General features: G+C 44.2%; 1 pseudogene; it reads right to left on the bottom strand.

The window, feature by feature from the left end:
- Positions 1 to 4,088: 4,088 nt before the first annotated feature.
- On the bottom strand, positions 4,089 to 33,469 carry LOC147976389 (uncharacterized; annotated as a pseudogene).
- Positions 33,470 to 72,089: the final 38,620 nt, after the last annotated feature.

The following is a 72,089-nucleotide window of genomic DNA, read 5'->3' on the forward strand; positions in this document are numbered from 1 at the left end:
CAATAAGCTTTATAGCTCTTCCCAACGTACCTGCCATGAAGGTACCAACTACAACAGGATCTAGCAAAGTGGTTGCTTCTCTATGTATTCTTGATGCGATTAATTGTGATTAAATAAAGTGGTTGCCATGAAGGTACCAACCATCAAACTTCTCTAACTTGGGGGTATATATATATATATATATATATATATATATATATAGGTAAATTGTTTGGGGCACCTAGGTGCCTGGGCACCTTGATCGTGTACAACCCGTTAGTACATCTTTTGATTAGTATCGTTTTATTTGCATGCAAGACTTTCCATGTATAAAATAGAAAGACATAATTCACATTATCTTATTCAATGCTTTCCTTTTATTGCTTTCTATCTCTCATACCTTTACACACAGAAGTTTTAGATCATGTATTTAAGACTATATACAAAAAAGGTACAGTGCCCACATACTTATGTGGACATATATTTAAAAATCAGTTGGGTATCATACCCAATTATTTGTAACTACGTACTTCAAAAATCAATAGGTATGATGCCTACATATTTTTGTGGTATGTATACATACATTTCACCTCGAGGTATGTAGTTGTAGACAAATATGATGAGTATGCACATACCTACAAATATATTTAGTACTTTCAATTTCGCGTATCCATAAATATCTCGGGTATGTAGTTGTTGTATATTATACCTAACAAAAATATTTGTGTGTGGGTGTAATACCTAATCAAAACATACACATACTCAGGTATTATACATAATAGAAATATACACATGTATACTCAAGATACCAATGTGTATGTGTTAGTAATTTAATCAAAATACAAAATGTGCATACCGTCCTAATTACCATGTGCTTTTTCTTTATTCGTAGTGAGTATCGTGTACCTTGTGTCTATGAAACAAGGTAGGACATACGAGACAATTAATCATGATGCATTAATTTCTGATTTCTCTCTCCTATTATGCATATTCATATGAAACGATGGCATGCATGCTTCTTTTTTATTTCCCAGGAAAGGAGTCTTTCCACGCATGGTGCATGGAGCCATATTTATGGCATTAAATTACTAATTATATCATAGTTACTCTGACCAGCAATTTATAACGGAATAACCCGTTAACAAATATACCCATTACAACAGCATGCATCTAAATGCAAACTATTGGTGGAAAGGCAAGGAGCCTGGACACCTTGGTGCCCCATGTTATTTAGATTAGTTGAAGAATTAATGTCAGTATTTGTTGTGAAAACCATATTCTTTCCGTAACTTAAATCATACACCAACATAAAAAGTAAAGGTTTTATTATTTCTTGAAGGATTGAAAAAATAAGTACTCTTGGTAGTCAACGCTGACAACCATCATATACTTTTTTTCTTGCGGGTAACAACCATCATATTCAAACATCTAGATCCGTGGATATATACATGCATGAGAAAATCTTGACCAAATGGTTATCTCGACTAAGCAATAAATATTTCTATGTTGATTGAGTTACAATCACAATGAAAAAGTAATGATCTAATTTGATCAAAGCCTACTGTATACGGAGCATGTATCATGGGTCAACACCAAACCAAAGAATGTTGGGACTATCAGGCGAATAGAGCTAGCATGCAACCAGCAACTCATGTGAGCTGTGTGTCGTGGCAAGACTAATTTTGCGCAAGGTTGGGCCATTTGGTATGTGCATCTACCGACAAGATATATGATATGGAAGCCCAGGTGATCCCCCGTCCAATCCATATGCATGGAATATGATATTAATATGGAAAGTATATTTTTGTTCGTTCCTTGGCCCGGTGGAGCGCTCTGCACGCGTATTCCTCCGATCAAGCTACATGGAAGGAGCATATGCATGCATGCCCAATGCTTACACATGGTGTATGTTTGCATGAACGGTCGACACGAGTAGTAGCAATGGGAGATCAGATCACTCATGCATGTATCACGCTGCTAGCAGCATGCACAAATGGGCCATGCGTAGCGATTAGCAAGATCCTACATACGCACGCTGCGCAGCGAGGCGCCCGCCGGCCGGTCCATTGATGGAACTAGTCTTCTATCGGGCGCGGCCGGGGGCGGAACATATCTCGCAGCGGCGACTGATCAGCGCGCCTGGCGCGTGCACACGGGGGCGGGCAGTCCATATGATCTCGGCTGACACGGGCCCGCGCTGTTATCAGCAAGGGATGGGAGCAGGAATCTGTTGTGGGATCGCTAGCTTGGTGTCATTTATGCCGTGCACAAGGCTTGAGCGGGGGAGCATTGCGACACCCAGTTGGCGACGACGTCCACCGCGCGGGACTGACTGACTGCTCCCCCCTCCCTCTTCCTGCTCAGTACCCTGGCCCTGCTCGGGCAAGCCGTGAATGCACCATCGTGCCTCCGAGCCAATTACATCCCCCTCCCACGGCCCCACATGTTTGACGCACATTCTCTCTCCATCTCCATCAGACACAACCGAGAGAGAGAGAGAGAGAGAGAGAGAGAGAGAGAGAGGAGTACTGCCGAGAGCGTAGGTATGGAGGTACCGACACATGTTTGGAATCGAGCCGAAGTAAAACTGGGTGTACGTGGGAGTGAGAACTCTCAGATCACAAGGGGGCTATATGGATTACTGTTTATTTTTCTTTAATTTGGCTGTGCCAGTGCGCGCGTGCCAGAGAGAGGGAGAGTCGAGGGTATGCATTTGCATTGCATGCAGTAAGCGGTGAGAGAGAGAGAGAGAGAGAGAGAGAGAGAGAGGCTGGGATGATAAGCTCATAAAGGTCGCTGTCTGGTGGAGGTTGGCGATGACTGCAACCCCGCGTGGTGATGTGACGAATCCTCAGTTTCCTTTCCAGGAAAAAGCACCCACCCCGCTTCGTTTACCTCTCTTGTATAAGTCACACCAGCCACCGCTCCGGTCGATCGATCGAGATCGCCGCTGCCTGCGGTCGTTGGTGCTGCTTTTTTACTACGTACGGGTACTTACTCACTCCTCCCGTATCCATATAACTGTGGCCTCACCTCAACTAAACCAAGCATGCTTGCTTGCAGCAGCTGCTGCTTGGCTGCCATTACCGTGACCTCGCATGCCCTACCGGCCGTACCAGTGAGTGCACTGCTCACTGCTCCATCGCCGGCCGGGCTTTGAAAAAAGTTATGGCATGCATGCCGTCGGGCTGGGACGGGGTTTAGGGCAATAGGACGACGGGAGGAGGAAGATTCTAGGATATCTCTTGTCACTTCACACGCACCTCCTTCGGTTGCTCCTGGCCTCGAGCTTCACTTTGCGCAGCTGAGCGAGCTAGCTAGCTATCTGTTATAGGGCCTGCCATTGCCATCGTGTGTGCGTGCATGCTCGGCCAGGGCATGTTTTTTTTCTGCGCGGTGTGCAGCAGGCATGTCTCTGCTAATCGGCTGAGCTCCCCTGCGTGCCCTAGCTAGCTCTCACCTCCATGATGTTGATCGCAGCATGCAGCAGCAGCTAGTACTATACTCGCGCGCAATAGTGTGGTTCTACTGTTGGGAGGATACAGCTTGTCAGTCAGGCCGTATATATGCATGTATGTAGCCCGTTGATTTGGATGCATGGATGTAACGGGTGGGTGCCTAGCAAACTGCCAATGGAGCACGACAAAGGAGCTCATCCTGATTGATCGATCACACACCCTACCTCGGTCGCCGCTTGCAATCGATCGCTACGCTTCATGGCATGGCATGCATGACATGTATCATGTTACCACGGTTGGGTTGGTGTGTTAACTCTCTCGAGTCTTAGAGCATCTCCATCAGGCGCACAACAGCGCGGCGCGCTAAATAACTTTTTACAGCACCGGAAATAGCAACTTTTCATGCCGCAGAGCGTTGGCTTCAGCGGCCGCTGCAAAAAATTGCGCGTGCGCCGCTTCAGCAGAAGCGCTAAAAAATACAGTGCGCGATACACATACGTACGCAAAACCAAGATATTTCAATATAGATAGTTCATAGCATAGATAGATAAAACGATATATGGATAGTTCAACATAAATAGTTCAACAAGATAGTTCATCTACTCCGACTCTGACTACTACTCGTCGTCATCGTCGTCGTCCTCCTCCCCCCTACGACTCTGACTTGGTGATGTACTCCACCGACGTCGTAATGAAGGCGTTAGTATACCGGTCATTGTTGGAGTCCCAGGTCGACGCTTCTCCAAGATCGATATTGAAGAGCTCGGCCGTCGTCCGCGTACGCCTGTCCTCGCGGTAGGCGGCTCGCTCCGCCCTCTTCTCCGCTCTTCTTTACGCATAGAATTCGCGTTCGTTGACGACGTCCTGCGGAAAGCGTTGGCGCCACACCACCATGGCCTCCTCGTCCATCTCAGCGACACCGAGGCGGCGCTCCCGCCTCCGGTTGTCGCGATGGTCCTCGTCGGTGACAAGCAACGGGGAAGGCACAAGCTCCTACGCCTGCTCCCGCATCGCCACCTCGGAGAAATTCATCTCCCTACGAGGCCGCCGGAGGCACCACGCCGCCACGTCGTACGCGCAGGCGGCCTAGTGGGCGGTGTCGAACGTGCCGAGGCCAAGGCGCATCTCTGAGAGGATCGAGAAGAGGTGTCTAGAGGGGGGGGGGTGATTAGACACTAAGTGCCAAAAGTTGCAGTTTTTAATATTCTTAAGTTTAAGTGGAGTTTAAGAACAAGTTTAACAAACACAATACATATCAAGCAAGCATGCAATGAGTATATGAGCAGCGGAAAGTAAAGCATGCAACTTGCAAGAATGTAAGGAGAAGAGTTTGGAGTATTCAAACGCAATTGGAGACACGGATGTTTTTGCCGTGGTTCTGATAGGTGATGCTATCGTACATCCACGTTGATGGAGACTTCAACCCACGGAGGGTAATGGTTGCGCGAGTCCACGGAGGGCTCCACCCACGAAGGGTTCATGAAGAAGCAACATTGTCTATTCCATCACGGCCGTCGCCCACGAAGGACTTGCCTCACTAGCGGTAGATTTTCACGAAGTAGGCGATCTCCTTGCCCTTACAAACTCCTTGGTTCAACTCCACAATCTTGTTGGAGGCTCCCAAGTGACACCTAGCCAATCTAGGAGACACCACTCTCCAAGAAGTAACAAATGGTGTGTTGATGATGAACTCCTTGCTCTTGTGCTTCAAATGATAGTCTCCCTAACACTCAACTCTTTCTCACATGATTTGAATTTTGTGGAAAGAAGATTTGAGTGGAAAGCAACTTGGGAAGGCTAGAGATCAAGATTCATATGGTTGGAATGGAATATCTTGACCTCAACACAAGTGTAGGTGGTTCTCTCTCAGAAAATGTGTATTGAAAGTGTAGGTATCTTCTGATGGCTCTCTCCACGAATGAAGAGTGGGTGGAGGGGTAATATATAGCCTCCACACAAAATATAACCGTTACACACAATTTGCCAAACTCGGTGGGACCGAATGGTTATACTCGGTCGAACCGATTCAGCAAACCTAGTGACCGTTGGGATTTTCGGTGGGACCGACTGGATCAACTCGGTAGGACCGATGTGCTAGGGTCAGGGTAAATCCAAAACTCGGTTTGACCGATTACTCAAACTCGGTGGGACCGATTTGGGTAATAAGCGAAACAGAGAGTTGGCCAAGCAAACTCGGTGGGGCTGATTACATATCTCGGTGGGACCGAAAATATTGCAACAGGTAACAGAGAGTTTGCAAGCCCATCTCGGTGAGACCGAGATCCCATCGGTGTGACCGAACTGATTAGGGTTTCTGGCAGTGGCTATGTCAACTGAACTCGGTGGCTCCGGATAGAAAGAGTCGGTGGGGCCGAGTTGGATATTTGGTGTGGGGCATATTTGAAAGTGAGAAAGTGGTTGAGGGCTTTGGAGCATATCACTAAGCACTTTGACCAAGCAAGCCATTAAGCAACACCTCATCCCTTCTTAATAGTATTGGCTTTCCTATAGACTCAATGTGATCTTGGATCACTAAAATAGAAAATGCAGAGTCTTGATCTTGAAGCTTGAGCCAATCATTTGCCCTTAGCATCTTGAAGGGGTTCCACATCCTCTAGTCCATGCCACTCCATTGTTGAATTTATCTGAAACATACTAGGTAAAAGTGTTAGTCCAACAAGAGATATGTTGACATTAATTACCAAAACCACCAAGGGAGCACTTGTGCTTTCAATCTCGCCGGACCGGATCTCGGCGAAGAAGGTGCGGGAGGGACGCGCGTGGACGCCATGGTAGCCCGAAGTTCCCCGGTGGCGCGGCGGCGGCGAGGCGAGAAAGAGCGGAGAGACAAGGGGAAGAGAGCAGAGGCCGCGTGGTGAGGCGGGCAGCGGTGGGAGGGCGCTGGATTATAAAGCGCACCGGATGCCGCACGCCAAAACTAGCGCGCGCCCGACCGCTTTTTCCCGCGCGCCTGAATATCCCGCGCCCGCTGGAGTGTACGAAACGGCTCCACACGCGCTAAAACCCATGTTTAGAGCGCACGTGTATTTTACAACCACGGTTGAAGATGCTCTTAGCAATGGTATCGGCGCTTCACTATGTCAATTGCAGCGACACAAATGTATACTGATAACTGATTCATGCATGCATACAATGTAGTAAGCAATTCAAACTATTATAAAAAATAAATAGTGTTGTACTACCTTCATTCCTATTTACTCTGAGCATAATTTTTTGTTTTTGTGTATTTTTTTCCTTCCTATTTTGTTTTTGCCCGTCCACATTATTTTTTCAGAGAAAAGGCATAAAACCGACTTTATAAATAAAACATTAGACAGAGTAACACCCACATAACCACACCAACAAGAACAGTCATAGAAGGGCTAAGTTTAACCAACAATACAGCGCCAACAGTCCAAAAACAAAACGGCACACAGGCCGACAACCTAACAAGCCAAAACATAGTGGTAAGAGGACACCAGAGCCTCAAGAAGCGCCATGTTGTTGCACGAGGGAAGGGGCAGACGCAGGAGCTCTTGAAATCAGCTCTCCAAAGCATCACGGTCAGCTTCCTTAGTCAGTAAATTCCACTGTGATAGAAAGATCAATATTTTAAACAAGCACTCAGCCGGCCAGTTAGAAAAAATATGCTCAATAGTGAATTTATTTCTGATAATCCACATCGCCCAGTAAAACGCTGAGAACCCAAAAGCCGTTTCTTTTACCCCGACAAGCCAGAGACGAGAGGCCTAAGCTCGGCGAATGAGGATTGAGCCCAAGACACTCCCATCCTCTCACGAATACAAGACCAGGCCAGCTTAGCAAGAACACAGCCAAAACATATATGGTCCAAGTTTTCCAATGAACTACAGAGGGCACAACGGTCGGACCTAGGACTATTGCTTTTGCGAATCTGATTAGCCGCCGGCAGGCGGCCTCTAATGGCCTCCCACAAAAGGATTTTAATCTTGGGTGGCACCCAAGTTTCCCAGACAATCACTACTAGAAAAAGGTCTGTTAGTGTCACATCTATTTTGGACATTAATGATGCAGGTGCGCCACTATTATCATGCCACTAGTAACAAATACTAATGGCACACCTCTGGTGCGCCATTAGTATACCCGATAATAGTGTCGCATCTGGCCGTGCGCCATTACTATGCCTCCTAGGGCGCATATTTACCTTCACGTATACCCCCAAGTGCGCCATTACTATGCCCCGTAATGCGCCACTGGTATTTAGTCCTGGTGCTCCACTAATGCTCAACAAGGTGCGCCACTACTATAAATATTAGGATTTTTTTCTGATATTTGCACAGGTTACAAAATACATTACAACACAGAATATAAACAGCACAACATATAAACAACAGATTTATCGAATACAATAGAAGATTAGTCTCCGAATACAATTCATCATATTAGTCTCTGAATTCAAAATATCGAACAAAGTTAGAACATTACAAGTCTCGAGACCACGAGTAGCGAGTTTGTCGTCACATTACAAAGTCGATATCGATTATCTAAACTACCATCACATAGAAGAGAGCTGCGGTCACGATGAGCATCATCGCGATGAAACTGGTCTTCATCCAGTTCCTCCTCCGCTCCCTCCTCTCTCCCGCTAGATAGCGGGCGTATCTAGCTTCCGCCTCTGCCCTAGTGGAGTACCCTTTGTAACTGTTACCGTTGAAATGGCGAACCTGTCTCCGACACTCCTTCCAGTCGTCATAGACTCCGGGAACCTTACCCTTGTACACGACATACGACGGCATCTCTATGCACTAGACAAACAAAACGTTAGGATCGGAAGAGAAAAGCAACACATTAATAGCATGATTCATGGTCCTACTAATAAATAGCATCGATTACATATAAGTTGAACGACTGTCCAAACTAAAGAGACATACAAGTTTATTAAAGTTTAATTACAACATGAGCTAATCGATATTTCAGAACTACATAGCATCATTACTTTCGACTCTGACTCAGGAACCGGAGCGTGGATGAAGCCGCCGTCTTTCGTGATGGTCATGAAATCGCGATCGTTGTCAGCCTGCATTTGTAGCGTTGTTTCTATTTCACTGTTGGACGGTTGATATTTGAGATAGAACTGCCCCGAGGTACGAAGGACATCTTGATGGATGATTTCCGCAAACTCCGACTGGATGCGAAAGAATTCTTGTCTGAGGTCCGAGTCCTGGATTGCCGACAAGCGTGCGGCCCAATCTTTGAGTCTATTTAGTAGCAGAAGGTGATTATGGTCCCGTACGATCGCCCGCATGTGATGGAGGAAGTAGTAGGCATCCTTCTGACTGCCAGGCGGCTGCTTGACGCAGGGGAACGTCGTTACGTGGGTGAACACGTGCTTGCCGTACCTAAAAATTGGCCTCCTGAAGGTGCCTCCAGATTTGGCGTAGCCGGGGAGAACATCATCAAGAACTTTCTTAATATTTGTGTAGTCTTTCTTCAATTGAAGGTCCGAATCGAAATACGTGGCCATGGAATAATTTAGGCTTAAGAGGATGAGTGTGCAACATGTGTCACTGCACAAAACACGGAATGTTAGAAAAAATAGAATGATCGAAATCTAAGAAATCATATATTATGGGGCGGTGAGGGGATGACTTACTCAGGAAAGTAAGGCACGAGGAAGTTATCCTTATCTGGGTTCGCCAGAATGACGCTTTCGAGGTATGAACTCGCGACTTGCTGGTCCCCAGCGCTGCCCAAGATCTTGGCATGCATGTAGGAGGGGTCGACTATCACGATGTCTGGGGTCTTGTCTCTAATGATCCGCATCTCCATACTGAGCGAAAATAGCCAAATGAAGGTGTAGTGCAGCGGATGAAGGTTAAACATAGCGAAGATGTCATCAAACCGCAGGACGATCATACCCCCGATGGTGCTATCGACAAAGCCCTTGCCCTCTGGCACCTTGGCCACGAAAACCGGGTATGCCACATCATTCTCGGAGAGACGCCGCTTCTCCAAAGAAATAACACTGTCATGCAGACTCCGCATAGCACCGGTTGCAGCATTGAGCAGATTAGTCGGTAGCATCGGCCTACCCGCCACATGCACCCTCCTCGAGATATCCTTAGGTGAAGGTGGTCGTCCTAAGCACGGATCATACTCGGTGCCGGCTGGCTCGCACCCTTGTTATTCTTTCTTTTCCGTCCCTTCTGCTTCTTCTGCTATAATGGGATCGAGTTCTGCTTAGAGGCCACCTTCTTGAGTGTGTTGGGGCTGATAATATTTCGCACCTCGGCTATCTGAGGCTCGGTGAAGGTGGCAGCTGGAGGCGTCTCCTGAGAACTGAACGCCAGACGACGCCTATTGAAATTGGGTTTCTCCGCGGTACCAGTTAGATCGCGATCTTCTTTTGCAGGGTTGGGTTCTTGAAAAGGAGGCCCCAAGAATTCGTCACCGTACCCATGTTCGTTGAAGTACTTATCGACCCTGGTAAATGTACCGTCGTCGTCGTCCAGATCATGTGCCATATGCATGTCCGGATCAGCGGACGGCGATAGCGTTGCGGCGGTCTTGCCATGGCTTGGCGACGGCACGACTGGCGGTGTTGTCTGTGGGGTGGTGTCTCCCGCCCCCAAACGAATCTGACTCTTCGGCCAAAGCATGGACCATCTTATGCAGGCGCTGAGGGTCATCACATCATCTTCGTCGGCCCCAGGGGGTCGATACGGAGGTAACAAGTCGTCGCAGCCCCATAACACCCAAACTAGTTGAATGCTATACACGATGGGTGGCATCGGATTACCGTGGAACAGGCGGTTGCCCGGTTGAACTATTCTGGCCTTGGCGACATCAATCAACTCGCCGCCCACGAAGTGCAGGAGAGTGCATGGAACATCGGCGGCGCCCTGCGAAAACATGCAGGGAATCAGGGATGCCCAGTCAAAGGCAAGGAGATGAAGTCATCGGCCGAGAGGCTTAGTTACCGTGATGGCATTGAGCTCGGCTAATGTCGAGGCACCGCCAACGGCGGGCGTCCAAGTGACGGAGGGGCCGCTTGCTGCCGAGGTGCCGGCCGGCGTATTCTTCCCACACCCGGGTGCATTAAGCTCCAATGCCAGCGCCGACGCCGGAGACACCAATGCCGCCTCCGCCGGAGACACCAATGGTGCCGCCGGCGCGTTGTGCGAGTTGCTGCCCGTGAAGCTGGGAATCGGGGGCGGCCCCTGTTGGTCGGATGCAATCCACGCCTGCAGCCCCTCAAGCAAGGTAGGCATAATGGCGGTGATCGTCGCTCCCAGTTGGTCTCGCACTTGCTCTTCGACTATCTCCGGAATCTGCGCCACTTGTGCCTTGAGTTCTTGAACCTCGCGCTCCTGGCTTTCTGAGCTGGTCTTTCTCTCCTTTGGCCCAACGTTATAGTATTTCGACCATTTCGTGGACAAGCCTTTGCCGGCCACACGACCAGCTGACGACGGCTTACTGAACTTATCCTTATGTTTCATTACGTTCAACACCCTATTTAAAGTGGTGTCCCAAGGGGAGCTCTGAGACGACCCCGCGCTACCGCTTTCGGTTTCCTGCGGAAGGAACATGAACCATTTAGAAATTTGGCTTCATTAATTAGAATGCAACCATATGGAGCTAATTATGCGGGGGTGTATTCCTTACCAAAGCAAGCTCAAGCGCCTTGGTCTTCAGATCCGTGGTAAGCTCCTTTGTTACCGGGTCCACCTTTTACCGGGCCCTGACATAGTTCCTGGTCTGCTTATCACGGTATTTATCGAAGAGGGGCGGTAGGCCTTGCCCGGCACGCTCCGCATCCTCCTTGTCCCATATAGGTTCCTCCACTCTGTAACCGCCGAGACCGAGTTTGTGGACCCCTAAGTTCAAGTCCCGCATATCTTTCCCCCACTGACTTGATTCACGGTTGCGTTGCTCTCGCACTTGATCTTGAACTCCAGGTAGTCAGCTTCGCTGATCGAAGGATTTGTCTCCTTGATCTTCTCATAACTATCACCTCTTAGAATCCTTCTCTTCACCGAGGCTCTCTAAATAGCCAGGGTCATGCTCATCTTCGTGAGGGCGGCACTGTTCACTTTATTCCCTGAGAGGCATGTGTTTGCGAAGTCACCGGGGAACTTTTATCGTTCGTGCAGCTTCGTGAAGAGGAGGTTGCGCAAATTCCCTCAGTCACGATGCCTTAGGTTCTCGGTGTTTATCGAGACAGTGCTCCAAAGAATGCACCCGAGTTGTCCCGCGTACCCACTGACTAATTCTTTGGGCGTCGTTGGATGCCCACTGGAGGACACTTTAGTAAATTCCTCCTTGACGGTGCCGAGCATGTTCGGGCGCCGGTCCTTCCATTGCTTCTTCGGTTGGCTGCCATCTGTGCGTGCGCTGCCATCATCAGTGGTGGCATCCTCGGTGGCACCATCAGTGGTGTCATCCCCGACGCCACTAGGGGTTGTGTAGTCGGGATCGGTGTCTTCTGCGACGTCCTCATAGCGGTGAGGTTCTTCCTCCATCTCCTGGGACAGCTCCTAGAATGCCTTGCCCGAACCGCCGACCTCATCGTTGTGGGCCATGTTCGCTCTAAATAGGAAAAAAGTTTGGTTAAAACGTTGGTTATTGTCAAGGAACAAGATCTCTAAGTTGACCAAATAACATAATTCTCGAGGAATGTCGCCAAAAAGTTGGTTATTGTCAAGGAACAATTGAGAGATGTTTGTGATATTGCCTAGGTGTTTTGGGATGGAACCTGTTAGTGTGTTGTTGCTAAGGTCCAAGTCCACGTTCTCAAGGTAACCTAGTTCTTGAGGGATGTGTCCAGAAAGTTGGTTGCTGCAAAGATACAATGCTGTGAGTTTAGTCGGTCGTATGGTGGTGTAATTAACTTGTTTTAATACTGGCCAGTCATGTGGAGTATACTAGCTCACTAGGTGCCCCTAAAGATACCTCGGCCGTATCATTTGATTAATTAGTAAGTAAGCAATTGATCTAGCTAGCATTGCCATGCCATGCATCCACCTTTACCAAGTGGAAGCAACTGATATGATATAGATACAGATAGATGCCGACAATTAGTTATTGTTATCATCTAAGATAATTTAATCAGGGCAGTGGTAGTGGATTTGGCAGGCAACTGATATGGCAAGTGGCAAGCAAGGGTGTCTGAGTGTGTCTCCTCTCACTATCAGTTAGCACTACTCAATCTCCCCTTCTTGTCTCCTCTCACTATCTCTCTCACACACATGGCACGCAAGGGTGTCTGAGTGTGTGAAAAAATACTAAACTAATCCAACCACTAAAGCACTAGATCACTACTATTGTATAATCTTTTTATAGCTTTGTATATATGTATGACTCCAATGGGTGCAGCTGCCATGCATCCCTCTCCTATCATTTAATCATGATTAGCCCATCATTTTGACCAGAGATTAGTTTTGGTTAATTAATTAACTAGTGTGTGCCATAGCATAGCACAAATCTCCATCTAGCTAGTAGGAGTAGCTTTCCAAGACCAGAAAGTTGGTTGATGTCAAGATACATGTTGATTAATTTTTGTTTCGGTTGAGAATCGGGAACCTTCTAGGTCAAGAAAATTGGGCATGACCTTTGCTAATTTTCTTGACCTAGGAGTGCCCCATTCTCAACCGAAACGGAAATTAATCAACATTTCAGGAGAAAGGGGTATGAACAAGCAGATTTTACTCCAGAGAGTTGTTGCAGGTGCGTATGAACTGCAGCATCTCAAAGCAGATAAAATTGCCAGAACTGAATGCTCTACTTCTTCTCATACCCTCCAAAGAACATTAACCAGCAGCAATAGATAACAACACAACATCAGTAGAATAACAACAACAGCAGTAGCAAGAAAAAGAAGCGGTACTACAACCAGAATGTTAACCAAGGAAGCTAGTGAGTCTCTCATTATTATTTTGCATAGTAATAATCCCGAATGGCTGATGACCTGACAATGAGCCTGCACTAATATATATGGTAGTGCCTGATGCCACCCTCCCCGGGGCAAAATGAGGTGGCACCATCTGGAAGAGCTCGGATTACGGCTATCGCTTTTAATTTTCAAAAAGAAAGAAGTTCAGAGTTTGCAGTTTTCTGTGTCATTTATGCAAACCAACATCACTAGTGCAGGTTGCCTTTTGGTTTTGGTGCCAGCTAAAGGAGGATATGGAGGTAAGCAAGGTCACCAAATAATTTGGGGATTAAACCCGTGTGACATGAAGACCCAATGAGAGGTCAAACAAACAGTAAATCAGAGCCAGCAAGAATAGTTAACAGTAGACTTGCTGTTCTTATGGATCCAGGCTGTAAGCTTGAGAAAACAGAAGGCCAAGGGCATCCAACTACCTACTATGAGCATTTTTTATTTACATTGTGCAGATTCATGATTTTGATACGCACATGATTCTGATATGCACATCAACTACCTACCTACAATGGCAGATTCATTGTGAGCAGTGCTTCCTCTTATGCAAATTACCAATTTTGAAGACCGTGCTATAATGAAACCAAGAGCCCATGCTTGCTTCTAGGACATAGTAAAAAAATAGCATTTTGGTTCATGCAACATATACTACAGTTCTTTTTCAAATTTACAGTAGCAGTAGTAGTACTAGTGGGTGTTGAAAAACCATTGTAAGTTTCAATGCACAATATCATCAAGTAAATGAAATGGTACTGAAACATGGCCATTTCTAGCTTTCTTTCTCTCATTTACCTGTAGCTTAAGGCCAGCAGCAACAAGCAACAAAAGCAAGCAAAACCACCAAGCAACAAGCAAAGATCGATGACTCCTCACCTTGCCGTTGGTGACGGGGTTGGACGGATGGAGCAGGCCGGCTAGGAGGCGAGAGGAAGTCAATGGCGGTCAGCGGTCGAGGAAGAAGTAGTCCGTGGTCCAGAGGAGACTGGAGCTGCTCGGAGAGGAGGATGACCGCGACTGACAAAACTGAGAAAGGTTCAAGGCGTCCCTGCACGCCGGCACCAGGAATCACCATCCAATCCATTAAAGGGGGGAGAAGGCAATAGCAAGAATGGAGCTAAGGATCTATCCAACCCAAGTTAACCAAGAATCAAGAAGAGACGGGGAAGGTGGGAGATAGCTTACGGGCTGACGCCTATGGACTGTGGAGGATCTGACGGCGAGGAGTGAGATCCCGTCGACCTTGACGGTTGTCCAGGATGAGGCGATGACGGCGAGGCTTTCAGGGCTCTGCTCGCTACTGGGCCGGGGAGGGCAAGGGGAAGCCTGAGGGGGCAAGTGGGGAGGGGGGCCCGAGGAGGCAGGGCGGCGGCGGTGGAGCGGGCGCGGGCGGACGTCGGCGGTGGAGAGGACGGGTGTGCGGCGAGGTGGATCTGGTGAGGGAGGGTTAGCGAGATGGATAGCACACACACACACATGTGGTGTATGGCACTTCATCGTCGTCGTCATGTTCCATCTTCGGGTCGCCGTACTTATCGAAGTCTTGCTCATTGGCGACTCCATCCATTCCGATGATCTTCCTTTTGCCTCTCCTAACGACAACGCGACTGGGCTTTGACGGGTCGGCAATGAAGAAGCATTGGTCCACTTGGGAAGCCAGTACCCACGGCTCATTTTTTGCGGTGAGTTTGCACCCGCGGTCTTGGATTTGGCTTCGGGTATAACCATGGTGGTGAAATACCGGTCTTATTTTAGGACGCTCTTGGACCATCTGACATGGAACATCGGGACCTTCTCTCCAGCGTAGCTCAGCTCCCAGATCTCCTAGATCCTTCCGTAGTATCTGTCCTTGTCGTTACCGTGTAGGATTCCATCGTTACCCCAGAGTTCTGATAACCATCGCTCTTCATGTCCTTGCCTCGGTGTAGAATGTGTAGCCGTTGATATCATACGCCTCATAGGTCATCAGGTAGTGCTCGGCGCCCTGTGACAAGGCGAATATGAGTTTTTCTTCTGCGGAAGAATCCTCATGTAAAGGGTACGACAGAAGCTTCTCCTTGAACCAACGCGTGAAACATGAGTTGTGCTCTTTGATTATATCTCCGTTCATCCTCTGTTGGCCTCGGTCATTGTACATCTTCTCAATAAAGGTTTTGTGCTCTACCACCCAAGGATCGACCACGTCTATGTGTTGTAGCACGACTAGGTTTGCTCTTTCAAAGTCGGCGAGTCGACCCTCGAAGTCGACATGCATTTCGCGGCAACCCTCGTGGTGACCCCATCCAGCGAGCCTGCCGAGGTGCCTGTTGACGGGCAGACCAACGGGGTTCTCGATGCCTAGATAATTCGTGCAGTAGGAGATGCACTCTTCGGTCAGAAAGCCCCTGGCTATGCTTCCCTCTGGACGTGACATGTTGCGAACGTATCCTTTGATGACACCATTCATCCTTTCGAACGTCATCATGCTGTGCAGGAACGTCGACCCGAGTTGGATGATATCCTCCACGATATGGACCAGCAGATGCACCATAACGTCGAAGAATGCGGGCGGGAAGTACATCTCAAGCTCGCATAGTATCACCACGATCTCTTCGTGTAGCCTTTTGAGTTGCCTCACGCCAACCGACTTCCGAGAGATGACGTCGAAAAAGTTGCATAGGCCAAATAGCGTTTCACGGATGTGCGCGTCCATGATCCCACAGATTGCAACTGGAAGTATCTGCGTCATCAGCACGTGACAGTCGTGAGACTGCATCCCGCTGAACTTCTGCTTCGCTGAGTCTAGGTATCTTCTTATCTTCCCCGCGTAACCGTAAGGAAGTTTTACTCCTACGAGGCAGGTGAAAAACTGCTCGATCTCCTCCTGACTTAGAGTGAAGCACGCGGGAGGGCAGTCATTTCCGATCTTCTTGGCCTTTTTGCCTTTGCAATGACTTTTCGTGTCCTTCGCCTCATCATCATCATCATCATCATCATTAGCGTGAAGCTCCTCCTTGATGCCCATTGATTTCAAGTCTGCCCTTGCTTTCGGCCCATCTTTGGTCCTCTCTGGCATGTTGAGCAGGCTACCAAGCAGACTCTCGCACACGTTCTTCATGATATGGATGACATCAAGGCTGTGAGGCACACGGAGGATCTTCCAGTACGGCAAGTCCCAGAAAACAGACCTCGTTTTCCATACCTTCAGCAGCGGCTCTGGCGCCTTTCGCTTCTTTCCCGGCTCTGGCGCCTTTCGCTTCTTTCCTGGCGGTGGGCACTCTTTCCTATTTTTCAGCAGCTTGTCTATTTCCTCGTCGCTCCTCGTACGCGGGCGTCTTCGGGGTTCGGTTTCACCATCAAACAGATCCTTGCGTTTTCTCCATGAGTCATCGTCATGAAGCCACCTTCGATGTCCCATGAACACGGTTTTCGAAGACCCGAGAACTCTATCTAGCTGGCGATACGTTGTGTCATCCATGCACCTGACGCATGCAGAAAATCTGTGGACCACCTGCCCCGCGACATATCCTTAACCGAGATAGTCGTGCACCGTTGTGAGCACTGCGGCTCTCATAGGGAAATATTATTTCTCTGCGGCGTCCCACGTATTGGCTGGCACTTTCCACAACGTGTCTAGCTCCTCTTTCGGCAGCCCAGATACAGATTGATGTCGTTCCCTAGTTGTTTCAGCCCTTCAATTAGCATACTCATGTGAATGTACTTCCTCTTCATGCACAACTAGGGGGAAGGTTGTACATCCACATAAACACAGGCCAGGTGCTATGTGTGCTTCTCTAGCAGCCAAACGGATTGACTCCATTGGTGCTCGCACCCGGCACGATGTTCCTTGGATCGTCCCCAAATTCTGGGTGTTCGAAGTTGAACGCTTGCCACTGGCTCGCATCCTTAGGGTGACTCAGCATCTTGTCTTTTTTATTTATCTCCGAATCATTTCCGTCATCTTCTCACTTCTTCTTCTCCCTATCTGCGTGCCAACGCAAGAGCTTTGCTAGCTTAGGGTCCATGAAATACCGCTGCAGACGAGGAGTGATTGGAAGGTACCACACCACTTTTCGAGGAGCTTTCTTCCTCTTCTTGTATCGAGTGACGCCGCACACCGGACATATGGTAGACTCCGCATGCTCGTCCTGATAAATGATGCAATTGTTCATGCACACATGGTATTTCACGTGCGGTAAATCCAGAGGACATATGATTTTTTTCGCCTCCTCGAAACTGGTCGAGCACTTGTTCCCCTTGGGAAGACGTTCGTGCCAGAATGACATGTTCTCGTCGAAGCATGCGTCAGTCATTTTGTGTTTTACCTTCATCTCCAGAGCCATGAGCATTACTTTCAGGCGGGTATCCTCGGGCCTGCATCCTTCATACAATGGAGTAACCGCGTCTATATCCAGTTGATCCAGCTTGGCTTTCTCTCGGGTGGCAGCTCTTGCGTTATCCGTCTACTTGAGAAGCAGCTCTTGAATATGAGGGTCTTGCACCCAGCCCATCGATGGTCCATCGTTGTCTGCTCCGGCATCTTCATCTTCATGATCATGCCCTCCATATTGATCTTCCTCATCATCATGTCCAGCATATTCTACATGATGACTGTGTACGGCATCTACTTCGTGATCATGTCCTGGAGATTCTTCGTCTTCTCGCCCGCCCTCGCCGCGGTTGTCTTGCTGCCCTTCCTCATTTCTTGCCCGGCCCCCATGGACGACTTCATAGTCATCTTCATCACCTTGCCACCAATAGCCATCCATGAAACCACGCAAGAGCAGGTGGTCCCGCACCTGTATGGAATTTGGGTCCATAAGGCTCTTTAGCTTGCATCTTCGACACGGACATCTTATCTCCGTCTCGTTCTTTTGAAGCATCTCGGCCTTCGCGGAGCTCAAAAACCTACTCATGATGCCTTCGATCATTGTGCGGACAATGGTCGCCTGCGGGGTAGAGCAAAATGATATTTTAGAACCAAAAAAAATTTGGCATGACTTTGCCTAAAAATAGGACCAAAAATAATGCATAGTTCCAAATTCTCACCGAAACGGAAATGAATCAACATTCCGACAAAATATTGGCAACTATCGCATTTCAAATACCGGTACCTACAAACACAAACATATGCAACACCACAAACATACGTAGATCTAGGCCATAAAAAGTGTGTACGTTGTTGGAGGGACAAAAAAGTAGATCTAGAACATAAAGAAAGCTTTCCCCTTACTTACCTATCAAAAAAGAAAATTTAACCACTTAATTTGGGTGAATCTATGGTGCAAATGAGGTGAGGAGGAGGAGGCAGCCGAGACCAAGCTTGGTAGAGGTGGAGAGAATGAAATGGGGAAAGTGATTGTGGTAGGTGGCTATCCAAAATATCTAGCTGCTCCCAGGTTACCAATGGCGCACCACCTAAAAATGCGCCATTAGTAACCAGGGTTACTAATGGCGCACCTGGTGTGTGGTGCGCCATTACTAGTTTTGAAAAAAATAATAAAAAAACATGTTAGTAGTGGCACACCAGTGGATAGTGCGCCATTAACTAGTACTGGCGCACTATCCACTGGTGCGCCACTGCTAACAATTGGCGCACCACACACATGGTGCACTACTAGGGAAAACGTTATACACAGAACTTTAGCAGTAGCGCTTATTAAAAGAGCACGCTACTGATAGATAGCAGCAGCGCGCTGCAGATGGACATATATCAGTAGCGCATCTCACCGAAAACTCACTACTACTAAAAGTCCAATCACTTAGCCGATGGGCTACACATAGTAGTAGCGATCTTCCAAAAACCGCGCTACCGCTAATAAACTTATAGCAGCACATTTATGTGTAAATCGGTACTGCTAACGAAAAGAAAATGAAATGAAAAACGAATAGAGAAGTAAATGAAAGTGACAGAAATAGAAAAAGGAGAAAGGAAAAAATATAAAATGTAAAGAAAAAAATGAAAAAGGGAAAAAATGATGAAGACGTAGCAGTAGCGTGCTCTCTGAAACGCGCTATAGCTAACTTAGCTATAGCGCGTTTTCTGTAACGCGCTACCGTTACTTTTGACTTAAGCAAAAACGGTTTCCCCCCAGCGACCACTTCTCCCCCAAATCGATCCCTCGCTTCGCCGCCGTCTCCCCCACTTCGCCGTCGCCCCCACTTCGCCGCCGTCTCCTGCCAGCATCGACGCCGCGCTCATGCTCACGGCCGCCGCCCGAGGCCGCCCAGCCTCACCGCCGCCGCCTCTCGGGCCGCCCTCGACCTCACCTTCGCCTCCCTCGACCTCACCGCCGCCGCCGCCGCCCTCGACCTCACCGCCCCCGAGCCCGCCAAGACTGCCGCGTCCCGATCTTGAGCCCGCCCACCCCGCCCCTACCTCCGTCGCCAAGCACCTCCCCGCCATCGTCTCTCCCCTCTCTGTAAGCCCCCCAACCCATCCTTTTTAGTTAATAGATGTTAATATTAAGTAGTAGATAATGTTGATGTTTCTTAGTTAGGGTAATAATAGACGATGTTAAGTAGTAGATAATGTAGATGTTAATTAGTTCAGTAAGGTTTAGTTTTTGAATTGAGTTTGTTTAACTAGATGTTAATTAGGGCAGTAGGGTTTAGTTTAGAGTAAAGTTTAGTTCAGTAGTTAACTAAATATAATCTATATTTGGTTTTGAATTGAGTTTGAGAGAGCATGTATGATTTGTGTAGATTTTCTTGAAGTGTCAAACGCTATAGGACATGCAAATTTGAAGTGGTTAGGATATATGCAAATTCCTCAATTGTGTTTGCCCATGTTTCGATTGTGCCCAAGTGGCCTTTTGTTGTTTCCAGGGAATGAAGCTGAGTGGCCTATGTTTTTCCGGAGTGTTGATTCATTTCCATTATGGCAAATTTCAGGTTCTTGATTTGTCCACTTTTTAGCAAAGGTCATGCCGAAATTTTCCGTGAATTTCGGCATGACTTGTGCTACAAACTAGGACATATCGAGTGCCCGGGATTTGCCGCACCAGGAAGGAGTCAATGTTCCTACAAAACATAGGCCTTTTGTATGTCATTATTCATTTTATTAGGTCTAGAATTAATTTACTAGATTTAATCGTAGGAAACATGGCTAGCAACGGTGAAGGACAGGGTTCTGGTGATTGCGACGACGTCTACCGGGTGGCAGACGAATTTTTTATCCTTGCCGACGATCAACCGGTGGCATCGGGGACTGAGACCAACACGCAGACCGGTGTTGAGACTGAGACTGGCGCTGAGACTCAGACCGGCATCGAGAACGACGTTGAGACTGAGACCGGTGCTGAGACTGAGACCGGCGCTGAGACTCAGACTGGCATCGAGACCGGCGCTGAGACTGAGACCGGCGCTGCCTCAGGGAGCAGAGCCGGTGTAGAACTGAAAGCAAAGAGGCGACGGCTTCCTAACAAACTCAAGACTACTAGACTGGTGGTCACGGAGGTGGACGACGGCAATTTTGATCCAAAGGCGCCCGAGGAAGCGCGTCGATCTTACGGCAATCAAATAGGCCGCATCGTACGGACAACTGTCACCATCAACGATGAGAAACTACCGAATATAGAAAATATGAGGAGCTCCCTCCTAAAGAAGTTTCACCAGATAATCTTGTTCCCGGGCCGGAATGAGAAGGATTATGAAGATCCAGATGAGGACCCGGCAATGAAGAAGATAAACAAACACGCCATGACCAAGTTTAGCAATGCGTTGGCCGCCTGGAAAAATCGAGTGAAAGCAAAGATCATCGACAAGAAGGAACCCTACTCCGAGATTGTAAAGGATAATCCGACAATCACGGAAGAGCAGTTTCAAAATTCAAGGAGGCTTGCGAGGCCGAAGCTGCCAAAAAAAGTCTCAGTACATGAAGGGGCTTCAAGAGAGGAACATTGGGAGCCACCACCTCGGAAGTCGTGGTTACGGCGGAAAGAGGTCCAAATGGGCCAAGGAGGACGCGGAAGCCGCGAGTTTTGGCGTCCCAGACCCCTTGGCGGATTTCATCGTCCCGCAGGAGCATGACGTCCTCAGGGCCCGACACCGTTGGGACCCAGTGAAGAAGGTCTACGAGACAAACCGGTCATTACGGAGTTCATGAGACTGCTGGTAATGTTAGTTTCTGATCAATTCGACTGCACACGTTAGTCATATTTGTAAATGATCCTTGTGCCTTTTGCAGAGAGAGCAGCATCAGATTGCGGCCGAAAGCGACTCGCCGTCTGAGGCATTGGCGAGGCCCAAGTGGGACACTCCATTCAACCGGGTGTTGAGCATATTGAAACGACAACCGGTGGATACTCGACCGTCGTATGGACGCGTGCACGGTCTCGGAGACGGCGCCACGTGGAAGAAGTACTACCGTGAGACCAGGGAGGAGAGAAAGGAAAGACGGAGGTTAACTGAAGAAAACATCGACAAGAAGGTTGAGATTGTGGTTGAGAAGAAATCATCTCAGACAGTCGCAACAGCGGTAGCTGCCGCAAAACAGGTGGTTGCAGATTTGTCTACTTCCTTGGTGACGGGCGTTATCACTTGGACAAGGAAAAATCCAGAAAAAAATGCAGAGGACTTTCCCCTTGCCGACTTCTTGGGGAGCAGCTCGACTAGCATTGCACCAGCACCTGCTCCCGCACCGGCTCCCGCACCTGCTCCCGCACCGGACGTGCTCGGTGGTGCTTCGTCTTTGGCTGAGCTCGACGCCCTCACTGTATCTGTCACACCGGCCCCCTTCAATATAAATGTATAATCTCCCGTTTTTGTTGCCTTTCGGATGTCTCATGTCGCAGACTTTTCTTTGCAGGCCGACGAAATCCTGTGCACCATATTGTACACCATCGGCGACCAGAAGGTGGACGTGGGGAAGGCGATGATAATGAAGCCGAAGGAACCATCGTTCCACAGCCGGCCGATCCCCCCGAACATCTTCAAGGTTTCCGTGGCCAGTGTCAAACCAGGCCACGAGAATTTGCCTCCTCCAATACTAGCGGGGGATGACGACAAGACACCACGGCGGCTTGGTGATTGTTGCAATGGGTGGGTCCTGTTGTGGACAAAGAGTCTGCTTCGTCTGGAGGCGGCCGGGAGCACACCCACGAGCACGCAGCCTCAACAAGGTATGAACATCAACACCCACCTACCCAATTAGCGTCGGGTGTCGGGTTGGGTGATAGCGTACGGGGTAAGGAGGAGGCTCCATTAGTCGCTGATGACATCACCATGGATGAGGATGAGGACGACGATGGCGCTGAACAGTATGTCTATACTGGTGCCTCCTCAGGGTTTGAGCGTCATGAGTCGGTGCCTAAATTGCCGTCTCAACGTATTATGGACGACCTTCTGGTAGTAAAGAAGTCTAGGAAGAGAGCGAGGAAAGGAAAAAAGCTAATTCTATGATCCAGCCGCCTCAGCAGCATCGGCTTCAGGACCATATAGATATCCCCGATGTCACATCCCTAGGTCTGGTATGACCTAGGCTAGCCCTTCATTTGTGCATCATGTTTAAATTCCATTTAAATTTGAAATGGGGATTTGTGAAACCCTCAGAATCATTTCTAGAAATAATCGAGATAAAAATTGCTCCAAAAAGGTCCAAGAAAATGTACATGTTACTCTCTGAAAATATTGGTCAGAGGTAAAAATCAAACCAATATTTTTAGGAGCTCATAAATATTTATTTTGGACATTTGGAATTAATCCAGTAATTATTTGCGTTGGATAAATATTTATATATATAATAATATTGTCCAATAATTCTGAATTTTGGTGAGGAGCTTTGGATTAATCCCTTAGGTCCCTGCAAAATTTGATAGAATTAAATAAGTTCATTTAGTATTTTACTAAATCAGGAAACAAATGACAGAAAATAGAAAAAAGAAACAAAAGGGAAAAACCTCACCTGGCTTACCTGGCCCAGGAGAGAAGCCGGCCCAGCTGGCTGGCCAGCCCAGCAGCCTCCCCCTGTCGTCTTCCTCCTCTGCCAGGAGGACGAGGGCGTGTGCCCGGCGCCTGCGGCCACACGCCGTGGCCACCTCCTGCTTCCGCCGACGCGGGAGAGGCTCCTCGAGCCGCCACGCACTACCCCGACCTCCTTCACTCTCTCCCCTTGCCCTCCCCTTTCCTTTGTCTCTCTCCCTCGCTCTCCCCCTCACGCGCCTGAGCAAGCCACCGTGAGCCGCTGCGCCCACCGCCGTCGCCTTGCCTCCTCGAGCTGTCTAGAGCCTCCGCCACCTCTCGTTTCACCTCTGCACCGAAGGAAGGAAGCACATAGGCCCCGGGCAGCCGCCATCATCATCGTCTTCAAGCTTCGGCTCCCGCGCCTTTCTTCATCGATCCGGCCACTCCGGCGCGTCCCCGAGCCCTCTTACCATCCCTGCAGCTCCGCGGTGAGCCGTTGACCCGGTTCCCCCTTGCCCCGTCGTCCCTCGCATTCTCTAGCGCTAGCGCTGCCGTGACCGAAGCTCACCGCCGCACAGCCATGTCGCCGTCGTCGTCTCGGCCCGCCTCCGCCCAAACCGAGCACCCCATCGTGCTCCTAGTGCCACGAGGGTGCCGCGGAACCCCTTGCGTGGCCTACCCGTGCCCCGCAGCCCGCTTTCGCCTGGAGCCGAACTCCGGCCGCCGCCGCGAGCCTCGCTCCGACGAGCTCCGGCCACCCCTCCTCCTCCTACCTACCCCACTGGATGCGCGAGAGCACGGGCTACGCCCCGGTGCTCCCAGCCGCCGCCCCTGTGCCCTGCAGCGTGGACACCGCCGCTTCCAGAGGTCGTCGGCGACGACCTCGCCAGCCTGACGTGCGGGCCCGACCTGCCAGGTGATTAGCTTAAGGCTAATCACCATTTTTGCTAACCCCTTGACACTGACAGTGGGCCCCAGAGCCACTAATCTAAATTAGATTAGGAATAACTCCTCTGTTAACTAACTAAGTCACTGACGTGTGGACCCCACACGTCAGGTTTGACCTGGTCAGCTCCGTTGACCTACTAATGCAGGCATGACGCAATGCTGACACAATATTTCATTTTCTGGTTTAAGTTAATCAGGAAATTCCAGAATATATTCAAAACTTCAAAAATTCATAGAAATTCAACCGTAGCTCAGATTGAAATAATTTATATATGAAAAATTATCAGAAAAATTCAATCTATCCATCTGTACCACTTTCATGCATGTTCAATCAACTTATACCACTGTATAAGTGAAAACATGATAATGACATTTTAAATGCTAAATATGGAGTGCGTATGAACCCTTGGTCCATATGGACTTCATTTAAATGGTTGCTAGATGCATTATTGCAATCATAACATCATTACCATGTTCATGCATCATAATGTTGCATATGCTTGTGTTTTGATTTCCGACACCGTTCCTTCTCGATAGGTCCTGCTCCGGAGAGTGTTCGAGAGTACCTGTCTGAGGAGCAGTGCCCCCCTGTTGATCTACCAGGCAAGAAACCCCCCTTGTTCATTCCGATACAATCCTACTCTCTCGCTCCTGCTCTCATTTATTGCATTAGGACAACAACGATTCAACTGCTACTTTATGCTGCGGTAGTTGAACCCATTCCTCTGCATGACCTGTCATTGCCAAAATAAATAGTTAAAACCCACTAGCATGTGTAGGAGTTGCTTGAGCCATGTTGTGTTCTTGCCATGCATGCCTGCTATTGCTTAGAGTATGTCAGGTCTGATTCATTGGGAATGGATTAGAGTACAGTGCTATGTTCTGATGTTGAGAGTTAAGCGTGTGAACACGATTTGGTAAAGGTAGCGATGAGAGGCCATGTAGGAGTACATGGTGGGTTGTCTCACTGGAACCATCCCTAAGAACTGAGTTCTGTGTATGTTGTCCAAGGACTAGCTACTACCACACGTTGGGTTCCGGTAACTCGACCCCTCTCGACTTATTAGCCAACTTGATCTCTGTCCAGGAGTTGCAAATAGTTTCTGGTGTTGTAGGTAGTGCTATTTTTCTACCGAGTGGCACCCGGCAGGGTGGGCTCGGGACAGACTAGGCACAGGTGGCATGGTGTACCAAGTGGCACCCGGATGGTGGGCTTGGGAACCCTGCTCACATTGTTTGGGGCCGTGAGCGACACCCCGGCCGGATCTCCTTGCGGATGGAACCCAAATAGGCGATAAACCTGGATTAGAGTCTTGCGTGGTTAGTCAGGTCGTGGCCGACACCCTCACCAGGCTTCCGCTTGAAGGTTGCCGAGATACATGACGTGTACATGGTGATAAGTGGTGAGAGCGTGTGTGAAGAAGTACACCCCTGCAGGGTTAACATGATCTATTCGAATAGCCGTGTCCTCGGTTATGGACTTCTTGGATGCTTACGTGGTACATAGACAACTTAAAGTGGATACTCTAAAATGCTCAAGACAAGTGTGAGTGCTATGGATGGCCTTCTCGTAAGGAGACGAGGATGAATCCATAGTAGTGTATTGATGTGGTGATTAGTGGACTCGTGTGTGCTGCCTCATCTCAAAGAAGTTTCTCGTTGTCGTAGAATAGGATAGCCATTGAGTCAAAGCTAGCTTGCTGCAACTAAACCCCACATTACCTTCTTGATACAAATGCATGTATGATAGGATCTGATGTAAGTCTTGCTGAGTACCTTTGTACTCACGTTTGCTTTATTTATGTCTTGCAAATGAGACATCTGTCTCACTAGTAGTATCGCTTGGACTTCGACGAGTAGCTTGTTACCTCAGCTACGATCTTGTACCCTTGGGAGGGACTTGTAGATAGTCAGGCTTCCCAGCCTTTTTCTTTTGTAGTTGTCTGTACTCAGACATGTAATGCTTCCGTTGCTTGTATGCTTTGAATGATGGGTCATGTAACCCCTGTTTGTATTTAATGCTATGTGGCTCTTCTGGGCCTTTATCTATATGAGTTTGCATTATGTTGTGATGCCATGTTGTACAGCACATACTTGCATGTTATGCGCACGTGTGACGTGTATTGCTATGTGTGGGATCCGACAACCTAGTTGTTTATCCTTGGCAGCCTCTCTTATGGGGAAATGTAGTCTAGTGCTTCCTTGAGCCATAGTAGTCCGCTACAGCCCGGTTCACCGGAGTCCTGCTAGCCCAGCACTACTGCTCAGGACACTTGACTGGCCGGCATGTGTTTCACTTCGTTCCTGTGTCTGTCCCTTCGGGGAAATGTCATGCGGTGACATCCGGAGTCCTGCCTAGCCTGCTACAGCCCGGGTTCCCCGGAGTCCTGTTAGCCCAGTGCTACAGCCCGGATTCACACGCTGCTGACCGACATGCTCGATGTGAATCATGTATGCCTGTCCCCATAGGTTAGTGCCGCTTTGGGTTCACGACTAGCCATGTCAGCCCGGGTTCTCTGTCATATGGATGCTAGCGTCACAATCATATACGTGAGCCAAAAGGCGCAACCGGTCCCGGCCCAGTGTAAGGCGACACCCGTGGAAATACCGTGTGTGAGGCCACAAAGTGATATGAGGTGTTACCGGCTAGATCGATGTGACTTGGAATCGGGGTCCCGACACCCGATGCAGATAAATGGCATATCCCCGGTCAACCAATCCTACCTGCAACAGCGCTACGGGCCAGATTCGGCGATCTAAGGAGACTTCATGACGATGTGCTGCGGGTAGAGAAAGGCCTCATCGCCTCAAAAGATCCAGGATACCCACTCTACGTGGTTAATGTTCCGCGGCAAATGTCGTACGTCGACAGCTTCCCCGCGGATAAGTTCTTCCTCCGATTCGATCACATATTCGACATGTTTCACATGAAGAAGCTGGATTTTACGTTTGTCCGCCTTTACGCCTTGCACATGAACTACATCATCGGGGTTGAGCAGATATCTAATATCTGTGTCGCTGACCCGTACTACATGCACGAGGGCTTCTTGGGAGTCTGCGCAAAGCACTGTGAATACGCGAGGGAGTACATTGTCAATTTCATGCTCGCCAATAAGGACAAGGAGGCAATTCTCGTGCCTTATCATCCCGTGTAAGTCATCCGCGTTGCTATCCTTCCTTCGATTTCAATCATTCATTTGCACGGTGGAGGCTAATTAATTTGAGGTGTACTTATTTTGTGCAGCGGCGGGCGCGCCGTCCTCATCATCCTCTACCCCTGATTCTCCCACGCTCTTTACTTGGACTCAGCGAAGAACATTCACAAAAAGGGTTACACCCACATCAAGGATGTTCTCAACAGTGCTATGTTTTACTACCAAGCAAGGGGTAGAGAGGTCAGGGACAAGAAGACAAGGGGTGGTAGGGCCGCCTTCGGCCATAAGACCGACTTCTGCTGCATCCAGCAATCGAACGATTCTCTTAATGATGGATTCTATGTCCTACACCACATGCTGGAGTATAGACGGGATCACTAGAACCTTCACATGTCACCTAGATCCGGCGATGCCCATATTCTGCAATGGGCAAAGGACATAGGAGATATCGAGGAACATCGACTTTGAGCTGATTTCTATAACACCCAGCGCGAACTTGCCCAAATCATCATGAAGGAGGTCGTCGGAAAAACAGGGATGTTCTACGGAGAAGGACAAATGTCACGGGAAGACGTCCGAACATGGATAGCCTCTCAGCGTCTCGACATGAATCCTTTCACTAAGCTCAAGGACTATCTCCCTGACTTGGATGGATGGAACGACATGTTGGAGTGATTGTCGATATATGACAATGTGTCCGTTTAGTCCATACTTTTTGTATGAAAAAACTTTGAGTTATGCACGGTGAAACTTTATTTGTGATGTAATTAAACCGTCCTCCCACTACTAGGGAAAACCCTATACACAGAATCTTAGCAGCAGCGCGGCTCAAAAAGGAGCGCTGCTGCTAATTAGCAGTAGCGCGGGTGTGGAAAACCCGCTACTGACAAGTGCTTAGCAGTAGCGCGCTCGGCATAACCCGCGCTGCTACAAATATCGACCGACAGTGCCCACCCAACTCCATTTAGCAGCAGCGCGGTGCCGCGAGCCGCGCTACTGCTATAGCTGTAGCAGTAGCATGGTTTTTCTGAGGTCGCTGCTGCTAATTTTCAAATCGGGCACACTTTTGGTCCCGGTTAGCAGTAGCGCTTGTACTGAAAGCGCGTTGCTGCTGCTTTCTTAGCAGCAGCGCGTTTTACGTACCGCGCTACTGCTAATCCGCACCCACCACCTTTCCCCACCCGTCCCCCCCTCCCCCAAATCCCTCCTCTCTTCCGCCACTCCCTCCTCTCTCTCTCTCCATACGTTCTCACATTGACCTCTTGGCCATGCGCCCCTCCTCCTCCATGGCACCTAAAGAGGGCGCCGCCTCGTGCCACCGGCGTCTAGGAGCTCGCCGATCTTCCACCGGCGTCTAGGAGGCCGCCGCCTCGCGCCACCATGCCGGAGACCTAACCACCGGTGACCAGCCCCGCTACTCCCTCCATCTCCTTCCTCTCTCCCTCGGTTTTCTTTTTCTCTCTCTCTCTCCCTCTGGTTTGACTCATAATCCCATGTCCATGCCCGTGCAGGTAGTCGCCATGGACGACCATATCTGGCATGGTTGGGAAGAGGAGACCCACGCCGCTGCCTTGCTCTTCCATGGAAACAGGCCCTCCTCCAACAGCCACCGCCGGATTTGGTCTGCCGCTGGTCGTTCATGCCTCCGACGACCCCAACCATCGCTGGATCGAACAACTGCTGCCATTGACAACACACACGGGATCGAGATATTTTTTTGCTTTTGAAAGTAATAGTAGTAGCGCGGGGCATAAGACCCACTATAGATAATTAGCAGTAGCGTTGTACTGCAACGCATGCTACAACTAACCATGTATAGCAGTAGCGCGTGTCAACACGCGCTACTGCTACAAGTTAGCTGTGGCGCCGTGGCAGTAGCGCGGGCGCCCGCGCTATTGATACACCCAAAACCTGCGCTACTGCTAGGCTTTTTCCCTAGTAGTGTCCTCCTCGACTAGCAAAAATCACTCTAGTTAGGGCATTTTGGGGTACGATGAACTTTGTTATTTATGCTTATGATATGTTGTTTCTATTTTTGCCAAGTCTGTCTCTTTCTGTTGCTCAATTATATATGTTGCATATCATCGACTCATGTGACGATGCAGGTGCATAGATCATAGATGGCGAAGAAGTGCTACGCCAGGAGTATATATAAGACAAGTGTCCGGAGTGTCAGGCCCAGGTGTACCGGTTTCCGAGCGACAGGCAGTAGTTAGTTTAGGTTCACGCTAATGCGAGAGAGGGATGCGAACTCATGTACTCAAAGTGATAGCTCTTCTTGCATATATCATTGTTTAGATGGATGACGATGTATTTGCAAGTAATCGAGACTTGTATCGCTATTTTCGAGATGATGACGAGAGACCAGTTTGTGTTGGATGATGATTATGATGATGACATGATTTGATGAGACTAATTGTATGTATATGCTATGATACATTTGTATGTGTATGATATGCTAAAGATTATTGTATAAAGCCTATTCAAATACAAAACAAATATGCAGGGAAAAAACTAATAAAACTAGTAGTAGCGAGGGGGGGAAATTTAGCAGTAGCGTTGCCTTACCAGTAGTGCTTCTAAGTAAACATCGCTATAGATAATATCAGCAGCGCCCTTTTCTAAAGAGCGCTACAACTATTCATGTATAGCAGTAGCGTGGGACAACAGGCGCTACTACTATACGTTAGCTGTAGCTCCTTATTAGTAGCGCCGGTCCCCGCGCTACTAATAGGCCCAAAACCCACGCTGCTGCTAGGCTTTTCCCTAGTAGTGGTGCGCCATTAATGCCCATATTAGCTATAGCCGTTTCCCTAGTAGTGCATCCTTGAACCTATTAGTAGGGCTGCATGAGATGAGACGACCATAGAGCAACTTGACAAAGAATCTACCAGAGGTAGTATGAGGCCAAATAACAGAATCCTCCTCCTCCGAGAGAACAGGGAAACTAGCAACAAGAAGCTGCCAGTCACCCAACTCTTCAGGAGAAAGGATTCTCCTAAAACCTAGGTCCCAACCAGTGTGGGCGAGCTCAGAGATTGAGATCTCCAAAGTTGAAAAAAACGAAAATAAGGTGGGAAAGTGAACGACTAATGGGGAATCACCATGCCACTAGTCAAGCCATAACCAAATAGAGGACCCATTCCCCACCACAAACTTGACGTGAGCTCTGAAATCATGTCGCACTTTAACCAGATCATGCCAGAACTAGGAGCCACCCGAGGCAGAGGCAGAGAGGGGACTGCCATTAGTAAAGTACTTATTTTTTAGCAAGGCAAACCACAGAGAGCTAGCGCCCTAAGTGCATATCTTCCACCCCCATATTATGATCAGGCACTTATTCATGATGGAAGTATTCAAAATACCCAAACCACCAAAGTACTTGGGGCGACAGATGTGTTTCTATTTAACCAGATGGTATTTGTGGCGATTATCAGCAGCATTCCAATAAAAGGCGCTCCTTTGTTTGTCAAAAACCACGTGGGTCCCATCCATGAGACGATAAAAATCCATGGTGAACATGGGGAGGGAAGTAAGGCAGGCATTGGTGAGTCAAACCTTGCCAACGCTGGTGTTATACCTGCCACGCCATGGGATGACCCGATTGATAATCTTGGCAACAAGGGGAGCAAAATCTTTAGCGTGTAATTTGAAAGGGGAAATAAGGAGACCAAGATACATAAAAGGGAATGACCCATGCTAGCAATTAAGTAGCTGGGAAACTCTCAACGCCTCGGGTTCGGTCATCCCAATGACCAGAGTTTCGCACTTAGAGAAGTTAATTTTCAGCCCTGGGAGTGCTTCAAAACATAGCAGGAGAAATTTCAAATTAGCAAAGCATAGATCATTGAGCTTGACCATGATAATGGTATGGTTTGCATATTGAACATGCGACACCCCTTCTGGAATGAGGTGCGAGACTACAGGGGTAATATGGCCTGCCATGGGGGCACTCGAGAGAATATATGGTAGCGCGTCCGCAACAAAGTTAAAGAGGAGCGGAGAAATGGGATCCCCTTGCCGCAGGCCTCTAACATTGGTGAAGAAATGACTAATTTTGCCATCAACTACCACTGCAGTACACCTACCAGAAAAAAAATTGCAAAAGCCTATGCACGTATGCTCCCCCATAAACTTAGCCAAAAGAACCTTACACAAAAACTCTCAGCTAACCGAGTCATACGTTTTTTGAAGTCAAGTTTGAGAATTAGGGCTTTAGTCTTCCTAACCTTGAGATTGTGCACAATCTCATCCAGGCTAAGAATACTATCTAGGTTAAGTCCGCCCATCACAAAAGCAGATTGAGTAGGGCTAAGCACTTTTGTGTGCAACCGAAGAAAGGCGAACTTGGAAAAATTGTTGCTGAGGGTAATCGGTCGGAGTTGGGAGAGGGAGTCACATCCTTTGACCTTAGGAATAAGAGAGAGGATCACATAATTCACCAGTGAAATGTCTACTGTCCCCAAATATAATCCCTGGATAATTGTGCAAACAACGGGCGAAGCAAAGTCTAGAACTTTTTTAAAAAAGCAATAGAGAACCCGTTGGGCCCAGGGGAAGAATAAGACTTAGATGAAGAGACCACAACCTCTATTTGGTCAGAGGAGAGAGGAACAGAGAGGTACGCATTATCGACGTCACACACCCGGGCAGGGCCCTCCCAAAGATTGTTGGAAATATAGAAACCAGAAGCGGGCCTAGTAAACAAGATGGCAGGAAATAAATGATGCGCATGTTGAAGAATAGCGTCTTGAGCAGACACACAGACACCGTCAAACAAAAGATGATCAATGAGACATTGGTGCCTCCTCCCATTAGTAATCACAAAAAATAAGCCATGAGGCAGTCTCCTTTAAGCATCCAATTAGGTGTGTTGTGTTGCCTCCAGTACACTTCTGCCTGACGATGCAACTGCATGGGAAGACCCTCCAGGTTATATCGCTTTTACTAACCGGCATGCGAGAGACCGAGACGATCCGCGACTGCGTCCAGCTCCTAAATATTACCCCGCAGCTCATCCCTTTGTTTGCGCACCTCTGCCGCCCTATTACGTCCCCAGCCTTTAAGGAATTTCCTCAGATGGTAGGAACAGAAGTGCTAGTTGTCCAGCGACCAAAAAGACCGACGGACCGAGGTGAGAAAGTTAGAAATCTTGTTGGAGAGCATAACCGGGAACCCATCAATAAGCAACCATGAGGAATCGAAGTGAAATCTCCGGACCACCACTGTATTGATTGTCCCGTCATCATGAAACAGAGGTGTGTGGTCCGATCATACATTAGGCTTTGCTGATAGGGAGGCAAGGGGAAAGGAAAAATCCAGCAAAGCCATGTTGACAAACGCACGATCAAGGACTGAGTGCACGGGGTTGGCCTGATGATTGGACCAAATAAATCACGTTCCTAACCTAGGGATTTTGCAAAGAGCACATCCAGAGATAAAGTCGTTGAACGCGTCGTCCAATGGCCAAGAGAAGTTACTATTGTTTTTATGAGTAAGGGAGTGGAAGAGATTAAAGTCACCACTGATAAGGAGTGGAAGCATGCGAGATTCAATATTCTCCAGAATTTCATCAAGAAAAAGAGGCGAGAGGGACTGATTAGCCGGACCATCAACCACCAAGACCTCCCATAAGAGGTTGAGGTGCCTATGCGATACCACCATATTAGCCCAAAATATACCCTGATCAAAGGCCACAAAATAAAAAAATGTCCAATTTGGCACCAATCAAGGATGCTACTTGAGAGCTTAGAGGCAGGAAGCCACCTCCAAGCAAAGCGATCGGCCCCGGTGATCGAAGACAACTCATTACGCGAGAAAGAATCCTTAAATGTCTTGATTAAACCAACCAGGTCAATGTTCTCATCTCTAATGGACTCCGTAATCTGATCTCGACGCCCCTAGCACCGAAACCACGGGTGTTCCGGAAAATCGCTCTCATTTAAAGGAGGGATTCTTGGTACGTATACTCAACATGCACGGGGCCACACAGGTTTTAGCATGTTTATTCTAGTCCAATTTTGATACCTAGATGTATGCTGGTCACTACCAGCCACATCATCTGCAGCATGTGCAACTCCCAGCCCAGCCGCCATCCCTATGGTCTTGGTGGAGGTTGCAGCCTCCATGGCCTTCGCCAAGGTGGCCTGAGCTAGCTCGTTCACATGAATCACAGAGAGAAGGAAGAAGGAGAGCCAACATTCGGATCAAAAGTTATCCCAGAATCAGACATGACTCTAACTACATGGCTATCAGACAAATCAGGCAAAACTAAATGAATAGCAAAGAAGGTAGCCGAGGTAACTGCCAGGATGGAGTCCTTCGCACGCGCCCTGCAGGGCGCTTTCTCAGCCATGGGAACACTATAATCCTTGGCGCGCCTGCTCTTGCGGGCCATAGACACCGGGGAGAGAATGGGCACAGAACGCGAGGACGGAGGGGTGGCAACCCCAACTGAGGCTCCAGCAGCAACACCATGGAGATTATCGTCCACACGCCTGCAAAGCCTTACCACATAATGCTTAGAGCTTGAAGTGCCCCTACTCCTAGCCGATAACTTCTTGACGGACGACTTATTCTTGGTCACCTGACCCGAGACCTCTGGGGCCAGAGACTGCGGCACGTCCATGATACCAGAGAGGGACGTCGAGCCAGGACAGGTGGGCTTGTTGGATCACACAGCAGAGAACGAGGTCCCCAAGCCACCTGCAGTCGGGGCCAGGCATTGTTCCAGCGCGTCCGAGGAGCCTAGGACATTCCCTACCCTTGGCCTAGTAGCAGCACCACCACCTTTAGCAACATAACCACCATAGGGAGCGCTAGATTTGAAAAGACCCTTGCATTTCAAAGCTCAACTCTTTCCATTCCGAGGGGAAAATTTGGCCCCCGAATGCTCACCCGCGTTGCTGTGATCTTGTCCATGACCATCATCAATGCGCGGGGCAGGCGGTGGCGGAGGCAGAGGTTTTTCCTAAGCTGGCCTCAACACAGACATGGATATAACAAGAGCTAGAGGTGGGGAAGACATCAATGGCACCAAGCACATGCGCGAGGTCATGACACCAGACACACATGCGCGCAGAGCCAAGGCGATCTAGTGAGGACTCATCCACCTCGATGGGCTTCCCGATCAGTTCTCCAAAGGCCATCAGAAGGGAGCGGGAAGAATAAAACTAGTACATGCAGCTTCCATCTCCAGGCTCTCCTTGGAAGGGAAGACAACAGCGAATTGAGAAGCTGAGACATGTCATTCCCAGCCTTCCAGCCCCACTCCTTAAGTTCCTCTAGAAGCACATCCACAAAGATCTCATGAGATAGAAAAGTGATTACCGCCACATTACAGAGAGCGGGTGATATGTCTCCAACGTATCTATAATTTTTGATTGTTCCATGCTATTATATTATCTGGTTTGGATGTTTTATATGCATTAATATGCGATTTATATTATTTTTGGGACTAATCTATTAACCTAGAGCCTAGTGCCAGTTTATGTTTTTCCTTGTTTTTGAGTTTTATATTGAAGAAATATCAAACGCAGTCCAAACGGAATGAAACTTTCAGGACGATTTTTACTTGGACCAGAAGTCATCGAGAAGACTTGGAGTGGGGGCGAGAGGAGTCCCGAGGAGGCTACAAGCCTCCTAAGCGCGCCCTAGGGGGTGCCGTAAGGGCTTGCGGGGCCCTCAGGTGTCCTCTAATTCTTGCACTATGAATTCCCAAATATTCCCAAACCATCAGAGGCATACACCAAAATACTTTTTCGCTACCGCAAGCCTCTGTTCCCGTGAGATCCCATTTTGGGGCCTTTTTTGGCACCTTGCCGGAGGGGCATTCGATCACGGAGGGCATCTACATCAACCTTGCTGCCCTTTTGATGAAGCGTAAGAAGTTTACCACAGACCTAAGGGTCCATAGCTAGTAGTTAGATGGCTTCTTATCTCTCTATGATCTTCAATACCATGTTCTCCTTGATGTTCTTGGAATTCTATCTGATGTAATATTCTTTTGCGGTGTGTTCGTCGAGTTCCGATGAATTGTGGATTTATGATCAGATTATCCATGAATATTATTTGAGTCTTTTCTGAATTCTATTACGCATGATCAAATATCTTTGCATTTCTCTTTGAATTATCGCTTTGGTTTGGCCAACTAGATTGGTTTTTCTTGCAATGGGAGAGTTGCTTAGTTTTGGTTCAATCTTGTGGTGTCCTCACCCAGTGATATAGTAGGGGTAGCGAGGCACGTATTGTATTATTTCCATCAAGGGTAAAAAGATGGGGTTTTCATCATATTGCTTGAGTTTATCCCTCTACATCATGTCATCCTACTTAAGGTTTTACTTCGTTCTTATGAACTTAATACTCTAGATGCATGCTGGATAGCGGTCGATGTGTGGAGTAATAGTAGTAGATGCAGGCATGAATCGGTCTACTTGACACGGACGTGATGCCTATATTCATGATCATTGCCTTGGATATCGTCATAACTTTGCACTTTTCTATCAATTGCTCGATAGTAATTTGTTTACCCACCATATGTTTTCTTTCAAGAGAGAAGGATCTAGTGAAACCTATGGCCCTGGGTCTATTTTCCATCATATATTTTCATATCTATAAACCAAAAAAACTAAAAAAACCTTGCTGCAATTTATTTAGATTTACTTTAGCTTGCTCTTTCATTTATCTTATATACCTATCTCTATTAGATATCACTCTTGTTTGTGACCATGAAGGCATTGACAACCCCTTTTTCGCGTTGAGTACAAGTGTTTGTTACTTTGTGCAGGTACATAGATTGGAGACTTGCTTGTGCCTCCTACTGGATTGATACCTTAGTTCTTAATTGAGGGAAATACTTATCTCTACTTTGCTGCATCACCCTTTCCTTTCCAAACAACATATGATCATATATTAACAAAGCCCGCGATACATCAAGTTTGTGCCATCTCAAGAACACGAGAGAGAGAGAGAGAGATTAAACACATAGCTACTGGTACAAACCCTTAGCCCCGAGGGTGGACTACTCCCGCCTCATCATGGTCGCTGCCGTGATGATGAAGATGGCCACCTGTGATGAATTCCCCTCCGATGGAGTGCTAGAACGGGGTCTAGATTGGTTTTTCGTGGCTATAGAGGTGTGCGACGGCGGCGGGACTTCTGATCTAGGGTTATTTTTTATGGTTTCTCTATTTATAGGATTTTTTGGCGTTAGTTTCACGCTAAGATGAGCCTCGAGGTGAGCACAACCTACCGGGGCAAGCCAGGCCCACCAGGTGCGCCCCGGTGTCTTGTGGCCTACTCCTTCACCTTTTGGCCCTTCCACAAACCTTCTGGGGTCTCTTTTGTTCCAAAAAATCATCAAAAAGTTTCAGCTCATTTGGAGAACTTTCATTTCTGCACAAAAAACAACACCACGGTACTTCTGCTAATAACAACGTCAGTTCGGGTTGGTTCCATGAAAGTCATACCAAAACCATATAAAATTATTGTAAACATGGCATGAATACTTCATAAATTATAGATACGTTGGAGACGTATCAGCATCCCCAAGCTTAATTCCTACTCGTCCTCGAGTAGGTAAACGATAAAAGAAACAATTTATGAAGTGTGAATGCTAGCAAAGTGCACAAGTTTGATCAATGATAATTTCAATCACTTTTCCTAGCATCATAACAACAATTCTTTCTCATAAAACTTTTCATGTTAAAATTAGCAACCAATTCACATGTTAAGGTTCAAACAATGCATTCTCTTGAAACTCAACAACCTATATTCTTAGTCACCAAATAATTGCAATTCAACTTATTCAACAGAGTCTAAGTAAGAGCTCCACATACTCAATTATCATATAGTCTTCCACGATTGCTACTACTCAAAGCATATTCTTAGAACAAATGGCATCCGTTGAACACGAAGAAAGATAGGGGCTTAATATTTCGCCTCCCAACTCACTTATCATAGAGATAATTGTCAACAATAATAAATCATGATCAAATATATTTTATTGGACATATGTGCCTAGATCTTACCCCACCACATGATGCTTGCCAACTAGAGAATACTTGAGATTGAATGAGGATGTATACTATTGACTCTTTGCATAAAAGTAAATACTAAAAAGTAAAAGATAGGCCCTTCGCGGAGGGAAGCATAGGTTGTCATGCGCTTTTTATTTGGATGCCCAAGCTCTTAATGCAAAGGAACATCACGTTATATTACCCCTTATGGTAGCAACCTTTCTTATGCAGTCCATCACTTCTATTACTTTGCCATCACAAGTTCATACACTGCTCAATTTTCCCTTACAATAAAATATCAAACATATTTAGGAGCAATTTTTATTGCTTTATGCACCGATGACAACTTACTTGAGGGATCTTATTCAATCCATAGGTAGGTATGGTGGAAACTCATGGCAAGAAACTGGGTTTTAGGGTTTTTTGGATGCACAAGTAGTATCTCTACTTAGTATGAATTTTTGGCTAGCAAAAGATCCTAGGCAAACACCACATGTTGGAGGATCCATGACAATATAACTTCTATGCAAATATACACAACCATAACTCATTACATTGTCTTCCTTGTCCAACTTCAACTAATTTGCTCAAGTTTGAAAATAATTAATGGGTATTCACAATCATAGAAGATTTCCAAGATAATATATTTGCATGTGAAATTCTCTTCCTTATAGTAATCATTCATGAATTGCTTGTACGACCAATATTGTGATTGTCAAGCTTGAAAAGATTTCAATTTCTAAACCCAATGTGAAGATACCACTAGTCATGATATGAACATATAATTTCAAATTCATTACATTCAATTTACTCAACAATTTACTCATAGGATATAAGTGAAGCACGAGAGTAAATGACAAACTACTCCAAAAAGATATAAATGAAGATCATGCGAGTAGTTAAGTAAATGGGTAGCTAATTGAGGACTCTCTCTTATTTAAAAGTTTCAGATCTAAGTATTTTATTAAAACAGAAAGAAAAACAAAATAAAATTAAATTTTAAGAAAATGTCACACATCATGTGAAGAAGAAAAAAACATAGGCTCAACCGAGGCTAACCGATAATTGTTGATGAAGAAAATTGGGATGCCTACCGGGGCATCCCCAAGATTAGATGTGTGAGAATTCTTGGAATATTAACTTAGGATGCCTTGGGCATTCCCAAGCTTGAGCTCTTGTGTCTTCTTCATTCTTCTCATAACACGGTTTCCCTAATTCTTAAAAACTTCATCGACACAAAAATCAACCAGAACTCGTAAGATACGTTAGTATAAGTCAATGCAACACCTTATCATTCTCTACTGCAACAAATCACTAAAATTATAATTTAACATTGCACACTAAATTCCTCTGCATATTTAATACTCCTATCCTCAAATAGAATCATTAAACTAGCACACATATGCAAACAATGCAACCATAACAGCAATATATCAAACAATACACTCTGTAAGAATGCAAGAACATTCATACTTCTGTAACTCCAAAAATTCTAAACATTTACCACACTCTAGAAAATTTATCATATCTTATTGTGCAAAAAGTTTCAACATTTTATCACATTTATATTTTTCTAGAGAATTTTTGCAACAATGATAAACTTTCTGTTTTCAAAAAGCAACATGTAGACTTGCAAAATAAGTATAGTAAAGGCTATAATTGCTACTTTTATTGAAATAAAAGATGCAAAAAATTATTCTAAATAACAAAAAGAAAATACTAGTTAAATAAAATGATGCACCAAGCAGAACTTACAGCATGTGATGAATGAAAATATAGCTCCAAGTGAGGTTACCGATAATGTTGGAGACGAAAGAGGGGATGCCTTCTGGGGAATCCCCAAGCTTAGTTGCTTGGATCTTCCTTGGATATTAACTTGGGGTTCCTTGGGGTCTTGTCACTCCCTATTCTCCTCATATCGATGTCTCACCCAAAACTTGAAAACTTCAATCACACAAAACTTAATGGAACTTCGTGACATGGGTTAGTATGATAATGAGCAAACCATTCACTTTGGTACTGTCAAAGACAAGATTCATAATTTTTCTCACACAATTCTTATTGTACCCTATCATTTCTACAATTTATATTGAGCAATATAAGCCATAGAAACTACAAAACAAGCAAACTATGCATTGAAAACAGAATCTGTCAAAAACAGAACAGTCTGTAGTAATTTGTACTCAAACCATACTTCTGCTACTCCAAAAATTCTGAAGAATTAGGACAACCTGGGAAATTTTTATACCAACCTTGTGCAGAAAGAATCAGGATTTTATCACGAGTATTTAAAAAATTAAAATTATTTTACTGGGAACAAAATTTCTGTTTTTCAGCAAGATCAAATCAACTATCACCATAGACCATCCCAAAAGTCTTACTTGGCACTTTATTGAAACAAAAGCAATAAAACATGATTACTAAAATAGCTTAATCATGTGAGCACACAAAAACAGTTGGTAAAATTGTTGGGTTGTCTCCCAACAAGCGCTTTTCTTTAATGCCTTTTTAGCTAGGCATGATGATTTCAATGATGCTCGCATAAAAGATAAGGATTGAAACATAACAATAGCATCATGAAACACATGGAAAGCACATTTAAGCCTAACCCACTTTCTATGAATAGGGATTTTTTGAGCAAACAACTTATGGAAACAAGAATCAACTAGCATAGGAAGGCAAAACAAGCAATACTTCAAAATTTTCAACATAAAGAGAGGAAACTTGATAATATTGCAATATGTAAAAGCATATGTTCCTCTCTCATAATAATTTTCAGTAGTTTCATGAATGAATTCACCAATATAACTATCACATAAAGCTTTATTTTCATGATCCACAAGCATATAAATTTTATTGCTCTCCACATAAGTAAATTTATTCTCATGAATAGTAGTGGCAGAAAACTCAACAAAATAACTATCATGGGATTGCAAATTAAAATCAAGATGACAAGTTTCGTGGTTATCATTATTCTTTATATCACTATAATTATCATAGATAGCAACTTTGTTATCATAGTCAATTGAAGCCTTTTCCAAAATGGTGGATTCATCACTAAATAAAGTCATGACCTCTCCAAATCCACTTTCATCATTGTAATCATCATAAATAGGAGGCATGGAACCATTATAAAAAATTTGCACATCAAACTTTGGGGGACTAAAAATATCATCTCCATCAAATATAGCATCCCCAAGCTTGTAGCTTTGCATATCATTAGCATCATGGATATTCAAAGAATTCATACTGATAACATTGCAATCATGCTCATCATTTATGCCAAACATTTTATTGAATTCTTCCTCTAAAAATTGAGCAAAAATTTCCTTTCCATCATTTTCACGAAAGACATTATAAAGATGAATAATATAATGCAACCTCAATTCCAATTTTTTTGTAGTTTTCTTTTTTATAAACCAAACTAGTGATAAAACAGGAACCTAAAAATTTCAATTGCAAGATCTAAAGATACACCTTCAAGCACTCACCTCCTCGGCAATGGCGCCAAAAAAGAGCTTGATGTCTACTACGCAACTTTATTCTTGTAGACACGCGTTGGGCCTCAAAGCGCAGAGTTTTGTAGGACAGTAGCAATTTTCCCTCAAGTGGATGACCTAAGGTTTATCAATCCGTAGGAGGAATAGGATGAAGATGGTCTCTCTCAAACATCCCTGCAACCAAATAATAAAAAGTCTTTTTTGTTCCCAACACACCAAATACATTGGTAATTTGTATAGGTGCACTAATTCGGCAAAGAGATGGTGATACAAGTGTAATTTGGATAGTAGATATTGATTTTTGTAATAAGAACAATAAAAACAGCAAGGTAGAAATTGATAAAATGGAGCACAAACAGTATTGCAATGCATGAAAACGAGGCCTAGGGTCTATACTTTCGCTAGTGCAATCTCTCAACAATGCTAATATAATTGGATCACATAACCACCCCTCAACGTGCGATGAAGAATCACTCCAAAGTTCTTATCTAGCGAAGAACATAAGAAGAAATTGTTTGTTTCTATTCTTTGTTATTGATCTATCCAAGAGTCTGTACTAAAATAACACCAAGTTATTCTTTCCGATCGATCTATCAAGAGTTCGTACTGAAAGAACACCAAGTTATTCTTTTGGATCGATCTATCAAGAGTTTGTACTAAAATAACACCAAAGAAAATTCATATTCATAATACTCAATCCAACATAAAGAACCTCAAAGAGTGCCCTAAGATTTCTATCGGAGAAACAAAGACGAGAACGTTCATCAACCCCTATGCATAGATTACCCCAATGTCACCTCGGTAATCCGCAAGTTGAGTGCCAAAACATATCTCAAGTGAATCAATATAATACCCCATTGTCACCATGGGTATTCATATGCAAGACATATATCAAGTGCTCTCAAATCTATAAAAGTATTCAATGCGATAAAATGAAATCTCAAAGGGAAAACTCAATTCATCACAACAAGATAGAGAGTGAGAAACACCATATGATCTCAAGAACACGAGAGAGAGAGAGAGATTAAACATATAGCTACTAGTACAAACCCTCAGCCCCGAGGGTGGACTACTCCCACCTCATCATGGTGGCCGCCGGGATAATGAAGATGGCCGCCGATGATGAATTACCCCTCTGACGGAGTGCCGGAATAGGGTCTAGATTGGTTTTTCATGGCTATAGAGGCTTGCGGCGGCGGGACTTCTGATCTAGGGTTATTTTTGATGGTTTTTTATTTATAGGATTTTTTGGCGTTGGTTTCATGCTAAGATCGGCTCGAGGTGAGCAAAACCCACCGGGGCAAGCCGGGCCCACCAGGCACGCCCCGGTGTCTTGTGCCCTACTCCTTCACCTTCTGGTCCTTCCGCGAAGCTTCGGGGTCTCTTTTGTTCCAAAAAAAATCATCAAGAAGTTTCACCTCATTTGGAGAACTTTCATTTCTGCACAAAAAACAACACCACGGTAGTTATGCTGAAAACAGCGCCAGTCCGGGTTAGTTCCATGCAAAATACCAAAACCTTATAAAATTATTGTAAACATGGCATGAATACTTCCTAAATTATAGATACGTTGGAGATGTATCAGCACGCCCTGAGGGCTTGTGGGCCCCTTGGGTGTCCTCTAACCCTAATTCTTGCACTATAAATTCCCAAATATTCCCAAACCATCAGAGGCATCCACCAAAATACTTTTCCGTCGCTGCAAGCCTCTGTTCCCGTGAGATCCCATCTCAGGGCCTCTTCGGCACCCTGCCGGAGGGGGATTCGATCATGGAGGGCATCTATATTAACCTTTCTGCCCTTCCGATGAAGCGTGGGTAGTTTACCATGGACCTAAGTGTCCATAGCTAGTAGCTAGATGGCCTCTTCTCTCTCTATGATCTTCAATACCATGTTCTCATCGATTTCTAGCTGTTCTATCTAATTTAATATTCTTTTACGGTGTGTTTGTTGAGATCCGATGAATTGTGGATTTATGATCAGATTATCTATGATATTATTTTAGTCTTTTCTGTATTTTTTATGCATCATCAAATATCTTTGTATTTCTCTTTGAATTATTGGTTTGGCTTGGCCAACTAGATTGATTTTTCTTGTAATGGGAGAGGTGCTTAGTTTTGGGTTCAATCTTTCGGTGTCCTCACCCAGTGACATAGTAGGGGTAGCGTGGCATGTATTGTATTGTTGCCATCAATGGTAAAACGATGGGGTTTTCATCATGTTGCTTGAGTTTATCCCTCTACATTGTGACATCTTACTTAAGGGGTTACTCCATTCCTATGAAATTAATACGCTACATGCATGCTGGATAGCGGTCCATGTGTGGAGTAATAGTAGTAGATGCAGGCATGAGTCGGTCTACTTGACACAGATGTGATGCCTGATACGTCCATTTTGCATCATGCTTTTATATCGATATTTATTGCATTGTGGGCTGTTATTACACATTATGTCACAATAGTTATGCCTATTCTCTCTTATTTTACAAGGTTTATATAAAAAGGGAGAATGCCGGCAACTGGGATTCTGGGCTGGAAAAGGAGCAAAGATTAGAGACCTATTCTGCACAGCTCCAAAAGTCCTGAAACTTCACGTAAGTCATTTTCAGAATATATAAAAATACTGAGCGCAAGAAGTTCCAGAGGGGGGCCACACCCTGGCCACGAGGGTGGGGGCACGCCCAACCCCCTGGGCGCGCGCCCTGCCTCGTGGGCTCCCTGGTAGCCCTCCGATGCCCATCTTCTGCTATATGGAGTCTTTCGTTGAGGAAAAAATCATAAGAAAGCTTCCGGGACGAGACTCCGCCGCCATGAGGCGGAACCAATCTAGGGCTCCGGCGGAGCTGTTCTGCCGGGGACACTTCCCTCCGGGAGGAGGAAATCATCACCATCGTCATCACCAACGATCCTCTCATCGGGAGGGGGTCAATCTCCATCAACATCTTCACCAGCACCATCTCCTCTCAAACCCTAGTTCATCTCCTGTATCCAATTCTTGTCTCCTAATCCGGGATTGGTACCTATGGGTTGCTAGTAGTGTTGATTACTCCTTGTAGTTGATGCTAGTTGGTTTATTTGGTGGAAGATCATATGTTCAGATCCTATATGCATATTAATACCCCTCTGATTATGAACATGAATATGCTTTGTGAGTAGTTACGTTTGTTCCTGAGGATATGGGATAAGTCTTGCTATTAGTAGTCATGTGAATTTGGTATTCGTTTGATATTTTGATGAGATGTATGTTGTCTCTCCTCTAGTGGTGTTATGTGAACGTCGACTACATGACACTTCACCATTATTTGGGCCTAGAGGAAGGCACTGGGAAGTAATAAGTAGATGATGGGTTGCTAGAGTGACAGAAGCTTAAACCCTAGTTTTTGCATTGCTTCGTAAGGGGCTGATTTGGATCCATATGTTTCATGCTATGGTTAGGTTTGCCTTAATACTTCTGTTGTAGTTGCGGATGCTTGCAATAGAGGTTAATCATAAGTGGGATGCTTGTCCAAGTAAGGACAGCACCCAAGCACCGGTCCACCCACATATCAGATTATCAAAGTACCGAACGCGAATCATATGATCATGATGAAACCTAGCTTGACGATAATTCCCATGTGTCCTCGGGAGCGCTTTTCTCTATATAAGAATTTTTCCAGGCTTGTCCTTTGCTAGAAAAAGGATTGGGCCATCTTGCTGCACTTTATTTACTTTTGTTACTTGTTGCTCATTACAAATATCTTATCACAAAACTATTTGTTACCTATAATTTTAGTGCTTGTAGAGAATACCTTGCTAAAAACCGCTTATCATTTCCTTCTGCTCCTCGTTGGGTTCGACACTCTACTTATCGAAAGGACTACGATAGATCCCCTATACTTTTGGGTCATCAAGAATCTTTTCTGGCGCCCTTGCCAGGGAGTGAAGCGCCTTCGTAGGTGGAATTTGGTAAGGAAAAATTTGTATAGTGTGCTGAAATTTACTTTCACTTGTTACTATGGAAAGTAATCCTCTGAGGGGCTAGTTCGGGGTATCTTCACCCCGACCAGTAGAGCAAAGAGTTGCTCCTCAACCTACTGAACCTACTGAAAATGAAAATGAAAATGTCTACTTTGAAATTCCTTCGGGTATGATAGAAAAACTGCTAGCTAATCCTTTGTCAGGAGATGGAACATTACATCCTGATTAGCACCTAATATATGTGGATGAAGTTTGTGGATTATTTTAGCTTGCAGGTATGCCCGATGATGTTATCAAGAAGAAGGTATTCCCTTTATCTTTGGAGGGAGATGCATTGACATGGTATAGGCTATGTGATGATATGGTATCATGGAACTACAAACGATTGAAATTGGAATTTCATCAGAAGTTTTATCCTATGCATCTTGTTCATCGTGATCGTAATTATATATATATTTTTTGGCCTCGCGAAGGAGAAAGCATAGCTCAAGCTTGGGGGAGGCTTAAGTCAATGTTATATTCATGCCCCAATCATGAGCTCTCAAGAGAAATGATTATTCAAAAAAATTATGCTCGGCTTTCTGATAACAATCGCACCATACTCGACACTTCTTGTGCTAGCTCTTTTATGATGAAGACTATTGAATTCAAATGGGATTTATTGGAAAGAATTAAACGCAACTCTGAAGATTGGGATCTCGATGAGGGTAAGGAGTCAGGTACGACACCTAAGTTTTATTGTGTTAAATCTTTTATGGATACCGATGTTTTCCGTAAATTTAGCACTAAATATGGACTTGACTCTGAGATAGTAGCTTCTTTCTGTGAATCTTTTGCTACTCATGTTGACCTCCCTAAGGAGAAGTGGTTTAAATATCATCGACCCATAGAAGTAAAAGTAGCTGCACCTTTTAAAGTTGAAGAAAAGACTATCACTTATAATGATCCTATTGTTCCTACTGCTTATGTTGAGAAACCACCTTTTCCTATTAGGATAAAAAATCGTGCTAAAGCTTCAACTGTGGTTTGTAAAAGCAATATTAGAACCTATACACCTCCTGAACAAGTTAAAGTTGAACCTAATATTGCTATTGTTAAGGATCTCTTGGCTGATAATATTGATGGGCATGTTATTTATTTCTGTGATGAAACTGCTAGAATTGTTAAACCTTGTGCTAAAGATAAACATAGACCTATCGTAGGCATGCCTGTTATTTCTGTTAAGATAGGAGATCATTATTATCATGGCTTGTGTGATATGGGTGCTAGTGCTAGTGCAATAGCTATTGACTTGTACAATGATATTATGGATGATATTGCACCTGCTGAGTTATAAGAAATTGATGTCACCATTAAACTTGCCAATAGAGTTAATATTTCACCAATGGGAATTGTTAGAGATGTTGAAGTCTTGTGTGGGAAAACTAAATATCCTACTGATTTTCTTGTTCTTGGTTCCCCACGAGATAGCTTTTGTCCCATTATATTTGGTAGACCCTTCTTAAACACTGTTAATGCTAGGATAGACTGCAAAAAGGATGTTATTACTATTGGTTTAGGTGATATGTCTCATGAGTTCAACTTTTCTAAATTTCATAGACAACATCGTGAAGAAAAATTTCCTAGTAAAGATGAAATTATTGGTCTTGCTTCTATTGTCGTACCACCTAGTGACCCTTTAGAACAATATTTGCTGGACCATGAAAATGATATGTATATGAATGAAAGAAGGGAAATAGATGAAGTGTTGTTTAAACAGGGACCTATTCTGAAACACAACTTGCCTATTGAAATCTTAGGGGATCCTCCTCCACCCAAGGATGATCCCGTGTTTGAGCTTAAACCATTGCCTGATACTCTTAAATATGCTTATCTTGATGAAAAGAAGATATATCCTGTTATTATTAGTGCTAACCTTTCAGAGAAGGAGGAAGAAAAGTTATTGAAAACTCTGAAGAAGCACCGTGCTGCTATTGGATATACTCTTGATGATCTTAAGGGCATTAGTCCCACTCTATGTCAACAAAAAATAAATTTGGAAAAAGATGCCAAACCAGTTATTGATCACCAACGACGACTGAATCCTAAGATGAAAGAAGTGGTAAGAAAAGAAATACTAAAGGTCCTTGAGGCAGGTATAATTTATCCCGTTGCTGATAGTCAGTGGGTAAGTCATGTCCATTGTGTTCCTAAGAAGGGAGTTATTACTGTCCTTCCTAATGATAAAGATGAATTGATTCCGCAAAGAATTATTATAGGTTATAGGATGGTAATTGATTTCCGCAAATTAAATAAGGCTACTAAAAAGATCCTTACCCCTTACCTTTTATTGATCAAATTCTAGAAAGATTATCCAAACATACACATTTTTGCTTTCTAGATGGTTATTCTGGTTTCTCTCAAATACCTGTGTCAGCTGATGATCAATCAAAGACCAATTTTACTTGACCTTTCGGTACTTTTGCTTATAGACGTATGCCTTTTGGTTTATGTAATGCACCTGCTACCTTTCAAATATGCATGATGGCTATATTCTCTGACTTTTGTGAAAAGATTTGTGAGGTTTTCATGGAGGATTTCTCCGTTTATGGATCCTCTTTTGATGATTGCTTAAGCAACCTTGATCGAGTATTGCAGAGATGTGAAGAAACTAACCTTGTCTTGAATTGGGAGAAGTGCCACTTTATGGTTAATGAAGGTATTGTCTTGGGGCATAAAATTTCTGAAAGGTGCATTGAAGTTGATAAAGCTAAAGTTGATGCTATTGAAAAGATGCCTTGTCCCAAGGACATCAAAGGTATAAGAAGTTTCCTTGGTCATGCTGGTTTTATAGGAGGTTCATTAAGGACTTCTCCAAAATTTCTCTGCCTCTAACTTATTTATTACAAAAAGATATACCGTTCGTCTTTGATGATGATTGTGTAGAAGCCTTTGAAATACTTAAGAAATCATTAATCTCTGCACCTATTGTTCAGCCACGTGATTGGAATTTACCTTTTTAAATTATATGTGATGCTAGTGATTATGTTGTAGGTGCTGTTCTAGGGCAATGAGTTGATAAGAAATTAAATGTTATTCAATATGCTAGTAAAACTCTAGACAATGCTCAGAGAAATCATGCTACTACCGAAAAAGAATTCTTAGCAGTTGTATTTGCTTGTGATAAGTTTAGACCTTATATTGTTGATTCCAAAGTAACTATTCACACGGATCATGCTGCTATTAAATATCTTATGGAAAAGAAAGATGCTAAACCTAGACTTATTAGATGGGTCCTCCTCCTACAAGAATTTGATTTGCATATTATTGATAGAAAGGGAGGTGAGAACCCCGTTGCAGACAACTTATCTAGGTTAGAAAATGTTCTTAATGACCCACTACCTATTGATGATAGCTTTCCTGATGAACAATTAAATGTCATAAATGCTTCTCATACTGCTCCATGGTATGCTGATTATGCTAATTACATTGTTGCTAAATTTATACCACCTAGTTTCACATACCAACAAAAGAAAAGGTTTTTCTATGATTTAAGACATTACTTCTGGGATGATCCACATCTTTATAAAGAAGGAGTAGATCGTGTTATTAGACGTTGTGTACCTGAGCATGAACAGGAACAGATCCTACGCAAGTGTCACTCTGAAGCTTATGGAGGACACCACGCTGGAGATAGAACTGCACATAAGGTATTGCAATCCGGTTTTTATTGGCCTACTCTCTTCAAGGATGCCCGTAAGTTTGTCTTGTCTTGTGATGAATGTCAAAGAATTGTTAATATTAGTAGACGTCAAGAAATTCCTATGAATTATTCACTTGTTATTGAACCATTTGATTATATGGGGTCGTTTCCTTCCTCTAATGGATATACACATATTTTAGTTGCTGTTGATTACGTTACTAAGTGGGTAGAAGCTATTCCAACTAGTAGTGCTGATCATAACACCACTATTAATATGCTTAAAGAAGTTATTTTTCCGAGGTTGGGAGTCCCTAGATATCTAATGACTGATGGTGGTTCACATTTTATTCATGGTGATTTCCGTAAAATGCTTGCTAAGTATGATGTTAATCATAGAATTGCATCTCCTTATCACCCACAGTCTAGTGGTCAAGTAGAATTGAGTAATAGAGAACTCAAATTAATTTTGCAAAAGACTGTTAATAGATCTAGAAAGAATTGGTCCAACAAAACTTGATGAAGCATTATGGGCCTATAGAACTGCATATAAAAATCCTATGGGTATGTCTCCGTATAAAATGGTTTATGGAAAATCATGTCACTTACCTCTCGAACTAGAACATAAGGCTTACTGGGCTATCAAAGAGCTCAATTATGATTTCAAACTTGCCGGTGAGAAAAGGTTATTTGACATTAGCTCACTTGATGAATGGAGAACCCAAGCCTATGAGAATGCGAAATTGTTTAAAGAAAAAGTTAAAAGATGGCATGACAAAAGAATACAAAAATGTGAGTTTAATGTAGGTGATTATGTATTGCTATACAACTCTCGTTTAAGATTTTTTGCAGGAAAGCTTCTCTCTAAATGGGAAGGTCCTTATGTTATCGAGGAGGTCTATCGTTCCGGTGCCATAAAAATCAACAACTTCGAAGGCACAAATCCGAAGGTGGTGAACGGTCAAAGAATCAAACATTATATCTCAGTTAATCCTATAAATGTTGAAACCAATGTTATTGAAATTGTAACCCTGGAGGAATACATAAGGGACACTTTATGGAACGTTTCAAACTCCGAAAAGGAATAGGTATGTGGTACGGTAAGTAAATCGACTCCAAAACAGTTCTAATGGCAATTTTTCTCCGTTTTGGAATGTTTAGAAAAATAGAAAAATAAGAAGCAGTCCAGGAAGGACACGAGGGCTCCACGAGGGTGGAGGGCGCGCCCTACCCCCTGGGCGCGCCCCCTCCCTCGTCGGTAAAAAATCATTATATAATCTCCCGAAGGTTTTGACCACCGTATCACGCAAATATCTCTTGTCTTTGTTTCGAGCTGTTTTTTGTCAGGTTTGTCAAGGCCAGGCATTATGTCGTCTCCCTCCTCCAACAATGGTGAAAACGATGCTTGGCTAATGAAGATAGAGCTGAAGAGGGAAGAACCTTTGGAGATCAACAAGGATGAAGGGATCAAGAAGACTACGGAGGACCAAGTTCCGACAGCAAAAGACATCCTTCAACTTGATCACAATCTTCGTATCCCAATTGAGATCGAGGCTTTCAAGATGATTGAGTTAGCCCATATACAAAACAAGTATCTCACACGTGAAAATATTTTGTTGAAGGAGCATATCATCACACTCAAGGGCATTATCCGCAAGTTGGAGGACCTCCTACGCTCGATGTGCGACTATCCATCATCAACAACTCCACCTTGTTCACCAACAAAGAAGAACTGAGTATCTGGTATGGGAACTCCCCTTGGCAACTGCCAAGCTTGGGGGAGTGCCCCGGTATTGTATCACCATCACTTCTATCTTTATCTTTTTCTTAGTTTGATCCTTTTGGTAATATTTTGATCTAGTAGCATAAAATTTTAGTATGATCTAGTTGTGAGTTTTGCTTTATGATCCTTCTATGTAATCGAGTCCGTGAGCTATTTATAATAAATATTAGCGTTGAGTCAAGGGCTTGATTATTTTGCCATAATCTTGAGTGAATAAGAGAAAAGAGAATAAATAAAAAGAAACAAAGAGATCATATGGATCTTATGGAGAGTAATGAGCTCACATAGAAAGAGTATGATGAATAAAAGTATTTGAGAGTTGACAAACATGGTATCATTGCAATTAATAGGAAGTAATAAAGAAAGAGAGGTCTTCACATATAAACACACTATCTTGGACATCTTTTATGATTGTGAGCACTCATTAAAATATGACATGCTAAAGAGTTGATGTTGGACAAGGAAGACAACATAATGGGTTATGTTTTCTTACATCTGAGATAAATTATATTGTCATGGATCATCCAACATGATTGAGCTTTCCTTTCCCCCTCTAGCCAAATTCCTTGCACCAAGTAGAGATACTACTTGTGCTTCCAAACACCCTTAAACCAGTTTTGCCATGAGAGTCCACCATACCTACCTATGGATTGAGTAAGATCCCTCAAGTAAGTTGTCATCGGTGCAAGCAATAAAAATTGCCCTCTAAATATGTATGACTTATTAGTGCGGGAGAAAATAAGCTTTATATGATCGTGTGATACGGAAGAAATAAAAGCGACAGACTGCATAATAAAGGTCCATATCACAAGTGGCAATATAAAGTGACGTTCTTTCGCATTAAGATTTTTTGCATCTAACCATAAAAGCGCATGACAACCTCTGCTTCCATCTACGAAGGGCCTATCCTTTACTTTTATCTCCTACCTTGCATAAGAGTAGTGGTGATCTTCACCCTTCCTTTTTACATTTTATCTTTTGGCAAGCACAACATGTTGGAAAGATCCTGGTATATATGGCTAATTGGATATGAGCTTTCATGAACTATTATTGTTGACATTACCCTTGAGGTAAAACGTTGGGAGGCAAAACTATAAGCCCCTATCTTTCTCTGTGTCCGATTAGAACTCCATACCCATAAGTATTGCATGAGTGTTAGCAATTGTGAAAGACTATATGATAGTTGAGTATGTGGACTTGCTGAAAAGCTCTTATATTGACTCTTTCCTATGTTATGATAAATTGCAATTGCTCCAATGACTGAGACTATAGTTTGTTAGTTTTCAATGAAATTATGATTCATACTTGAAATTGTGATTGAATTATTACTCTAGCATAAGAGATCATATGACAAGAATTATATAAGTTGTTGTTCTAAGAATGATCATGATGCCCTCATGTCCGTATTTTATTTTTATTCACACCTCTATCTCTAAACATGTGGACATATTTTTCTATTTCGGCTTTCGCTTGAGGACAAGCGAGGTCTAAGCTTGGGGGAGTTGATACGTCCATTTTGCATCTTGCTTTTATATCGATATTTATTGCATTGTGGGCTGTTATTACACATTATGTCACAATACTTATGCCTATTCTCTCTTATTTTACAAGGTTTACATAAAGAGGGAGAATGCCGGCAGCTGGGATTCTGGGCTGGAAAAGGAGAAAATATTAGAGACGTATTCTGCATAGCTCCAAAAGTCCTGAAACTTCATGGAAGTCATTTTTAGAATATATAAAAAATACTAAGCGCAAGAAGTTCCAGAGGGGGGCCACACCCTGGCCACAAGGGTGGGGGCGCTCCCTACTACCTCATGGGCCCCCTGGTGGCCCTCCGATGCCCATCTTCTGCTATATGGAGTCTTTCATTGAGGAAAAAATCATAAGAAAGCTTTCGGGACGAGACTCCGCCGCCACGAGGCGGAACCAATATAGGGCTCCGGGGGAGCTGTTCTGCCAGGGACACTTCCCTCCGGGAGGGGGAAATCAGCGCCATCGTCATCACCAACGATCCTCTCATCGGGAGGGGGTCAATCTCCATCAACATCTTCACCAGCACCATCTCCTCTCAAACCCTAGTTCATCTCTTGTATCTAGTTCTTGTCTCCTAGTCTGGGATTGGTACCCGTGGGTTGCTAGTAGTGTTGACTACTCCTTGTAGTTGATGCTAGTTGGTTTATTTGGTGGAAGATCATATGTTCAGATCCTATATGCATATTAATACCCCTCCAATTATGAACATGAATATGCTTTGTGAGTAGTTCCGTTTGTTCCTGAGGACATGGGAGAAGTCTTGCTATTAGTAGTCTTGTGAATTTGGTATTCGTTCGATATTTTGATGAGATGTATGTTGTCCCTCCTCTAGTGGTGTTATGTGAACGTCAACTACATGACACTTCACCATTATTTGGGCCTAGAGGAAGGCATTGTGAAGTAATAAGTAGATGATGGGTTGCTAGAGTGACAGAATCTTAAACCCTAGTTTATGCGTTGCTTTGTAAGGGGCTGGTTTGGATCCATATGTTTCATGCTATGGTTAGGTTTACCTTAATACTTTTGTTGTAGTTGCAGATGCTTGCAATAGAGGTTAATCATAAGTGGGATGCTTGTCCAAGTAAGGACATCACCCAAGCACCGGTCCACCCACATATCAGATTATCAAAGTACCGAACGCGAATCATATGATTGTGATGAAACCTAGCTTGACGATAATTCACATGTGTCCTCGGGAGCGCTTTTCTCTATATAAGAATTTGTCTAGGCTTGTCCTTTGCTACAAAAAGGATTGGGCCATCTTGCTGCACTTTATTTACTTTTGTTACTTGTTGCTCGTCACAAATTATCTTATCACAAAACTATCTGTTACCTATAATTTCAGTGCTTGCACAGAATACCTTGCTGAAAACCGCTTATCATTTCCTTTGGCTCCTCGTTGGGTTCAACACTCTACTTATCGAAAGGACTACGATAGATCCCCTATACTTGTGGGTCATCTATGCCTATATTCATGATCATTTCCTTGGACATCATCATAACTTTGTGCTTTTCTATCAATTGCTCAAAAGTAATTTGTTTACCCACCGTATGTTTTCTTTCAAGAGAGAAGCCTCTAGTGAAACCTATGGCCCCAGGGTATATTTTCCATCATATATTTTTAGATCTATAAACCAAAAAACTCAAAAATACCTTCCTGAAATTTATTTAGATTTACTTTAGTTTGACATTTTATTTATCTTTTATACCTATCTCTATTAGATCTTACTCTTGTTCGTGACTGCGAAGGGATTGACAACCCCTTTTCGCGTTGAGTCCAAGTGTTTGTTAGTTTGTGCAGGTGCATAGATTGGAGACTTTCTTGTGCCTCCTACTGTATTGGTACCTTGGTTCTTAAATGAGGGAAATACTTATCTCTACTTTGCTACGTCACCCTTTCCTCTTCAAGGGAAAAATCAACGCAAGCTCAAGAAGTAGCAGCGGGCGCCACAGCAGCCAGGGTAACATCACCATCAAGAGTAAAGAAGGAACAACAAGGCAGGCCCATCCCAAACTGCTTGAAGGGAGTTTGGAGCGGTCCTTGCAATCCACGGTGAGATGGCCATTCGAGTGGAAGATCAGGCAAAACGGGGGAAGTCGCACTTACATTTGAAGTGGCCAGGATGATGACACGCAAAGCAGGTAAGGGTGGATGATGGACCCAAGGAGGGAGGTATAGAGCCCAAGGGGGTAGGGGGTAGGCGGAAGGATGCCATCGCCGGCCGCCATAGGAGACGACCTAGGGTCCAACGGAGCAAACTTACGCGCTTTGTTGGGGAAGGACGGCCTGAACCCCAAGTGCTGGTACTGGCGGCCACCAAACCCATGCGCACACTGCCACCACCGCAGGGCCTTCCACCATAGCCACCACCAGGAGCCGAAGGACGCGCTAAAGGGCGGGGAGGGACCACAAATCCATGCCGGCCACTAGCGGGAGGACCAGGGGCCACCACGACCGCATGCGCTCGACGCTGCCCGCTCCCAGGAATCTGGCGCCAACCACTAATATGTCCATTTTGCATCATGTTTTTATGTTCAAATTATTGCATTATAGACTTTTATTTCACTTTATGGTACAATACTATGCCTTTTCTCTCTTATTTTAGAAGATTTACATGAAGAGAGAGAATGCCGGTAGCTGGAATTTCGGACCGGAAAGGAGCAAATCTGAGATACCTATTTTGCAAAACTCCAAATGTCCTAAAGCTTTACGTAGAATTGTTTTGGAATAGAAAAATATTGGGCGAAGAAAGAACAAAAGGGGACCCACCAGGTGGCCACAAGCCTGGGGGGCGCGCCTCCCTAGCTTGTGCGCCCTATGGCCATCCCCCGGTGTCCATCTTCTTCTCTATGAAAGGTTTCATCCTAGAAAAATCAGAAGGAAGCTTTCGGGATGAAGCGCCACCGTCTCGAGGCAGAACCTGTGCCGAAGCAATCAAGGGCTCCGGCGGAGCTATTCTGCCAGGGAAACTTCCCTCTGGGAGGGGGAAATCAAAGCCATCGTCATCACCAATGATGCTCCTCATCGAGGGAGGGTCAATGTTCATCCACATCTTTACCAGCACCATCTCTTCTCAAACCCTAGTTCATCTCTTGTATTCAATCTTTGTCTCAAAGCCTCAGATTGGTACCTGTGGGTTTCTAGTAGTGTTGATTACTCGTAGTTGATGCTAGTTGGTTTATTTGGTGGAAGATCATATGTTCATATCCTTAATGATATTTATTACCCATCTAATCTTAAACATGAACATGCTCTGTGAGTAGTTACATTTGTTCATAAGGACATGGGAGAAGCCTTGTTATAAATAATCATGTGAACTTGGTATTCGTTCGATATTTTGATGACATGTGTGTTGTCTTTCCGCTAGTGGTGTTATGTGAACATCGACTACATGACACTTCACCATGATTTGGGCCTAGGGGAAGGAATTGGAAGTAATAAGTAGATGATGGGTTGCTAGAGTGACAGAAGCTTAAACATTACTTTATGCGTTGCTTCGTAAGGGCGCTGATTTAGATCCACATGTTTCATACTATGATTAGATTTATCTAAATTCTTATTTTGTAGTTGCGGATGCTTGCGAGAGCGGTTAATCATAAGTGGGAGGCTTGTCCAAGTAAGGACATCACCCAAGCACTGGTCCACACATATCAAATTATCTAAGTAGCAAACTCGAATCATATGAGCATGATGAAAACTAACTTGACGATAATCCCCATGTGTCCTTGGGAGCTCTTTGCTTTATATAAAAATCCATGCTTATCATTTGCTATAAAGAGGATTGGGCCACCTTGCTGCAGCTTTGCTACCCTTGTTACTTGTTGCCGTTATGAATTATCTTAGTACCAAACTATCTGTTACCGATAATTTCAGTGCTTGCAGAAAATACCTTGCTAAAAACCACTTGTCATTTCCTTCTACTCCACGTTGGTTTCGACACTCTTACTTATCTAAAGGACTATGATTGATCCCCTACACTTGTGGATCATCAAGACTCTTTTCTGGCGTCGTTGCCGGGGAGTGAAGCGCCTTTGGTGAGTGGAATTTGGTAAGGAAAATTTTGTATTACATGCTTAAATTTACTGCTACTTCTCACTATGGAAAATAATCCTTTGAGGGGCTTGTCTAGGGTATCTTCACCTCGACGGAAGCATAAATAGTTGCTCCTCAACCTACTGCACCTAGAAAATATTTATAATAAAATTCCTTCGGGTATGATAGAGAAACTGCTAGCTAATCCTTGTGCAGGAGATGGAACACTGCATCCTGATATGCATCTAATCTATGTGGATGATGTTTGTATATTATTTAAGCTTGCAGGTTTACCCGAAGATGAAGTCAAGAAGAAGGTTTTCCCTTTATCTTTGAAGGGAAAGGCATTGACATGGTATAGGCTATGTGATGATATTGGAGCTTGGAATTATAACCGATTGAAATTGGAATTTCATCAAAAGTTTTATCCTATGCATTTGGTTCATCGTGATCGGAATTATATATATAATTTTTGGCCTCATGAAGGAGAAAGTATCGCTCAAGCTTTGGGAGGCTTAAGTCAATGTTATATTCATGCCCCAGTCATGAGCTCTCAAAATAAATTATTATTTAGATTTTTATGCTCAGCTTTCTCGTAATGATCAATCCATGCTCGATACTTCCTGTACTAGTTCTTTTATGAGGAAGACTATTGAGTTCAGATGGGATCTTTTCGATAGAATTAAACTTAACTCTGATGATTGGGAGCTCGACGAAGGTATGGATTTAGGTATAAAGCTCGAATTTTATTGTGTTAAAACTTTTATGGATACCAATGCTTTTAAGAATTTTAGCACTAAATATGGACTCGATTCTAATATAGTAGCTTCTTTTTGTGAATCATTTTCTACTCATGTTGATCTCCCTAAGGAGAAGTGGTTTAAATAGCATCCTCCCATTGAAGTAAAAATAGTGGAACCCATTGAAGCTGGAGAAGAAACTACTACTTATAATGTTGATACAGTTATTCCTACCGCTGATATTGAGAAACCACCTTTTCCTGTTAGGATAAAAGAACATGGTAAAGTTTTAGCTGTGGTTCATAAGAGTTACACAAGAACACCTACACCCCCTGAACAAATTAAAGTTGCACCTAATGTTGCTATGGTTAAAGATCTCTTGAGTGAAGATATTGATGGTCCTGTTATTTATTTCTGTGATGAAGCTACTAAAATTGCTAAACCCGATGAAAAATATAAACATAGACATGTTGTTGGCATGCCTGTTGTCTCTATTAAAATAGGAGATCATTGTTATCATGGCATATGTTATTTGGGTGCTAGTGTGAGTGCAATCCCTTTTACTTTATATCAAAAAATTATGAACGATATTGCATCTGATGAGATAGAATATATTGATGTTACTATTAAGCTTGCTAATAGACCTACTATCACACCACATGGGGTTGTTAGAGATGTTGAAGTCTTGTGTGGGAAAGTAAAATACCCTACCGATTTTCTAGTTCTTGCCTCCCCACAAGATGATTTTCGTCCCATTATATTTGGTAGACCTTTCCTGAACACCGTGAATGCTAAGATAGATTGTGAGAAAGAAACTGTTAGTGTAAGTTTTGGTGAGGTGTCGCATGAGTTTAATTTCTCCAAATTCCGTTGACAACCACATGATAAAGAATTACCTAGTAAGGATGAAATTATTAGTGTTGCTTCTATTGCTGTACCTCCTGCTGATCCTTTAGAACAACATTTGCTAGACCATGAAAATGATATGTTTATGAAATAAAGAAATAGAATAGATGAAATATTCTTTAATAAAATGCCTGTTTTGAAACACAATTTGCCTGTTGAGACCCTTGGAGATCCTCTTCCACCGAAGGGCGATCCCGTGTTTGATCTTAAGAAATTACCGGATACTATGAAATATACTTATCTTGATGAAAAGAAGATATATCCTATTATTATTAGTGCTAACCTTTCAATGCAGGAAGAAAATAGATTATTGAACACTCTGAGGAAGCACCGTGCCTGTGGCACTCCGGCTCAAAGAGACCGGAACACCCCATACTCCAGCCCAAAGATCAAGTGTTCTAGAATACGACACTGCTTGGCATAGAAAAAATCAGCTCTTTATTACGAATACTCGGGGATACAAGGGTTCGAGTATTACAACAAAATATCTCGGCACAGCGACACTACACCTGCTGAAATTACTCTATGCTAGCAGCAGAACAACTCATAGCAGTGGAATGATTTCTAGCAGCGGAACTCTGATGATAGCGATGGACTCCACTCCGTAGGGACACATGCTAGAACACTTATCTTATCTTGCAAACTCGGGATCCTCGACAATCAAGCAAACACGGCATGACCTGCAAACTGGCATGACACGCCAGGTGAGTACTTTGAATGTACTTGCAAGCTCATAGCAACCAAAAGCAATCAAGACAAACAACAACATGGCATTTATAGGTTAAACAAGGATGAAGAATGATACCACTAGTACAACATAAGATGAGCATGGCATAAGCATGTTGGACATAAGACATCTAGCATCATATGAAATGAGCATCACAATGGCACTCATGATATGTACAAGATGATACTAGCATGCAGTATACTTAATATCATGATCCACTTACTCTGTTCGGGGTTACCTCATAACCACCACATGTACCACTTAACATCGTGGACATCACATGATCACCTCAGGATGAAATCAAGGTTGGTATTAACAATACCGTAGTAATCATTATATGACCACAAACATAAACCAACTTCGTTATCCATGATACCACTGTCATCCCCTCACGATCACATAAAGATCAACCATCTTCTTTCCTCATCGAACCAGGGTTGTTTATTAGTCAGGTTATTATTAATGTTGATCCATAGTGTGACCTACTATGAAGTGGTCCCATATCCACGGGCGCAGCTATCGATAGATTATACACTCTGTACAGGTTAGTACACTATACCCACACTACGGAACCCAAGGCCTCGTGCTCCCATTCGGGTGGACCAACGGCGTTCCGACAAAACCGATCTATTGCATGACACTCTCCCGGCCACTCTGATAAACTCCTCTTTGGGCTAAGTCATGGGTGTCCCCAATGTTACCTCGTGGCATTCAACGACCACCGTCGTGGCAAAATAAATTGTCCAAAATGGGGACATGAGATCTCAATATAAACCACGAGCACACCAGTTTATTGCCGCCTACTAGGCCTGGGCAGCGCGCACACCTAACCTTCCCTAGTTAGAGGAACCGGCGAGAGGCATGACAATAGACCAAGTTAGGACCTTCCCGTATAGGCAAGTGTGGCTGCACTGGTCAGCTCGATTCGATGGCACTATGACTCAGCCAACATGTGTTCAAGTTTGATTAAAGTCCGGTTTGACTTGAATGTAATGAGCCGAGCAATGATAACATGATGAAATAGCAATGCATATGAGCATGATATCAACCTAAGCATGGATAGGAAGCTTAACCACTTAACATGTCAACAACAATAAATCATTTACTCTACTAGCTGCAAATGAGCATGGCATACCGAGCACAAGTATAACACTACCCATGAGCATGGCATGACCACAAGCATCATAAATAATTACTATACAAGAGCATGGCAATATATAAGAAAGTAAACAATTACCCAACAAGATGCAAATGATCATAGCGTAAGGATGAGCATGGATTCACAAGCATATATAAAGCACCCACAAAATATTAGCATGCACCAAATATTTTATTATTCAAGTAGAAAACCATTGCTACTTGAAGGCTCTCATGCAAGTGGCTGTCGTGATTTGCGTGGGTGGAAGAAATCACCGGGGAGAAGTGCGAAGCATTTGCGGAAAGATTCGCCGAAAAAAATTCTCTCTCACAGGGGGTTATTTGGTGCAAGGGCAAACTTGTCATTTTCACAGTATGAAAACATTAATAAAATGGTACCATCATGATGGGCCCGACGAGACGAAAACGTGAGACTTGGGTTCACCTGAATCGGAGTTAGGAGCACGAAGATATAAGCGTTCGAAATCCAGGGACTATTCTATAAAAGTTATATTCACAGATAGGCCCTTGGCAGATGAACCGAAAGCGCCTTCTTAGGGAATACACTTTCTGCAAACGAAAGCGTACTTTCAGCCTATGAAGAATCAAAATACGTTTTCAAAACAAGAAAACGTATTTCGTAAAATACGTGTCCACTTAAAACACGCGAGCCCTGGTTGAGTCAACGGTTGGGACACTTACATGTAGGGCAGAGGGGAGGCGCGGGAGTGGTGGTCGTCCTCCTCCTCGCTCCCCCGATAAGGAATAGAGGAGGGGCGGGGCCGTGGCGCAACCGACGCTAGCCCCGGCGACTCTGGCCACTCTCGGTGGAGTTGGGACCACCAGGGTGCTCGCCGTGGAGTGCCGCGACCAGGGACGATAGATGGAGCGGCGGGGATCGGCTGAGGCGACTGCGGCAGCAGGTGGTAGTGGCGGACTCGGGCGACGGGCCCGGCCAACTAAGGCCACCCCCGGGCAAGCAGAGACCACCGACGGGTTCATGGAGATGTGCAACGTCCGTCTAGGTGGTGCACGACCGTCGGGGAGGAGCGGAACGGTGACACACCGCGGAGGCAGAGGACAACAGCTGCGACCGGACTTGGCGTACGCGGCCACACCAGCTCTAGCGAGGAATGGAAGGGAGGGGCGGGTGCGCCAGAGTGCAAGAGGTCTAGAGGTGAGTGCTAGAGGTGGAGGGGAGGCTTGAGCTCGCCTGAATCAAACAGAGACCGAGGCGGCCATGGCGAACGGCGATGGCCAGAGAGGGGTGGAGCTGCTCCAGTGAGCTTGGAGGGCCGTGGAGAGAGCGGAGTGATTCGGGGCAGCTACTACTAGGCGCGGGGAGGGCTCAGGAAGGCTCGAGAGAGTCCCGGCAAAGCAACAATGGAGGTGGAGGCCGTGGTCAGGTCACGGGAATGGCTGCCGGCGCTCGACGACGACCAAATTGGAAGGGGGCAGGGGACGGGAATGACCGCACCCTCACGGGGAGGTTCCAAGACAAGAGGAGAGCTCGAGAACGCGAAGGAACGAACAAGCACAACGTCGTACTTTGCCAGAGCGTGCTGTTTGGCATGTCTTCCCCATGATCACCGCGTGAACTAGTGCACGCGGTGCGTAATGATCAGCCAAATCATGTCGGGAAGACAAGGCGAACAGAGCATGTTACCAACGAGGGGAGAGCCAAGCATAGTGGCCGTTGGTTTGATCACATGTAGCAAGAAACCAAATGAACAACAAGGTGTTTGGAGTTCTCTGTGACTCACATGCTTGGAGATGAAGGCTCATCTTTGACTGGTGTTGATCACTCACTAAGGTAATTAAGATTGCAACGTTTCAGCTCAAGAAGAGGGGTTTAACTAGTACTTGCAGTACAAAGTGCCAAACTGACCAGAAATGCAAACCTTGATTTGTCACTCACATGCTAGATTGGATTGAGCTGAAAATTGTCATGGAATGATTATTTAGGCATGTGAGGGTGTCATAAAATTTTCATACCATTTCGACAAGCCAAAGTGGTACTTCCATCATAATGCACCAATCTGAACAGAATCTAAGAAAAATTGCTGATGGAAACTAGATAGATTAAATGAGCCAAAACTAGGAGGGGGGGGGAGTTTATATGGGTAGGATTATGTCATGTTAAATTTTCAGCAATAATGAAGCAATATAAAATATAGTTGCTTCACAATGTGAAAAATCTGACCATAAACCAAGATTTGATGCTGAGCTCACATAGAGGGATGGCATGAGCTCACATGAGAAGGAGAGCTATGATTTGATTATATAGAGGTCATGTCAATATTTCAACTCATTTGGCTATGCCTAGCAAGTACCTCCTTCACAAAGTTAATTTCTTCCTGGCCAGAAACTTTGGAAATTAGTTGAAAAATATTTACTAGGCAAATGAAGTTGAATTTTGGCATGTGGCAATGATATGGATAGGAAAGAGTGCCCAAAACGATTGGGAGCAATCCAGAAAAGATAAATGAAATTTCCTTAACAAAGTGCCATATAGGGTAGAATAGGAAAATGAATGTTTGTGAATCATTTTTGAACTAGGCAAGGATGGGTTTTGACATATCTGAGGTAGATATGACCCAAACAATTTATGAGAATTATTTGGGAATTTTAGGAGTGACGGAAATATAGGTTGCTTCACAACCTAGGGCAAAAAGAATTATTCCTTTTTATAGAAAAATGAATATTCCCAATAAAAAGAATATTGGGATTTGGGCTAGGATGGAAATGACATGGTCTTGGGATGGTTTTGAGGATGACAAGCCGCTTGGGAGCCTGAGAAGAGATGAAATTCCCATGTTTCAACACTAGAGAGCCACAGAAAAGCAATTCAATTCAAAGATTAAAATAAATCCAAAAGAAAAAGAAAGGGCCAAAAATCAGGGCGTGACAGTGCCGCGATTGGATATACTATTGATGATCTTAAGGGCATTAGTCTCACTCTATGTCAGCATAAAATTAATATGGAGTCTGATGCTAAACCCATTGTTGATCACCAATGACGATTAAATATTAAAGCTTATAGAAGCAGGTATAATCTATCCCACAGGTGATAGTAGATGGGTAAGTCATGTTCATTATGTCCCTAAGAAGGAAGAAATTACTGTTGTTCCCAATGATAAAAATGAACTTATCCCACAAATAATTGTCACGGGTTATAGAATGATAATTGATTTTAGAAAACTAAACAAAGCTACCAGGAAAGATCATTTTCCCTTGTCATTCATTGATCAAATGCTAGAAAGACTATCAAAACACACACATTTCTACTTTCTAGATGGATATATACACTGGTTTTCCCCAAATACCTGTGTCACAAGAGGATAAAAAAACTACTTTTACGTGCCCTTTTGGTACTTTTGCTTATAGACGTATGCCTTTTGGTTTATGCAATGCACCTGCCACCTTTGAAAGATGTATGACTGCTATATTCTCTTACTTCTCTTAAATTATTGTTGAGGTTTTCCTAGATGCTTTTTCTGTTTATGGAACTTCTTTTGATGATTGCTTAAGCAACCTTGATCGAGTTTTGCAGAGATGTGAAGAAACTAATCTTGTCTTGAATTGGGAGAAGTGCCACTTTATGGTTAATGAAGGTATTGTCTTGGGGCATAAAATCTTCGAAAGAGGTATTGAATTTGATAAAGACAAAGTTGACACAATTGGTAAAATGTTGTGTCTGAAGGATATCAAAGGTATCGGAAGTTTCCTTGGTCATGCTGGTTTTTATAGGAGATTTATTAAAGACTTATCTAAAATTTCTAGGCCTCTTACTAATCTCTTGCAAAAATATGTTCCATTTGTTTTTGATGATGATTGTGTAGAAGCCTTTGAAATACTTTAAAAAGGCTTAATTTCTGCACCTATTATTCAACCACCTGATTGGAATCTACCCTTTGGTATTATGTGTGATGCTAGTGATTTTGCTGTTGGTGCCGTTCTAGGACAGAGAGTTGATAAGAAATTGAATGTTATCCATTATGCTAGTAAAACCTTAGGTAGTTCTCAAAGAAATTATGCTACCACTGACAAAGAATTGTTAGTAGTCGTGTTTGCTTGTGATAAACTCATATCTTACATTATTGATTCCAAAGTAATTGTTCATACTGATCAAGCTGCTATTAAGTACCTTATGGAAAAGAAAGATGCTAAACCTAGACTCATTTGGTGGGTTCTCTTGCTACAACAATTTGATTTTCATATTATCGATAGAAAAGGGGCTGAGAACCCCGTAGCAGACAACTTTTCTAGGTTAGAAAATATTCTTGATGACCCACAACCTATTGATGATAGCTTTCCCGATGAACAACTAGCTGTCATAAATGGTTCTCGTAGTACTCCATGGTATGCAGACTATGCTAATTATATTATTGCTAAATTTATACCACCTAGTTTCACATACCAACAAAACAAAAAGTTTTTCTATGATTTAAGACATTACTTATGGGATGACCCATACCTTTATAAAGAATGAGTAGATGGTGTTATTAGATGTTGTGTACCTGAGCATGAACAGGAACAGATCCTACGCAAGTGTCACACCGAGTCGATCCTATGGAGGACACCATGCTGGAGACAGAACTACGCACAAGGTACTACAATCTGGTTTTTAGTGGCCTACTCTTTTCAAAGATGCTCATAATTTTGTCTTGTCTTGTGATGAATGTCAAAGAATTGGTAATATTAGTAGAAGCCAGGAAATGCCTACGAATTATTCACTTGTTATTGAACCATTTGATGTTTGGGGATTTGATTATATGGGACCTTTTCCTTCCTCTAATGCATATACACATATTTTGGTTGCTCTTGATTATGTTACTAAGTGGGTGGAAGCTATCCCAACTAGTAGTGCTAATCAGAACACTTCCATTAAAATATGTTTAAAGAAGTTATTTTTCCAAGGTTTGGAGTCCCTAGATATTTAATGACTAAGGGTGGTTCACACTTTATTCATGACGCTTTCTGTAAATTGCTTGCTAAATATGATGTTAACCATAGAATTGCATCTCCTTATCACCACTAGTCTAGCGGTCAAGTAGACTTAAGTAATAAGGAAATCAAATTGATCTTGCAAAAAATTGTTAATAGATCTAGGAAGAATTGGTCTAATAAACTTGATGATGCATTATGGGCTTATAGAACTGCTTATAAAAATCCTATGGGTATGTCTTTAGATAAAATGGTTTATGGGAAAGCATGTCACTTGACCCTTGAGTTAGAACACAAAGCTTATTGGGCAATCAAAGAGCTGAACTATGATTTCAAACTTGCCAGTGAAAAGAAGTAATTTTACATTAGCTCACATGATGAATGGAGAACCATGCCTATGAAAATGCTAAACTGTTTAAATAAAAGGTTAAAAGAAGGCATGATAAAAGAATACAAAAGCGGGAATTTAACGTAGGTGACCAAGTCTTGCTATACAATTCTCATTTAAGAATTTTTGCAGGAAAATATCTCTCTATACGGGAAGGGCCTTACATCATCGAAGAAGTCCATCGTTCTGGTGCTATCAAGATCAACAACGCCGAAGTTAATAATCCGAAGGTAGTGAATGGGCAAAGAATCACACATTATATCTTAGGTATGCCCATAAATGTCGATACCAACATTAGTCATACCATAACACCAGAGGAGTACCTAAAGGAAACCTTCCAGAACGATGCAAAACCCTGAAAAGGAATAGGTACGTGATACGGTAAGTAAACCGACTCCAAAAGTTTTACAAAAGCAGTTTTACTCTGTCTTGGAATATTAAAAAATTAGGAAAATAAGAAGTAGCCCGAAAAGCGCACGAGTAGGCGGGGCGCCCCCTAACCCCCTGGGCACGCCTCCCAAGCTTGTGGCCACCTCGTGTGTCCTCCGGACTCGGTTTTCGTCCATAGTATTTGTTTTGCACAGTAGAAATTCATTATATAATATCCTGAAGATTTTGACTACTGTATCACGACAATATCCTTTGTTCTTGTTTCAAGCTATTTATGCAGCATATTTGGAGCAAGATGTCTTCGCAAGAGTCGGTTGGGGAGAGTCGGGTCTTTCACCCAACACCGGACCCAAGATCATACAACGAAGCTAATCCCTTTGGGTGGTCGATCGAGTAAGAGATGGAAGACAACCTGAAAAGAGTGGATTCCATGGAAGAGGATAAAGAAGTCACTTCTCTGCCTCAACCTGGAGCCATGCATGTGGAACTTGGTGACTCGATTGTCCCAAATTCGGTCAAACCTCCCGGTGCTAAATTTATATCTTACAATAACTTGAAAAGAGTGTTGCTTCTTCTATGCAACAAGGATGCGTCCGTGGGTGGATGGTGCTTTAACTGTCACAGGAAAGCTACGTAAGGAAATTATGGATCTCAAAGAGAAAGTCAATATGCTCGAGGAGGACAATCACATCCTGAGGGGCATCATTGCCGAGAACATCACTCTACCACGTCCGAAGAAGAAGACTTGAGTACATGGGTATGGGCACTCCCCTTGGCTTGTGCCAAGCATGGGGGAGGTGCCCTGGTATCATATAACCATCACATATTTATCTTTATTGTTTTCCTTAGTTCAATCTTTTTTGTTAGATTTTTATCTAGTGGAATAAAAGTTTTTAGTATGATCTAGTGTTTTAGTTTTTGCTTTATGATCTATCTATGTAATAAAGTGTGAGAATTATATAATAAATATTAGTTCCGAGTTGAGGGCTTTGCTTTCTTGCTTTGATATTGGAAAATAAAAAGAATAAAAGAAAGAAAAGATTATATAATAATCTTATGGAGAGTGATGACTTCACATATAAGAAGTATGATGCATGAAATTTGTGGAGGGTTGAAAAACATAGTATTCGTCATTGTTGCAATTAATAGGAAGTAATAAAGAAAGAGAGATTTCATGTATAAATACATTATCTTGGACATTCTTTGTGATTGTGAGCACTCATTAAATTATCATATGCTAATAAGTTGATGTTGGACAAGGAAGACAACGTAATGTGTTATGTTCCCTTATATCTGAATAGAAGTTATATTGTAATGGATCCTCCAACATGCTAGGCTTGCTTCTCATCCCATGCTAGCCAAATCTTTTGTACCAAGTGGAGATACTAGTGCATCCACAAACTTTTATCCCAGTTTTGCCATGAGAGTCCACTATATCTACCTATGGATTGAGTAAGATCCTTCAAGTAAGTTGTCATTGGTGCAAGCAATAATAATTGCTCTCTAAGAATGTATTATCTTTTAGTGTGAGGAAACTAATCTTTATACAAACTTGTGATATGGAAGAAATAAAAGCGACCGACTACATAATAATGTTCTCTATCACAAGTGGTAATATACCAAAAAGAGAACGGCAACCTCTGCTTCCCTCTACGAAGGGCCTATCTATTATTTTTACTTTCTACCTTTATTCAAGAGTCATGGTTATTTCCACCCTTCCTTTTTATATTTTCTCTCTTTGGCAAGCACTATGTGTTGGGGAAAGATCCAGACATCACTACAAAAAAATACTCTTCCGTGATGATACATGTTTGTCACAGTAGGTCACGTTTTCTGTCATGCCTATACATCCATGACGATTTTATGAAAGAATCAAGATCGTCATACCTATGCTCTCCTAGAAGTGTTCCATGATAATACCAAAATTATCATCACGGAAGTGTCCACTTCCATGACGATAAATGGCGCGTCATGGAAGTGCTTTCGTCAAGGGCATCGACACGTGGCATCCACCATAGCGAGTCGCCATTAAGCTATTGGGTTCCGGTTTGAATCTGATAATCCGTTAACAGCCCAGACCAATGGGGATTTTCCACGTGTTAAATTCTCAATGGCCGGAGGAATCACGTGTCGGCTCACTGTTGGGATAGATGTCATCCACTCATTGGACCGGAGGCGCCTATGATACATCGACACGTGGAACGGCCCAACAGAGGCCCATTCCGATGAAAAGGCCGGCCCGTTTGACTTGGTCAAAAGGTAGCGGGCCGGCCCACGAAAAGCCTGTTAATGGCTTGTTCGCACATAGCCCATTTATAGCACGCTAACTCACGACCTGTTATGGCCTATCCGAATTAGGCCCAGTAGCGTCATCTGGGCCGTCCAATATGATTCTAGCCCGTTGTAAATTCCGGCCCATGTATGGCCCCTGACGTCTTTCAGACCATACGAGGCCCTTTGTAACTCTAGGCCCATTAAAGGCCCGAGGTGAAACTGGCCCATAATGAATAGTGTATCGCTTTATACTCAATAACGACCCATTATTCGGTTGGTCGTTTCTAGCCTGTGTTAACTTTCGGCCTTCTGCACTAGTAGAAAAATGGTCAAATGTGAAGTATGTTAGTGCTGGTTTGAATTTGAGCCGACACTAATGTGACCATTAGTGCCGGTTCCAACGGCTAGCCGGGACACTACCATTAGTACCGGTTCGTGGCCAATCATTAGCACCGGTGCGTGCCACGAACCAGTACTAAAGAGAGTGGTGGCAGGATGTTGTCAGTCTGGGGCCCCTCCAGCACCTTTAGTACCGGAACCGGTACTAAAGGTGCTGGAGGGGCCCCAGACTGACAACATCCTGCCATGAACCGGTACTAAAGGTCGTCCTACATAAACCCTTCCTCCACCCGAGCTCGTCCTGTTCATCCCCTTTCCCCTCTCCTCTCTGTTCTTCCCCTCTTCCTCTCGAGCTCATCACACATTTGGCCCAAAATTTGTCAAGATTTGAAGGCCCCCATCCATTTCAAATGATCACAAAGGTTAGCAACTTTGTCCTTTCATCTCCAATTGCTAGATTAGCTCTTGCAATGCTTTATATAGTGATTAATTTGTGATTTTAGTAATTTGGGTGGAATTATATGCGCTAGTATTTGATTTATATGCAATTTGAGGTCAAAAATAACACTTAGTTTACATATGTAGGTGTGGTTTACTTAGTGCCTTCCAAATCTCCGTCGTAACCACCATCGATCGCCCGCACCGTCCCGTCGCCGGCACCACCTTGTAGTGAGCCTCTTGTTCATGAATGTTTTATATAAAAAATTGATGTTTGTGTGATTTGGATATATAGTTACTTGTATAATTATCTTACCCCTACATTATTTGTTATACATAGTGCCATGGTTTTGATATTCATCCCCATCGCCCCTCATCCTTGTTATGATTCGGATGTGGTATATTCTATTTTAAAACTATTTTTTGCATTTCGTGTTTATGATAAATTATGCCCATTAAGTTGACATAGATATTTGTATGTAGGAGGTATGTGAACCAGAAATTCCAACCGACCCTATTGTCGAGAGGTTAAATTTAGTTGAAAGAGAAAATGAGGATTTGAAAGAAAAATTGAAAAGAATTGAGGGGGAGAAGATGGAATTGGAGTTGCATGTTGCCGATGTCGTCGATGATCACAAGATCAAGATGGAGAAAATGCGCTTGAAGATTAGAAAGATTAGAAAATATGCCATTCATAGTGAGGCTTGGTATCATTATGCTGTTGGATCAATTGTTACCTTAGTTGCGATCTTCATCGCATTTGTTGTTGCATTTAAATGCTTTAGCTAGAGAGTTATTTTTTTGCATTTAAGTGTTGTATGAACTTTATGTATGAACTTTATGTACGAACTTGTATTAATTTGGTCTTTTCGGTGTTGTGTAATGAAGATGAGCCGACAATGGATGTAGGATGACCGATGCTGTCCCGAGTTCATTAATGGCGTGCAAACTTTTCTACTTGCGGCTGAAGCAAACAAGAGGGTAGATGGTTTTATGCCTTGTCCATGTGCTGGCTGTAAGAATGATGACAATTACTCTAAGTCAAGAACCATTCACGTCCACCTGTTTCAGTCCGGTTTCATGCCCCACTATAATGTTTGGACCAAGCATGGAGAAAGAGGGGTTATGATGGAAGACAATGAAGAAGAAGAGGATGACGACATCTATCCGGGACATGGGTTTCCTAAATACGATGATACAACAATGGGGGAAGAAGCTGAGCCGGCAATGCGGGAAGAAGCTGAAGAAGAGGCATCAGATGAGCCCGCTGATGATCTAGGTCGGGCCATTGCCGATGCAAAGAGAAACTGCGCAAGTGATTTGGAGAAGAAGAAGTTGCAGTGCATGTTTGAGGATCACAAGAAATTGTTGTACCTGAATTGCGAATCTGACAAGAAAAAGTTGGGCACCTCACTGGAAATTGCTGCAATGGAAGGCAGAGAATGGTGTATCTGACAAGGGATTTGGAAAGTTGCTGGTAATGATAAAGAATATGCTTCCAAAGGACAACGAATTTCCCGAGAGTACGTACGAAGCAAAGAATGTTGTCTTCCCTCTAGGGTTAGAGGTGCAGAAGATACATGCATGCCCTAATGACTACATCCTCTACCGCAGTGATCAGTACGATGATTTAAACACTTGCCCGGTATGTGGTGCATTGCACTATAAGATCACCCGCGATGACTCTGGTGATGTCGAGGGCGAGCGCCCCAGGAAGAAGATTCCTGCCAAGGTGATGTGGTATGCTCCTATAATACCATGGTTGAAACATTTGTTTCAAAACAAAGAGCATGCCAAGGCGATGCGATGGCACAGAGAAGACTGTAGGAAGACGAAAAGTTGAGAGTACCCGCTGACGGGTCGCAGTGGAGAAAAATCGAGAGAAAGTACAGGAAGGAGTTTGCAGGTGACGCAAGGAACATATGGTTTGGTCTAAGCGCAGATGGCATTAATCCTTTTTGGGAGCAGAGCAGCAACCATAGCACCTGGCATGCGACTCTATGTTCGTATAACCTTCCTCCTTGGTTGTGCATGAAGCGGAAATTCATTATGATGCCAGTGCTCATCCAAGGCCCTAAGGAACCCGGCAATGACATTGATGTGTACCTAAGGCCATTAGTTGAAGAACTCTTAGAGTTGTGGAATGGAACAGGTGTATGTGCGTGGGATGAGCACATGGGGAAGAATTTGACCTAAAGTCGTTGTTGTTCATGACCATCAATGATTGGCCTGCTCTCATTAACCTTTCAGGACACACAAACAAGGGATACCGCGCATGCATGCACTGTTTGGATGATACCGATAGTATATATTTTGATAATTTTAGGAAGAATGTGTACCTAGGACATCGTCGATTTCTTCCGAGCAGTCATCCCGTAAGAAAGAAAGGCAAGCATTTCAAAGGTGAGGCGGATCGCCGGACGAAGCCTCGCCACCGTACCGGTGCTGATGTACATGATATGGTCAAGGATTTGAAGGTAGCGTTTGGAAAGGGTCCTGGCGGACAACCTGTTCAGAATGACGCTGACGGACGCGCACCCATGTGGAAGAAGAAATCTATATTTTGGGACCTGCCCTATTGGAAAGACCTAGAGGTCCGCTCCACAATCGACGTGATGCACATGACGAAGAATCATTGCGTGACCCTGCTTGGCTTCTTGGGCGTGTATGGGAAGACAAAAGATACACCTGAGGCATGGGAGGACCAGCAACGTATGCACAGAAAAGACGACATACATTAGGGTCATGCCAGCTATGCTCTTACCAAAGAAGAGAAGGAAATCTTCTTTGAATGCCTGGTTAGTATTAACGTACTGTCAAATATAAAGGGAATAATAAATATGGTAGAGAAAAAGTTCCAGAACCTAAAGTCTCATGACTGCCACATGATTATGACGGAACTGCTTCTGGTTGCATTGAGGGGGCTTCTACCGAAAAACGTTCGATTAGCCATTGTGAAGCTATGTGCATTCCTCAATGCAATATCTCAGAGGGTAATCGATCCAGAAATCATACCAAGGTTAGAGAATGATTTGGTGCAATGTCTTGTCGGTTTCGAGTTGGTGTTCCCACCATCCTTCTTCAACATCATGACGCACGTCCTAGTTCACCTATGCGAAGAGATTAACGTTTTGGGTCCTGTATTTCCACACAATATGTTCCCTTTTGAGAGGTTCATGGGAGTCTTAAAGAAATATGTTCATAACCATGCTAGGCCAGAAGGAAGCATCTCCAAGGGCCATGAAAATGAGGAGGTCATTGAGTTTTGTATTGACTTTATTCCTGACCTTAAGCCGATTGGTGTTCCTGAATCGCGGCATAAGGGCAGACTGGATGGAAAAGGCACGCTAGGAGGGGATCAAATAATATGTATGGACGAACATTCTCTCACTGAAGCACACTACACAGTTCTACAGAATTCCGCCTTGGTGGCTCCGTATATGGATGAACCCAAGAATTTTCTACGCTCCAAACACCCGAAGCGGTCTGATGAGTGGATTACATGTGATCAAACGAGGACTTTCGCCAGCTGGTTGCAGACACGTACCATGCATGACGCCTCTATTGAATATGACCTGTACTCGCTGTCTTAGTTACCATTTTTGAATATAATGACTTTCAAAGGGTACGAGATAAATGGGAATACATTTTACACGATCGCCCAATATAAGAAGAGCACCAACCAAAACAGTGGTGTCCGCTTTGATGCAGCAACCAAGACAGGAAAGGAAACATATTATGGTTACATAGAGGACATATGGGAACTTGACTCTGGACGTGGTTTGAAGGTCCCTTTGTTTCGGTGCAAATGGGTCAATATGACACGAGGTGGTGTAACGGAAGACACACAGTACGGAATGACAACAGTGGATATCAACAATCTTGCGTATGCAGACGAACCATTCGTCCTAGCCAATGATGTGGCACAGGTTTTCTATGTGAAGGACATGTCTACCAAGCCG

This window comes from Triticum urartu, chromosome 4A, assembly GCF_056163025.1.
Source record: "Triticum urartu cultivar PI428250 chromosome 4A, HENAU_Tu73, whole genome shotgun sequence".
Lineage (NCBI taxonomy): Eukaryota > Viridiplantae > Streptophyta > Magnoliopsida > Poales > Poaceae > Triticum > Triticum urartu.